Source organism: Musca domestica, unplaced genomic scaffold, assembly GCF_030504385.1.
Source record: "Musca domestica strain aabys unplaced genomic scaffold, Musca_domestica.polishedcontigs.V.1.1 138, whole genome shotgun sequence".
Taxonomy (NCBI): domain Eukaryota; kingdom Metazoa; phylum Arthropoda; class Insecta; order Diptera; family Muscidae; genus Musca; species Musca domestica.
In genome coordinates, this window is record NW_026712189.1 from 98507 (window position 1) to 152196 (window position 53690).

Here is a 53690-nt window from a genome sequence, read left to right on the forward strand (position 1 = left end):
CTACGTTACCAGTATCACGGTAACGTGCGATGATACGAGACACAAAAGAATTATTCACTTTCAAATACTGAAGTGCTCAAACGATAGCCACTTGTGGCTTTGCAGCCAAATATAAAGAAATCATACTACCACGCCTAAATTCAATGACGAATAACTTTTTTTCTGGAAAAATCTCACCAAAATGTTTTGTACGCTTGTAAACAATATAATGAGCCGTCACTGTAATAATTTTAACAGCTGCCGGACGAGTGGCTTAGAAATGACAACAGCCTGCAGTTGGTTGCAGTTTTTTCATCTCATCCTGTAAGTGTTCGATTTCCAAATGATGGTATACTTCCGTCCGCTATATCTGTTACCTCACGCATATTTCCACATTTCTGAAAATTTACACACAATTCACATAAAGTATAGGAAGTAGTCGATATAGTCTAAATCTGGCACGTTGTAATAATTATATTTGTCTTGGGTCAGATACGAATTGGTCAAACTTGGCCAACGTCGGAACTTTCTAACCTCCCCCATAAATTGTCAACAGTTTGAATAATCATAAGTCAAGGCTGGGGGTAAACATCTGTCGGAAAAACCGAACAATACTATTTTACTTGTTTTATACAAAACATAAATGGAATTTTGGGATTTTAGACAAATGATTATTCAAGATAGGAAAAAGGTATTGTTGTATTCGAAAATTGTGATTTATTCAATTAACGTAATTTACAAAAAAAATTGTCACAGTAATCTTAAATCAAGGTAACCTTATTTCAAATGACAATATGCAGCTCGATGGTACAATAAAAAGGTAAGGTAGAGCTACCAGCTGATTACAATTTGTTTAATATTTGTGTGCCCGACTTCTGCCAATTTTGTATATGTATTTGTGGTTTTGAAAGATAAAAATAAAATATTTTCAAAATCAATCATTGGAATAAACTTAAATTTCAGGGCGCGCATTAATGATATTAACCAGATTTGCCATGGAATTGAAAGATTGAACACTTAGGATTATATTTTTGAGAGAACATCCAGGCATTTGATTCATTGTTCGCGCTATTCGATTCGTTTTAAAAATTAACAAATTATATCAAATACATGAAAACATTTTGTTGCATATAATTTTGAGTAATTCTGACAGGAAGCGGGCATAGCGTCAGGACTGTATTTATCTAGTTTTACGAATCTTTTCTACCTCCTTATTGTACCATGATGCAGCTATATATTTTCCCCTTTTTAATATTGTTCAATTTGACTTCATTGACAATATGCTCCCATCTCTGATTTGTGTATATACAATGGATTTGATAATGCGATATATAATTTTGGAAAAAATCGAACATGTGATTGCATGCCGATACCTCCTCAGTTCTACCAAAAACGAAAGTGTGTACTTATTTTGTCAGAATTGGCACACAAACGAAAGTGTATTTTAGAGGTAGCTTTAATCTACCTCCTGTCATTGTACCATCACGCAAAAAATACATGTTTAAAAAATATTTAAAACCAAAATTCATGCCCCTATAGATATAAAACCAGAAGAGCATTTTTTGTGAATTAAAAAAAAAAATGAAATCTAGAAGTCAGCTACGCTCATCTTAACCACAATTGTTTTTTTTTTTTTTTTTCTTTTTTCTGATATTTATATAAAATCTTTACATTTGTTATACTGCTGCTTGGCACTAGACACATCCGTTTTTTTACATGACAGTTCAGTTATAATTGAACGATTAGAGAACTAAGATTAATGGAAATTATTCATAACAATATCTGCAGTAAGTGACACAGTTTTAAATAAAAAACAAAAATTTATAAAAAAAATAATATTTTCAGATTATGGTAGTTGAGACAGTCATTGAGGTAACTGAAATCGAATGCTGTGATGTGGATGACAATACTATTTACGAAACACCTGAAGTTTTTAATTATTTGGATAATATTCTGTCGCATCGCCAGTCTCAAAATTCTTTTATAGGTTGCAATAATTCAGTGGACAGTAGACACAACGATGAAGAATCATTCATGAGTACCAATGCCTCACAGACCTGTGAAAACGATTGTGAATCATCGGTTTTATGTAACGAAAACTACGATGCTATTGATGGTATGCCACAAAGTGTTCTAATCGAGCCAAACGACTTTGGATATTACAAAGATAATTACAATATCTACTGCAAAGAGAATTTTTATTATGACGAAGGTGAACAGAAGCAAATGAAATGTTTAAATCGCATTGTTTATATAATTCTATTTGCTATTGCCATTTACACGACCGTTTTCATTAAAAATCTTTTTGAGTTACATGAAAACAGCGAGAAGCGAGGTAGTCAATAGAACAACGTTTCATTTAAGAATTTATTTTTTTATTTCAAGTTATTTTTTTCTGTTGAGTGATAGTAAATGTTAATAGAGCAATTCTTATTATTTTTATACGTGTTTACATGGCAGAAGAATACAGGTAGATGCATCAACGCTTGGGGGCATTGATATGCCAAAAAAAAATTAAATGTTTTTTCAAATATAAGTAGATTTTTATATGTTTTCTTATACTACGTCATTCGGAGGCTATTATAATTCGCGTTTTTCAACAATTTTTACAAATTTAAATAATTTTTCATTCAACATTTTCAATTCCAAAATTGGTTTGACAGTTCATTGTCCCAGCAGCTGTGTCGACGCGTCTACCTATATTCTTCTACCATGCGTGTTTATCTACTTGACTTTTGTATTATGACAACTCCAGGAGAAGAGAATGTGCACACTATAGCTAAACCATGACAGCAGAATACAGGTAGATGCATCAACACTTGGGAGCATTGATATGTCAAAAAATTTAAATGTTTTTCAAATATACGAAGATTTATGTATGTTTTCTTATACGACGTCATTCGGAAGCTATTATAATTCGTGTTTTTCAACAATTTTTACAAATTTAAATAATTTTTCATTCAACATTTTCAATTCCAAAATTGGTTTGACAGCTCATTGTCCCAGCTGCTGCGTCGGTGCGTCTACCTATATTCTTCTACCATGAGTTAAGCTAACAATAAGAGAATCATACACTAATTTATAGAACGTTTACATTGTACTGGTTTTAGTTAGTCGAAGGCATGGTAAAATAAGAAGGTAGGGTAGAGCTACCGGCTGATTACAATTTTTTTCTAAGTGTGCACGACTTCTAGCAATTTGTATATGTTTTAATTGTTTTGAAAAATGAAAACAAAATACTTTCAAAACCAGAGATCGGATGACACGTACACTGCAGCTCGTGCATTAAAGCTATTAACCAGTTTAGCCATGAAATTGAAAGATCGAACAGTTTGGATCATATATTCGAGAGAAAACCCAGGTATTTCTTTCATTTTTCCCGCTGATGAGGAAAAAATGAAAACATTTTGTCGCATATAATTTTGAATGAGTCTGACCGGAAGCGGGCATAGCTTCAGGGTTCTATTTCTGAAGTTTTACAAAGCTGTTCCAAATTCCTTATTCTACCATACTACAAGGCATGGTACAATAAGGAGAACAGCTTCGTAAAACTACAAAAATACAGCCCTGAGGCTATGCCCGCTTCCTGTCAGACTCATTCAAAATTGTTTTTTTTTTTTTTTTTTCATATTTTTCCTAATTTTTCAAATGAGTTAAAAAGCCCGAAAAATGAATGAAATGTCTGGATTTTTCTCTCAAAAATATGATCCTAACTGTTCAATCATTCAATTTCATGACTATATTGGCTAATAGCTTTAATGCGCGTGCCGCAATTTATGTGTCTTCCAATCATTGGTTGTGAAAATATTTTTTTTTTTTTTTCATTTTTCAAAATAATAAATACGTACACAAAATTGGCAGAAGTTGGGCACACTAGAAAAAAATTGTAGTTAGCTCTACCTTACCTTTTTATTGTACCATGCTACAAGGTAGTCTGATTGTCAACCCAATTGTTTATACACTTAAGAAATCTTTATAAAGTTAAATTTGACAGGAGCCAAAAAGCTCTAGTGTGAACATCACAAAAATTCAGATGTTTTCTTTTCCGATAATAACAAATTTCAATACAATAATGAGGTAGAGCAGCTTCGTAAAACTACAGAAATACAGCTCTGAGGCTATGCCCGCTTTCTGTAAATTATTCAAAATTATAGGCAATAAGTTGTTTTCATTTATTTAGTACTTTTTGATCACTTCTAAAATGAATCAAATATCGCGAAAGATGAATTAAATGCCTGGACGTTCTCTCAAAAATATGATCCTACGTGTTCAATCTTTCAATTCCATGGCAAATCTGGTTAATATTATTAATACGCGCCCTGCAAATTAAGTTTCTTCCAATCATTGATTTTCAAAATGTTTTGTTTTTATTTTTCAAAACAATTAATACATACACAAAATTGGCATATGCCGGGCACACTTAGAAAAAAATGTAATAAGCTGGAAGCTCTACCTTACCTTTTTATTGTACCATGTTCAAACTTGTATTTATGGTAAAATTAAGAAGGTAGCCTCGTTCAATTATAAGTTTCTGATTTTTTTATTGTCAAAATATGTTTTACAACGTTTATATAATAAATGAAATATATATACATGAAAGCTGTTAGTTAGATCCAGTTTAATTTGACAGAGTTAAGGGTAAAGCATGGTGGAGTTAGGATGGTAAAGTCATGCAATCATATGTTTACAATTTTTCAAAATTATTCATTTGACAACATCCTATTGTCAAAATTTATATTTATAAATCTATTGTCTATACTCAATGTCAAAGATGGGAACCTGTTTCTTATTCAGTGAAATTTGAGAAGGTAAATTACAGAAAATGAAGATTTGGATAGTCTTATTTGAAATACCATTTTCTTCTTGAATTTACCATGGGGTGAAACAGATCAAGGCTTATTTTGTGACTTTGGAGTGAAAATACAACACTGTTATCAGCTACAAGTGACAACAGTGTTGTATTTCAACCCCGAAACCACGATTTAATGTTTGACCTATTTTTGATTTTAATTACGGAAAATGCAAACCTGGGCATCAATACTTTTATATTACAAATTTTCAATTCCAAAATTGGTTTGACAGTAAATTTTATCAGCGACTACCTCTATTATTTTATCATGATATGCGCTGAATTTCAGGACAGTTCACCCTTTATGATTCATAAATAATTATTTATACCCCATTCCAAAGCATTTTTCTCCATCCCTGTGTTGGTGTTTTCCCAGTGACTCTTTTGCGAAAGATGATTTATAATTTAACTTGTCATTGTATGAACAAATTCAAAAACCCAACCACAATGAACGATAACAATTTCCAATTATTATTACATTATATTATTACATATTTAAAAACCATATATTGAACTTCAAGAACTTCAGGCAAATTTACGTAGGTACTTATTCTCGGAAGGATTTTCTGGACTCATAAACCACCACCACAGTCAACAGACGGAAACACTGCATCAACTAGCAACATTTTCACATACATTTTCAAATGCAGTCAAGCATGTTGTTTGGTAAAGTACTCCAACATCACATGTTTCTTGAATAATTGTCGTGAATATTTATTATTTTATTTATTTAAATTAATACTTACAGTTGTTGTGCAAACAAACGCCAGCGCTTTCTTTTGTCCATTTTAAGCCGTTTTTACACAGTTTGTCGTTTAGGGGAACGAATTTTATTTCGATTGCAACTACTGTAAATACAACCCTGTGCATCAAACAAACTCTCCATTCTATATTTACCTGACGGAGAAAATATTAAACACAATTGTTTGACCGAGAAAATTATTTTAGCATTAAAGTATTCAATATCCTGCAAACGCATTAATTCAACACGAATAATATCAACAAAAGGTGTGTGTTAAGACATATTTCAAATAAATTGAACGAAAATGTTCGCATCAAAAAATGAAATTCGACAGAAAAAAATCAATAACAAAAAGCGACACCATCGTCATTCGGTGAATTGTGTGTGTACCATAAAGTAAGAGTCGGCCGCCGCATGGTGTCGCATAATACACATAAAAATAATTGGAAAAAGGGCGCCAATAAGGCTTCACCCTTTTACAAAGACCAATCTGTTTTAAGTGCAATCAATTTTAGCCATACTTAATTTGCAGAATATATTTGCAAGTCATCCATGCCAAAAAAGAATACCCCATACCTCGTCTCTGTAGAGAATTGCAATACGTGTTGCTAAATTCTGACAATTTGATGACAGGGGGCGATATCTATTATTTGTAGATGTATCCAACTACGACATCTGGGGCAAAACAATTGCTGTTGGGGAGAATCAACTAAAACAATTCGAATTTAAATTTAAACCAAGGCGCGTTTTCTAATTACATTTTACTCTTGTTACCAGAGCATGGCTGAGGATAATTCGGATCTGGAATCATATTTGGATGAACTGGAGAAACATGTTGAAGAGGATATCACAGCGATTTATTCGGAGGTTGCCAACGAAGAAGAGGAAAAACAACAAGGTATATTACATTTAATATGACCTTTTCTTAAATAATAAATTTTTAATTGTATTTTAAATGCAAATAAAGAGCAAGATGATGTTGAAGATGACGACGCTTTGGATGATGCCGAACTAGAAGATGGTACCATATTTATGGATGAGGAAGGAAATTATTACTATCAAAGCGGTAAAAAGGCAGTTCAAGTAAAACCTGTAAAAAAAGAGAAATCCATTGTAAAATCAGTGGCTGCTGCAGTAAAGAAAAGAAAACTATGTATGTAACTTTTATATTTATACCCTACAACACTTTGTGTTGGGGGTATTATAAGTTTGATTGGGCCAAAAATTATGTAACACCACGAAATATTGATTTCCAACATAGGAAAGTATATATGGATCTTCCTATCTCGCCGAGCTGAGTCGATCTAGTCGATCTCCGTCTGTCCGTTTGTCCGTCTGTCCATGTTAATTTGTAATCACTCTACAGGTCGCAATTATGGCCCGATCTTCACGAAATTTAAAATGTAGGTGGGGTTAAGGTAAGAAAAGAACCCTATTTCTTTTGGAGATGATCGCACAATATTAAGGGGTTAAAATGGAAAAATTTCCTGATTTTGCAGTTGATCTACAGGTCACAATTATAGACCAATCGAAGCGAAAGTTAGCATGGGGCTAGAGCTTTGGGCTATGCAGAAGCCTTCCAATTTTGATGGTCATCGGGTAATATTTAGTGGTTGAAATAGACCATAACATTTGTGATAAATAAAAGTCAAATTTTCCATTAAACCGCGAATATTTTTAATGCCGGCGAAATCAAAAATAGACGAACAGGTCAATTCTGACCGTTACGTAGATGCCGATAGTAAAAATATCGGATATATATAGCGAAATATATACAATGTATATGTACAAAGGAAGGGGATGTTAGCTAGAATGCTTATATCTCCAGAATGGCTGGAGCGATTTTGACAAATTTTCTAAATTTAGAATGCCCTTTCGGCATAAAAGTATAAAATCTAAAAAAATCGCATAAAAAGATACCAATAATGATGTTAATATAGATTTTGTAGTATTTTGTGTAATTTTTTTTATTTTTCATATTTTTTATCGCATGCGATTTTTTCAATTTGACTTATAATATTGAAGTGTATATTTTGTAATATTTTTGCACTTTACAAAACAGTTTGGGGTTGTTATTTATACACAGATTGCAATTATCATTCGATCCTCACGAAATTTTTGACAAAGGTAGGGTTAGGTTCAGAAGGGCTAAACCTATTGTTTTCAAAGATGTCCGCAATATATTTAGGGGTTGAAATGGACCAGCAACTCAAAATGTTCCTGATTTTGCAGCCGTTATAAAGGCCACACATAGAAACCAAAGGACACGAAATCTTGCATGAAGTTAGAAATTGAGATAGCGGTTAGAATGGACCACTACTTTTGTGTGAAAAAATACTATCATTACTTACAGGCGATATCCGAAATACACAAAAGGCGAACTTCTGGCTCTTTTATGCTGATTTCGTTGACGAATATTGCCAAATTGCTTTTGGAGATGATCGCAAAATATTTATGGGTTCAAATGAAACTAAAACAGAAAAAATCATGATAACAAGCCAATCGACACGCCTGAGAAGATAGTTAAGCACAGTGAAGAATTCTAGCATTTTGGATGACCATTGCATAAATATTGGAAAAATGTCCCTGGTCAAAATGCTAAGGGTAATATCTGGGGAGTGCTCCGTGACATAATTTCAAAAGCGAAATCATCCAAAATGGATTTGGACATGAGGGGGCTTCTAACATATTGTAGTGTTGTAGGGTATCACATAGTCGGCCCCGCACGACTATATCCTTTGCTTACTTGTTTTTATTATAAAGTTGCCACAATACTGGCCAAAGCACAAAACAATGCAAATTTAATACAAAAATAATTTTACAATTCCAGCTCAATCTCCACAACGTCCTGTTAAAAAGGAAAAACTCAACACTAGTAAGGAAAGTCCTAAACCACCTAGTCCGACAAAATCCACAAAAACTAATTCTAGAAATAAAAATGCAGGCAATAATTCAATATTAAAATATCTTGATATACAAAAGAAACCTAAAGAAACAAAAGCTGAAACACCCGCAAGTCCTGAAAAAACAAAAACCACAGCCAGAAAGCAAACGGCTATTAAAAAGGCGACTATTTCTCCAAGGGCTACAACAGTTCGAACCAGAGGACGAAAAGCCACAGAGCTCAATGTGACAACAAAAACTGAGCCGACCGATACAACTGATGCCAATATAACAGCATCGACGGTAGATCAAACAATAGCCTCTGAAGCCTCCGAAGCTAATGGTGAGGTCTACGATTTCGATGAAACTGAAAGAACTGTGAATGGGGCAGATTTTACCGTGGACGAGAGCAAAGAAGAAGGTGTCATCGAGAGCGAAGTATTGCTTAAACCACTTCATATTACTCCTGATTCTGAGGGCCAATTTAAGTGTCAGATCTGTGACTATAGCACAAATAAGAAATTTCTTTTGACGCGTCACTTTAGGACACATTCCGATGACAGACCCTATAAATGTTCTGTTTGCGAGAGGGGTTTCAAAACTCACAATTCTCTGATGAACCACATAAATACCCATTTGGGCAACAAACCCTATAAATGTGGCGATTGTGAAATGAGCTTTACCACATCGGGTGAATTGACAAGGCACAGACGTTACCGTCACACCCTCGTAAAACCCCACAAATGTACTGAATGTGATTATAGTAGTGTGGAGTTAAGTAAACTTCGTCGCCATATGCGTTGTCATACGGGAGAAAGGCCCTACCAATGTCCTCATTGCACCTATGCTTCTCCAGATACCTTTAAATTGAAACGTCACATGCGCACCCATACCGGTGAAAAGCCATATGAATGCGATATTTGCCATGCCAGATTTACACAATCGAATTCACTGAAATATCATCGTCTTATACACTCGGTCAATGATAAGCCGGTATTCCAATGTAACTTGTGTCCCACAACGTGTGGACGTAAAACAGATTTACGTTTGCACATCCAGAAATTGCATAATTCTGAGACGCCATTTCCCTGCAAACGTTGTGGCAAAGAATTGCCCGATCGTTATCAGTATAAAATGCATGTTAAAACACACGAAGGAGAGAAATGTTATCGGTGAGTTATAGCTGCTTATAACAAGACTTTTACCCTTCTTTTTAAATTATACTTGTTAACATTTCATTTTTTTACTTTTAGCTGCACATATTGCCCATATGCCTCCATATCACAACGTCTACTGGACACTCACATGCTAATACACACAGATACCAAACCCTTTGTATGCGACCTCTGTCAACAGTCCTTCCGCCAAAAACAATTGCTTGCACGTCACATGAAATTGTATCATACGGCAAATTATGAGCCACCAAAACCCCTGAAAAAGGGTCACGTGTGTCCACACTGTGAGCGGGCATTTGCCTTTAAAGGCAATCTAATGCGCCACATGGAAACTCATGATCCCAATTCTAAAATAAATGAGGAGAAACTTAAAATAAAAATGGGTCGTTTAAAACGGGTACAACCAGATGGTACAGTGGTCACACAAATAAAAAGTTCCTTTATTTACAACGAAGATGAGGTGGTGAATGCCACTAATGAACGTGAAATGTCAGCCGATAATCAAGAAAATGTTATCTTTGAAGATGAAAATGGCGAACCTGTACAATACGTATACGAGGATTATGAGCCAGAAGAGGAAGAACCAGAGGAAGAGGAGGAATACGATGAAAACTATCAGGAATTGGAATACTACGAAGAGGAGGATGAAAAACCACAGTTTGTAATAAAAACAGAAAAATGTAATCGAGAATTTACGACAATTGATTTGCCAGCTGAATTAAATGTAAAGAAAGAGAAAGAATCTGTGGTTGCAACAGAAGATGATGAATATATGATCATTGAAGTGATGCAAGATGCTGAAGAAGTCGACTTGGAGGGACAACAGGAGTTTTGCCAAAATTCACCAGAAAAACAACCAAAGATTACCAACCCAGCACCTTCTGTTATAAGTGAGTGTAGTGTAAAAAGCTTTCCCCAGAGACTTCTTATTTATTAATGAACTAATTTATGTTTATTTTATTTACAGGCAAATCAAAAACTTCGGCTTTAAAGGCTATTACCGAGGATTGTTTTGGTTTTGATGTAAGTTGTTTTGCCTAAAATATAATCTTCCTTTTTACTTAATTTTTATATTTACTTCATCTAGGATGACGCTGAGTCTGATGATGAGGTAGCCGAAAATACTGAACATACTGAAACATCGGAGTTGATAGAAATCCTCAAGGAATAAGCATAACTCTTTTATTTATGTTTTTATATTTAATTTTATAGTAATTTCAATGTATTTATTCTATGTTTGTTAAATATGATTAAAGTTATATACTGGTATAGCTGTAGAATTTTAAAGGTATTGCTTGAAAATATCTTAAAATAATTATTTATAATATTAATAAAAACCGCTTGTAATCATACAGATATTCAACAATGGAGTATGTTCATAGTTCTCTAGTTTACTTGTGACGGTCCTAAGCAGAGAAAAAAGTCATTGTAAGAATAGGTCTTCTGCAATAAAAAAAAACAAAATGAATAAAACATATGTATTTTATTCATAGGTTTTTTAAGTATAATTATTCGTAGGGCTAATAACTTTGAAATAGTGAGTTGTATTTTTACAAGTTGTATTGCACTTTTTTAGAAATATTTTTTTTTAAATCGAAATAATTTAAATGAAAAAAGGTGGAAATACTTTCGTCATTTTTTTTCAACATTGATGCAAACATTAATTTGGTATGCAATGGAAACAGAGATCCCTTTCTCTCCGACGTCATCCCTTTAAAACGAAGCTTTGTAGTAGACTTACATAAACAACGACTTTAATCGTTAAAAGGGATTTTTAATATATATGAATTCTTTATTTTTAGGTATGATTTAGACTTCTGACATCTTCTAGAATTTTATGGCTAATAATTGTAACCTGCTACGATCCTGTTTTAAGGGAGTTCCTATCCATATTTTCAAATAAGGAGCAAAAAGACCTATTTCTTGACTTTTTTTATTTGTTTAAAACTTTTTACCAAAATAATGGCTAATATTTGTAACCTGCTACGATCCCGTTTTAAGGGAGTTCCTATCCATATTTTCAAATAAGGAGCAAAAAGACCAATTTCTTGACTCGTTTGAAGGTTTAAAACTTTTTACCAAAATAATCCGTGCGTTTTTATTTTTCAATAATATTAAATTGTTGAAAAATCAATATTTTTTCGATTTTTTAAATTATTTTTCAATATTATATGTAGATTTAAAAAATATACTTTAAAAGTTCAGAAGCACAATCTTGGATTTTTAGGAATATTTTTTGAGGAATTGGTACCCCATTTTTACCGTAAATTATTTTAAAACCATTTTTCAACAGCAATCAAAAAACATTTTTTTGAAAATATTTTTCAATTTTTTTTAAATTGTTTTTCAATAATCAACGTAGATTTTAAAAAGATATTTTAAGATCTTTAGAAGTATAAGCATGGATTTTTGACAATATTTTTTGAAGAGACTGCAGATGTATAATCTGCATTTAATAAGGTTCGTTCCAACAGTTCGTGTTAGTCCTTTTTAGTACACAAAATGCACAATTTGTTCAGTATGACAAAATTTTTTAATCAAACCTTCATACATAGTACTACATTTTCAGACTTTCAATAATACGAAAATAGTTATCTTTTACTTTCTTCAAAAACATTCATTTTGACGTTTACCGAGGAGGATATTAGTAAAATCATTGAAGAAAAATTGGATGTGGGTCGATCCAATTTTTCTATCCAAAACTATTTAAACGTCTCCACATGTTAACCCTAGAAACCAAAAGTGACCTCTAAAAGAAAATTTCAGCTCTATTCATTCGTACAATATCAAATTTAGTACTATACAGTCAGAGATGAAAAAACTGCAACCAAATTCAGACTGCTGCCACTAGTCCGACAGCTGTTAAAGTTATTCCAGTGACAGCTCATTATATTGTTTACAACGTACAAAAGCATTTTGGTGAGAATTTTCCCAAAAAAAAAAATGTTCGTGATGAAATTCCAGTGTTTCTTTATATTTGGCTGGAAAACCACAAGTTCGCGTTTTGGTGTAGTCCCCATATAGTAGTACCAGCCGATATTCGGTATTTTGATGATTTTAGCGACATTATTCACCGGAATTGTTCGAATTTGGTATTTGATGTTCGTAATGGATACTACAGCCTATGACAGAAAATTGTGTGTGCAGGTCCACGTCTTCGTATAGCCCCCCATTCGTTCGACCCGGCCGAACTTACAGCTTTTTTTTTTTTTGTTTTTTTTTTTTACAAATTTTTAAGAATCTTTCCTTAAGGAAAATATATTTAATTGAGTTATAATCTTAAAATCAGCGGCTGGATTCTTGTTCAATGAAAATATGAAATAAAAAATATTTCCTTTATAAAATTTTTCATATGACATCTCTTTCCTTTATAAAAGTTTCATTTCAAATTTTCATAGAACAAGAATTAAGGCCCAGGCCTACAACAAAATCTCTCATTCGATATCAAAAAAAAAAAAAAAAAATTCAAGTGAAATGAATTTTAATATGTCATTACAGATCTATACTTGCAAAGTTATAAAAATTCATTTTGTTATAGGTTTCAAACATATTTACGTGTATACCTTACGTTTACGTTTACCTAACTCAGCACACCTCTCAAGCATTAATAAAACGTTAACTTCGAATGTGTCTTGAGACAACCTTAATAAAACATTTGGAGTCTTTACACAGTTTGGCCGAAAGACCAACATACACAACAAGTCTACATTAGACGTGTCATTTGCCGCTTTAGATCATTCAGCATCTGGCTACCGAACGGCAAGGTTCGGTGTAATCCAAAGTCAAGAAAACAAAGAAAATCAAAACTTGAATTCAAAATCGAAACAAAAGAAGAAAAAAAAAACCAAACAACAATTCTTTGAAATTTCAAAATCGTGTATATGTGTGTGTGGAAGTGAATAAATGAAACATTGAAAATATATTTTTAAAATAAAAATATTTTTAAAGAAAATCTTCAAAAAATAAAGATATTATTGAAAAGATATTATTCAAAACTTCAAACGTTTAACATAAAAATAACACTTTAACTCGACTGTGTTATTAAAAAAAATTAAAAAAAAACCTTTCAACTAAGGTATGTTTGAAAAAAAAAAGTTAAAAATGTTATCTTATTTTATTTCCAAAAACAATACAGTTTGTTGATTTCAAACCACTGCCTGGAAAATATTGATATTCAAATAATCTAATTGATTGGCTTCTTCAAGTGTTGTTGAATAAATGTTGTGTTGTATTGACTCAAGACGCATGCGTCCATGCATTAACATTTTAGCTGACCCATAGACATTTCAAACATCATTGAACGTTAAGCACTTACAAATATTTGGCAATTTTACGAAATTTTGTTTCTTGTTCGGCAAGTTTTACGAAATTTTACATTCATTTGCATAGATGCTGGCTGCATGGCTAGCTGGCCAGCCTCGTTGGCCAGTAAAATATGTATGTACATGGTTTGGAATACAGATGTGCATTCCATTTCCTGTTTATAATATTTATTTACTTTGGGTTAGTGGGTTAATGAAACGTTTAGTTAATTAGATAAATGTAGTTCAAGCGTGAGTGAATTTGAATATGAATTCTTTCGATTTCTTTAGTTTTGTGATTGTGCTAAAATTCCCATTTAAAATATGTTATTGTTCAATATGGATTGAAAAAAAAATCTCACAATTTTTCATTTTAAACAGCAATAAAATTAAACGAGTATGAGATAAAAAGAGATGTTTTTTCAAATTAAAATTACAAATTTGGATACAAAACTTTGCAGATTCAGCGGAAAATTTAACATTTTTAAATTTGGTAGAACTCTTGCGTGATTTTGTCACATATATTTAACTATAAACCAATTTAGAATTTTACTTCTTTCCTTTACTACATCTGTTTATACCCTACACCACAAGGTGGTCAGGGTATTATGTCTTTGTGCATTTGTTTGTAACAGGCAAAAGGAAACGAGATAGACCCATAGTTCCTTTTGATGATCTGCATAGAATCACTTTCTGAGTTGATTTATGCATGTCAGTCCGTCTGTCCGTCCGTCCGTCCGTCTGTCCATGTATTCTTGTGAACAAAATGCAGGTCGCATTTATTATCCGATTGAGATGAAACTTTGCAAACAACATTTGTTTGGCCCAAGGACGAACCCTATTGAAATTGGAGATAATCGGTAAAAATTTAGATATAGCTCCCATATATATCTTCGTCCGATTTGCCTTTTATTGTGCACCAAACGTGTAATATCAGCCCGAATAGTATGAAATATTTATATCTAAATATATAAATATCTAATATTTGCCCAAATGGGATGGAATTTGGCACATACGACCGAATTTAGTCTAGAAGGTAGTATGCCAAATTTGGTGAATCGGTTCAGATGTAGCTATAGCTCCCATATATATTGTTCATCCGATTTGTTGTATTTGTTACCTACAGCCGTTATATGCACTCCGTAACAACGATATTCAGGGAAATATATCAAATACAGCTCAGAAATATCTTTGCCAAATTTTATCGAGATCGGTTCAGATTTGGATATAGCTCCCATATATAACTTCGTCCGATTTACCATTTATTGTGCACCAAACGTCTAATATTTGTCCAAATGGGATGGAATTTGGCACATACGACCGAATTTAGTCTAGAAGGTAGTATGCCAAATTTGGTGAAGATCGGTTCAGATATAGTTATAGCTCCCATATATATTGTTCATCCGATTTATTGTATTTATTACCCACAGCCGTAATATGCACTCCGTAACAACGATATTCAGGGAAATATATCAAATACAGCTCAGAAATATCTTTGCCAAATTTTATCGAGATCGGTTCAGATTTGGATATAGCTCCCATATATAACTTCGTCCGATTTACCTTTTATTGTGCACCAAACGTCTAATATTTGTCCAAATGGGATGGAATTTGGCACTTACGGCCGAATTGAGTCTAGAAGCTAGTGTGTCAAATTTGGTGAAGATCGGTTCAGATATAGTTATAGCTCCCATATATATTGTTCATCCGATTTATTGTATTTGTTACCCACAGCCGTAATATGCACTCCGTAACAACGATATTCAGGGAAATATATCAAATACAGCTCAGATATTTATTTTTGCCAACTTTTATCGAGATCGGTTCAGATTTGGATATAGTTCCCATATATATCTTTATCTGATTTCAAATTAATTTTGCACCAAATGGGCAATACAAGTCCGAATTTAAAAGATACAAATGCTTCGGCATATTTAGTCCTTTGAACTTTAAATTATATTTATATTCATAGCGTGTATGATTGAATTCTCCCATAAAAACTTTTAATTATTAAGGGGAGCTCAACTAAATTAGCAAAGTGGTGTAGGGAATCAGAAAATCGGCCCCGCCCGACTTTAGGACTTTCTTTACTGGTTTTTGTTTGGAAATTCGTACTAAAAGAGTACGAAAAGTATATTTATGTACTACAAATTGAATACTTACATACGAAATGATCTAAAATTCAGAAATTTGGAATGAAATTCACTTATAGAGTGCAGGATAGATGTACCAAAAGGCTTTCAAAATTCGAATTTTAACATTACGAAAAGTTCTAAATTGGTACTAAATTTTCAAAAAATTAACCATTCCGCATTATGTGAACGGATAAAGCAAAAAACTTGATACCAAAACTATTTAGATTTTTTACTTCCAAAAAAATACATAGTTTATAGTATATAGTTTTTCGAGTCTGGGTTTTTGGAAATTCGAACTACAAGAATACGAAAACTACTTATATGGACTAAAAATTGAGTTTATTGGACAAACTACATGGGCCAGAATTCAGAAATTGGGAATGAAATTCACTTATGGAGTGCAGGATAAATGTTTAATAGACTTTTGAAAATTCGAATTTTAAGATTACGAAAAGTTCTAGAATGGTTCTAAAGTTCTAAAATGGAACCATTTGGTATTATGTGAACAAATGGAGCTAAAAACGTGAAATTTGATATGAGAATCAAGGTTGGAAAGTAAGATTGATGTATGAAGGTGGTTTTAGAAAGTTTGCGAACTGTATTAAATGATTGTAAATTGGGAATAGTTATGCTTAGGGTGAACGGATGAAGCTAGAATTTAGGTATTTTTGTTATAAAGGGGTAATTTTTCTAATGTATTCTACAAACGCAATAAAATACTAAATATTACTATATTTGGTATAATTTGTTATTGAGTGAACAGGTAGTGTTTGAAATTTGGTATTAGAGTCGCTGTTCATGTGGTTTTGGAAATTTGTACTATAATTCTACGAAAAGTACTGAATATTACTATTTCTGGTTCTGGGTGAATGGTTAGAGATGAAATTCAAAAATGTGATATTGAGGTCTCTGTTAGTATCTGGGATTAGGATTTGGAAATGTCTACTATAATTGTACGAGAAGTACTAAATTTGGTAATGGGTGAAGGAATAGAACTTACATCCTGAAATTTGATATGGATGTCAATGGTGATGCCTGTGGTTGAGAGATGGAGCTGGTTTTGAAAATGCGTACCTTACCTACACGGAATGAATAAAATGCTGTTAAATAATCGAAATAACGGTTCTAAGTCTCTTTGGACCAAATCCGTTTCAGGACATTGAGAGTCGATCCCTAGATCCGTCACTCTGTCTGATTGGTGCATACGATAACTCTTGAAGAGAGTATCCGATTTGGTTCAAACTTGGTTCTTCGTAATATTATTATCAAACTTAGATCGATTTCGAAGATGGGCAATATCGGTTCTGTCCCTCTTGTAACTCCCCCACAAATGGTCGACATTAAAAAAAATATTTTCTGTACAAAAAAAGAAACGATAATCCAATTTTGCTTCAACTTTGCAAATCCTAATATTTGCATCAGTGTTAGGTCAGGTACAAAAATAAACAAAATCGATACACTCAATCAAGTACCTTCGCCACAAAGGGTTAGAATTTTGAATAATTATAATTCTTATAAATTATGATACAAGGGTCTGATTGCCTTCAAATTTCAAATACCCAGGTACAAAAGTAGACAAAATCGATACACTCCATCAAGTACCTTCCCCATAAAGGGTCAGAATTTTGAATAATTATAATTCGTATACACTATGATATAAGGGTCTGATTGTCTTCAAATTTCACATATCCCAATATTTTTATTAACCCAAGGTCTGGTGTGAAGATGGAATATATCGGTCCATTCCTTGCGGTACTTCCCCACAAAGGGCCAACATTTTGAATCCATAAAGCCCATTAACGCGAAATTAACAATCGAATTCATTCAGACTTGCCAAATCTCAATATTTCCATCAACACAAGATCTGTTATAAAGATGGTAGAGATCGGACATTCCTTCTGTTATTTGCCCCATAGAGGGTCAAAAAGTTTTAAATAACAAAAATGATTACAAATTTCGAAATAAGCATCCGGATCTCTTTATACTACACACACACCATTATTTCTACTAACACAAAATCTGCTGTGAAGATGGGATATATCGGTCCACTCCTTCTGGTACTTCACCACAAAGGGTCAAAATTTTGAATATCCATGGAGCTCATAAAACGCGAAATTAACATCAGATTTCATTCAGGCTTTGTACATTTCAATATTTCCATCAACACAAGATATATTATAAAGTTGGTATATCGGACCACTTTTTCTGGTACCTGCCCCACACAGGGTTCACGAATTTGAAAAACAACACGCTCAGAGAAAGCGTAATTAGTTTCAACTTTTTTTCTTTCTCTCTCTCTCTTTAAATTATATACATACAAACATTTTTGTTAAGACAAGATATGTTGTTAAGATGATACATATCTGAGAACCCCTTCTGGTACCTCACCCACAAATGGTCACAATTTTCAAAACTTTTATTTGGCACAACTTGTAAAGCAAGTCAGCGATTTTTTACAACTTGCAATATCTAAATATTTATTTAAACCTGAGATGAATATGGAATTTATGTTTTTTCATAAAATTGGATATAAATGTTCGATTTTTTTTTTGTAACCCCGAACCCCTTCTGGTACCTCACCCACAAAAGGTCACAATTTTCAAAACTTTTATTTGGAATAACTTGTAAAGCAAGTCAGCGATTTTTTACAACTTACAATATCTAAATATTTATTTAAACCTGAGATGAATATGGAATTTATGATTTCGCATAAAATTGGATATAAATGTTCGATTTTTTTGTAATTTTGCCCATATTAATGTTTTTATCTGTTTTAGATGAAGTATGGAAATGGAATATACATGATGCATATTTCAATATTTTCCAAAAATTATCAAATATTTGAAATAGAGTGAATGAAGTAACCAATAGAGTCCAAACCTGGCACGTTGCAATATTTATATTGAATTTTTTTTAGGCCCAATTCGAAATGGACAATATTGTCCAATTCCTTAGAGGGTCAACAATTTGAATAATCGTAACAGAAGTCGAAACATATTTAAATAATCGAACATTGGCTGAGGGTATACATCTGTCGGCAAAAGCGACTGTTACTTTTTAACTTGTTGTATTCTCTTTTGGTTGCATGGTAGAAGAAGTCGATTTTTATATGTTTTCTTATACGACGCAAATCGGAGTTTGTACTGATATGTATTTTTTAACAATTTTTACAAATTTCAATAATTTTTCATTCACGAATTTCAATATCAAAATCAGTTTGACAGTTTATTGTCCCAGCAGCTGTGTCGATGCGGATACCTGTATTCTTCTACCATGTTTGGTTGTCTATGTAAACGTAAACAAAGATCGGCTGAGCGGCATTTATACCCTCCTAAGGTTTATCGGAACACACAAGGATAACCCATTAGATCTATTAAACCCATGGGGCTAATCTTCAATAATATGAACCAGATATTAGTGTCACAGTTAAGTCAAATATAACCTTATATAAAACTCTGATAGAAGACAATTTGCGTTGCAATATAGTGTGTAAATATAATTATAATGAGTTTCTTTTACAATTTTATGGTATCACAATATTACACACTATTTTACATTGCCATTTACAACTTCTGCTTGACCATAACCTCTTGGAAATAAATTAGACCTTTGCCAATTCAATTCGTCTATGGTTCAACAAAAACAGCAAATGTGAATATTTAAGTGTTCGGCGTCAAAATTATTTCAAAATCCAAAACAAGAAATAACATTACACTCCGGGTATTACAAAGCGTTTAATAAAAACGAACATAAAAGAGCAGCAATAAAAAGAAAAACAACAAGAAACAAAATGCCAAAGTCACCTTCAATTTATTTATCATCTGCGAGAGTAGAAGAAGGGATGATTTGCTAAAAGCGAATTTGTTCGGAATACGAACGCATGGCATCTGTTAAAAATAAATGAGGATAGTACTGTAAACATTTTTTTGGAGTAAAATTTTATAAAATCAATTAAAATGCTTAATTATTGTAATATATATTTTCTCGTTTATAAGAATAATAGATATTAGAAATTTGAAAATATTTAAAATTCACTACTTTGACATTTTTGAAAAAATAGGTGTGTCTGGTTACTTTTCCTGCAGGAATTGTCCAGCAACATCTTTCTGAGAGAGTAAGGTAGTTTTACTCTCTTTTACAAGGAAATTACGAAAAGTAAACAGACGGTATTCCTGCAGAAGCTTGCAACTAATCAGCTAATTTGTCAAAACAAACCAATTTGTCCCCCATTAAAAGAATTAAACGAAAGGAACCACCACCAATTTTACAAGTTTTATAAATAAAAAGGAAATTGACAATAAAATAAAAATATGACCAATATAAGGAAGATAGATTTAATGTGTTCCGCTGGAATCCTTTAAACCTGTTGCTAATGGCATTTGTCTAAAAATGTTGGAAATAGTCTTTTATTTTCTTATTACATATTAATATTTATTTTTTTCACATTTTGTTAAGTTGTTCTCCAAAAACAATTAGTCTTGCTAATTCCAAAACAATATTTTCAAATTAAAATCACAAAAAGAAATAAATAAACAATAGAAAACATCTGATTGAATGTCGATGAATGAGAAGAAGAAGAGTTGCAAGAGATTGCAAGAAGAAATTTGTCCAGCAAGAATTTGCAAACTCTCATTGAAAGAACTGTCAAAATTTCTCTCTCCAACTGCTCTCTTTTGCAGAACTTTCGGGTTAACAGACGACTTCCAGTAACAATTGTTACAAATTTTAGGGTAACCAGACACACCTAATTACAGTTCCCACTGTTGAATAACAAGTACACATTTTAAGTAAATTAGTATTTAATTGACTAATTCAGCGCAATGTATTTTTCTTAAATTGAATTTCATTTTTCGACTAGTGAATAGTAGTTTAACTATTAAAAAAAAAAACGAGTTAAAAAATATCAGAATGTTCGATTATTTAAATATATTTTGACTTCTGTTATGATTATTCAAATTGTTAATCCTCTATGGTGTAGGTTCCGAAGGAATGGGCCAATATTGTCCATTTCGTATTGGACCTAAATAAATATGATATAAATATTGCGAAGTGCCAGGTTTGGACTATATTGGTTACTTCCTTTACTTTATATGAGATATGCGATAATTTTACGAAAATGTTAAAATGTGCGTGAGGTACCAGATATAGTCGACCGAAGTATTCCATTTCCATACTTCATCTAATACAGATAAAAATATTGATATGGGCAAAATTACAAAAAAATCGAACATTTATATCCAATTTTATGCGAAATCAAAAATTCCATATTTATCTCAGGGTTCTGGTTGAAAAATTATTTAAATATAGCAAGTTGTAAGGAATCGCTGTCTTGTTTCGCAAGTTATGACAGATAAAAGTATTGAAAATTGCGACTCTTTATGGGTGAGGTACCAGAAGGAGTTCGCCGATATATATCATCTTCACAGCAAATCTTGTGTTAGCAAAAATGTTTGTATGTGTGAAATTTGAAGAGAGTTGGATACTTATTTCGCATTCTTTGAACGTTTTGTTTTCAAAAGTCTTAAAGAAATGATCACGATATATACCATCTTTGCAACAGATCTTGTGTTGATGGAAATATTGATATGTACCAAGTCTGAATGCAATATGATGCTAATTTCGCAATTTATGAGCTTCATGGATATTCCAAATTTTGACCCTTTGTGGGGGAGGTACCAGAAGAAATGGACCTATATATTCCATTTTCACAGCAGATCTTGTGCTGGTAAAAATAATGGGACGTGTCAAATATGAAGGGAACCGGATGCCTTTTTTCGGATTTTATAATAGTTTTGCTTATTGAAACGCTGGCCATTTGTGGGGGAGAAGGAATGTTTCAGTCTCTACCATTTTTATAGCAAACCCGTGTTAATAAAAATATTGAGATTTTCCAAGTCTAAGTGGAATCGGATATTAATTTCGCGTTTTTTTTTTGAGCTTCATGGATATTCCAAATGGGGAAGGTACCAGAAGGAGTAGACCTATATATCCCATTTTTACAGCAGATCTTGTACTGGTAGAAATAATGGGATGTATGAAATATGAAGAGAACCGGAAGAAGATCGGATGTTAATTTCTCGTTTTATGAGCTTCATTGATACTCAAAATTTTGATCCTTTGTTGGGAGGTACCAGAAGGATGTAAACCGATATATACCATCTTCACACCAGACCTTGGGTTAATAAAAATATTGTGATGTGTGTAATCGGAATCTTACATCACATTGTATAAGAGTAGTAATTATTTACAATTGTGGGCAAAGTACTTGATGGAGTGTACTGATATTGACCATTTTCGCACCTGACCTAGCCCTAATACAAATATTAGGATTTGCAAAGTTGGAACAAAATCGTATTATCTTTTATCTTTATGTAAAGAATACTTTTTATTTTTTTGGCGGGGAGGTTGGAACCAGAAATAGTGGACCAATATTGACCATCTCCCAATCCGATCTAAGTTTGATCATTATATTATGATGTACCCAGTTTAAACCAAATCGGATACTCCCTTCGAGAGTTATCGTGCATCCCAGCCAGACATACAGACAGACGGACGGACATCGCTAGATCGATTCCAAATGACCTGAAACGGATTTGGTCCAATTAAACCTAGGGTTTAAAACCGTTATTTCGATAAGGCACGTTTTGGCCGTATCAAATGATATATACCCTCTCTAGCCATATGGCTGAGGGTATAAAAAATGAACTCTCAAAGCTATAATGTAATTTTAAACTAAAGGTTCCAACAATGTGCAAAGTACCAAAAGTATTTACTAAAAGCAACGAAAATTAAAATACAAATATTAATAAAAAGTTTGTTTATAATCATGGACCTTAGACTTAAAACTTTTGCATTAAAACCAATGTCTAAAAACTTTCGTATTACAACCAAATATTATAAAAATGTTTGGAGGTACTTGTAAATGTGTCATCATGCCCTCCCATAGTTTACGAGTCACTTTAGGTTTAAGGTACAAATAAAATTCTGAAAACAATACATCTCACCAAAACAACCAAATGAAAAATGTAACTTTCAACAATTGGCCATTCTCTAATTGACATCTTACAAGCATGTACAAATTTACCTTTCTGTAAAACGTTTTGTTTGGAACTTGCCTTGCAATGCTTAAATCTTTTGTTGTAAATAATTAATCATCATTTGTTATGCATATATATGTTGTATATATGTAAATCAATATATGCCCGTTTAATGTATTATTACATAGTAGCTTTTGTATATCTTATTTGTTGGTTTCATTCATCTCCATTCAAATCTTGTCAGCGGCTTTAAAGCCCCTTTTTTTGTATTTCTCGTATATTGTAAGTGAAAACGCAAGTTGCTAATATATTTACCAACAAATTAAGCGTGCTAATATGGGTAGGGTCGAAGATGTAATCGTTATATTTTAAAAGCCATGTAAACACTGACTCATGCCAAAAATTTAAGTGTGATTTTGAAACTGAAAACGAGTAATGAAGAAAAGGAAAAAATGCGTATTTTTTTAGATTTTACAAAACATTTATAGTAGTGATTTTTATACCCTACAACACTATGTGTTGGGGGTATTATAAGTTTGATTGGGCCAGAATTTATGTAACACCTCGAAATATTGATTTCCCATATAGGAAAGTATATATGGATCTTCCTAGCTCGCCGAGCTGAGTCGATCTAGCTATGTATGTCCGTCCGTCTGTCCATGGTAATTTGTAATCACTCTACAGGTCGCAATTATGGTCCGATTCTTACGAATTTTTGCACGAAGGTGGGGTTAGGGTCAGAATAGAAGCCTATTTCTTTTGGAGATGATCGCCAAATATTTAGGGGTTGAAATGGACCAAATACTGAAAAATATCGGATTTTGCAGTAGCTATACAGGTCGCAATTATAGACCAATCGACGCGGAATTTCGTATGTAGCTAAAGTTTAGGGCGGGGAAGAAGCCTACCAATTAGGGTGGTCATCGGATAATATTTAGCGGGTAAAATAGACCATATCTTTTGTGTTGAAAAAATTCAACATTTTTCATTAAACCGCGAATATTTTAAATCCCGGCGAAATCACAAAGCCATCACAAGGTTACTTCTGACCTTTACATTGATGTTAACATCCAACAAATCGGATATATAGCAAAATATGTGCGATATATATGTTTATCAAAGAAGATATGCTTGAAAGATCTCTTATATGTCGAGAACGGCTGAACTGATTTCGACAGTTCTCATTAATTCAGAATGGCCTCTTGGCAGGAAAGAAAAAAAGTCTAAAAAATCGCATAAAAATATCTCTCTAAAGATGAAAATATTGATTTTTTAACATTTTCTCATATTTTTTCAATTTTTTCATATTTTTGGCATATTTTCATTTTGAATTAAACATTTGGTAATATTTCTACAGCTAACAAAACTAAGTAGTTAGGATATCAGGATATCATATACAGATCGCATTTATGGCCCGATCGTTATGAAATTTTGCATGGGTATAAGATGAGGGTCAGAATAGAAGCCTACTCTTTTTGGAGATGATCGTCATATATTTAGGGGTTGAAATGGACCAAAAAACTGTAAAATTGTCAGCAGGTCGTAATTATCGCCCGATCCTCACACACATTTGAATGGGGGTTACCGGACATTGCAAAAGCCAAGCAGTTTTGGATGGCCATCCAAAAATATTCAATGTGTGAAGGAGTTTGCCAACTTTTGTGGACAAAATACGAAAATATCCATTCCAGTGTCTTTTTGGAGAATTCACAAATACAGAAAAGACGCACTTCTGACTATTTCGTTAAGGCTGATTTCGTTGATGAATATAGTCAAATGTCTGTATCTCATATAGATGCGTTTCAGTCAAAACCAATAATAAACGTTAATCTTTTGCCGCTTCTGAGAGATTATAGGTCTTTGGGAAATATTGGTTCCAGATCTAGGAAGACCATTTACGTGCAACATCTACCTATAAATTGGAAATGAGCAAATTAGTTCAAGTTTCTATTATTCGAAAATTAGAGAACGAAACCTGATGGTTTTCTTTTATTATTTGTCACAATATCTTGTGGAATTCTTTCGAGTATCTGGCCTATATAAACTGTATCATTTATTATAGTGTTGTAGGGTATTCAGCGGTCGGCCCCGCTCGACTGTAGCCTTTGCTTACTTGTTTTTAAATTAAATTTATGGAGAATTCGATCGTGTTGTTTTAAATGTATTTTCAAATAAAACCTACTTTTACAGTGTTGAAGGTTAAACAACTGGGTTATTTGATCTAGTGGGTTAAACTTGTGTGATTGCAAACACTCTTGCCTTGGAAGCATTTTTAAGTACCTTGGAAGCATCTCTCAAAAATGCTTTCCCTTTTAGTGTCTAATTTTCTGTAAAAATGCTACAGTTTGGGTTTTTGCAATAACAATTACATAAATAATAAATGTAAATAGTGAAGCAGTTCTGTAAAAAGTGAAGCAGTTCTTCCCGAGGACTTTAGCTAATCTGATAGGAATGACATGACGTTTTTCATCCTGCAATTATATTCCCTAGAATATTTTGGAATACCTATTTGATGAAAAATGCTTGCAGCTAAGGAGGACATAAACGCCGCTTAGCTGATGTTCATTCTTTTTTTTTTAGAAAATGTTCAAATTTAGAACAAAAAGTTTCTTTTTCTAAATTTTAAGATATTCAAAAATTAGGGAAATTAATGAATTTAAGATAATAAAATTAAACAAAACTTTGCTGTGAAAATAGAACTTGAGTCGAACCTGGAGAGTTTCTAGTGTATAATTCGCATATGCTAATTTGCAATAAGTTCGAAATATATACTACTTTCCAGAGAACGGCCCTGGTAAGCCATCATCCACACCAAAATATGCCTGATGAGCCGCTTAACCAACGGCGAAACGCGTCGCATAGTGGTGAGTGTGTGATAGGGTCTATCTGGCTTTCCTTTTCACTGCAAATTTCAGATCATTAAGCTCGTCTCAAAAGAGAAAACAAACACATAAATCATAAAACATATGATCTTCGCCTTAACAAGGCAAAACTTAAGAATATTTTTTTTTTTTTGATTTACGAGGCTGTAGTAACTGTTCCGTACTTTATACACGAAATTTGAAACAATTCCGGTGAATAATATCGCTAAAATCATCAAAATACCGAACATCGGGAGGTACCATTATATGGGCGCTATACTAAAACGTGGATCTATTTAGATTTTCTTCTAAGGGGTAAAATACTCTGAAAGAACCCCTTGTGTAGATTTTAAGACAGTGCCATTAAAAATGCGGCTAAAATCATCAAAATACCGAATATCGGTAGGAACCGTTATATAGGGGACATATGATATTGTGGTCCTTTATAGACAATTCTCTTCCAGGGGGTAATGTTCTCACAGGGAACTTCTTTTGTGGATTTTAGGACAATTTAATAGAAAAAATTGGCTGAAATCATTAAAATACCGAATATCGGGGGGTAAAGTCATATAGGGACTATACCATATCGTGGACCTATATAGAAAATTCTCTTTCAGTGCGTAAAGTACTCACAAGGAACTTCTTGTGTGAATTTTCAGACAATTCCGTTGAAAAATTGGACTAAAATCATCAAAATTCGGTATTTTCGGCAGGTACCGTAATATGGGGGCTTAGCGATATTGTGGACCTATATAGATGCTTCTCTTCCAGGGGATAAACTCCTTGTGTAGAATTCCATTGAAAAATGTGGCTAAAATAATCAAAATACCGAATATCAAGGGTACCGTTATATGAGGGCTATACGCTATCATGGACCGATATAGCCCATCTTCGAACTTGACCTGCCTGTAGACAGAAAATAGATCTGTGCAAAATTTTTGCTTCCTATCTTTATTCGTTTTGACTCTAGTGTGATTACAACAGACGGACAGACGGACGGACAGGGCTAAATCGTCTAAGAATTTTACGCTGATCAAGAATATATACTTTGTTGGGTCTAAAATTATTATTTCGATGAGTTGCAAACGATATGACGAACTTAATATACCCTCCATACTTTGTATAGATGAGGGTATAAAAATATTTATTGGAGCAATAGCTATACCGGACCGAGTCTTACCAAATCGTAAAATTCGGTTGAATATGAAAAAATCCATTCAATTTGGGCTGATATTATATATAAGGTGGACAATAATCTTAAAATCGGATGAAGATGTATATCGAAGCTATATAAAGTTCTGAACCGATCTCGATAAAACTTGCCGAGGTATTTTCGAGCAGTATCTGATGCCCGGTATCAAATATCATTGTTGTGGAGTGTATATTACGCATGTGATGATTTTAACACCAAATCGGATGAAACATATATCTGGGAGCTATAGCTATATCTGAACCAATTTTCAACAAAATTTGAAGCAATTGCTTTTAGGCGGAATTCCGTCAGATGTGCCAAAACTGAAGCTATTTGGTAAACTAAAATCTAAAATCGGATAAAGATATATATGGGAGCTATATTCAAGTCGGAACCAATAAAACAAACCATAACTTTTGTATCAAAAAAATATGAAAATTTCCATTAAACCGCGAATATTTTTAATCCCGGCGAAATCATAAAAGGTCATATCGGACCATTCCATTGATGTTGATAGCCATGATATCAGATTTATAGCAAGAGATGGGCCATATTTATGTAAAAGAAATTTATCTTAGTTATACGTCAAGAACCACTGGACTGATTTTCACAATTCTCATCAATTCGGAATGGTATCTAAAATCTAAGAAAATCTCGTAAAAATATGCCAACCAAAAATTTGAATGTTTGTTTTTGTCACTATTTGTTGAGTATATTGAATACACGTCATCATTATCGTCCGATCGTCACGAAATTTTGCATGGGGATAGGATTGGGGCCAGAATTAAAGCCTATTGTTTTTGGAGATGTACATTCAGGGGTTTAAAGGGATAAAAAAAATTAAAATTTTCTTGATTTTGCAGTTGCTCTACAGGTTACTATTGAAAACCAATCGGCATGGAATTTTGTATGAGAAGAGAGTGAAGGACAGGGAAGAACTCTAGCATTTTTGATTGACCATTGGATTATATTTAGCTGTAAAATGGGTACAACTTTCGAGTGAAATTGTTTTGAATATCTAAAAATACAACGGAGTGTGCAAATATTGAGCAAATGCCCAAAGTCAAAAACCTAAGGATAACATCTAAGCAGGACTCTTTGACATTATTTCGACGAAACGAAATCTTTCAAATTGTATTAGGACATAAGGGGTCTTCCCACATATTGCAGTGTTGTAGGACATCACATGGTCGGCCCCTCACGACTATAGCCTTTGTTTGCTGGTTTAAAAAATATGGTTGAATAGTATTGTGAAACACCATTGTAGTCTTAATTATGGATTTTCAAGAATAATTTTTTAAGGACCGAACGAATTGTGAATTTTTAAGCCTTTAACGGTGAATTTTTAGTGTATTTTGATTATAATTTAGGAAGGACATATTTGTGTTTAAAAGTTTTATTTTCGTTTTATTTTTAAGTGTGAAATAATAGGAATTTTAAAATGGCCATAACTCTTTAAATATTGAGTTTTGAGCGTTTTTAGCTATTATTTGTGATCACTTTTTTAAGTGAGAATCAGTAAGAATTTTAAAATGGCCATAACTCCTTAAATATAGAGTTTTCAGCGTTTTTAGCTATTATTTGTGATCACTTTTTTTAAGTGAGAATTAGTAAGAATTTTAAAATGGCCATAACTCCTTAAATATTGAGTTTTCAGCGTTTTTAGATATTATTTGTGATCACTTTTTTAAGTGAGAATCAGTAAGAATTTTAAAATGGCCATAACTCCTTAAATATTGAGTTTTCAGCGTTTTTAGCTATTATTTGTGATCACTTTTTTAAGTGAGAATTAGTAAGAATTTTAAAATGGCCATAACTCCTTAAATATTGAGTTTTGAGCGTTTTTAGCTATTATTTGTGATCACTTTTTTAAGTGAGAATCAGTAAGAATTTTAAAATGGCCATAACTCCTTAAATATTTAGTTTTCAGCGTTTTTAGATATTATTTGTGATCACTTTTTTAAGTGAGAATCAGTAAGAATTTTAAAATGGCCATAACTCCTTAAATATTGAGTTTTCAGCGTTTTTAGATATTATTTGTGATCACTTTTTTAAGTGAGAATTAGTAAGAATTTTAAAATGGCCATAACTCCTTAAATATTGAGTTTTGAGCGTTTTTAGCTATTATTTGTGATCACTTTTTTAAGTGTGAATTATTGAATATTTTAAAATGGCCGTAACTCCTTTAATATTGAGTTTTCAGCGTTTTTAGCTATTATTTGTGATCACTTTTTTTAAGTGAGAATTAGTAAGAATTTTAAAATGGCCATAACTCCTTAAATATTGAGTTTTCAGCGTTTTTAGCTATTATTTGTGATCACTTTTTTAAGTGTGAAATGATAGGAATTTTAAAATGGCCATAACTCCTTATATATTGAGTTTTCAGCGTTTTTAGCTATTATATGTGATCACTTTTTTAATTGTGAATTAGTAAGAATTTTAAAATGGCCATAACTCCTTAAATATTGAGTTTTCAGCATTTTTAGCTATTATTTGTGATCACTTTTTTAAGTGTGAATTATTGAATATTTTAAAATGGCCGTAACTCCTTTAATATTGAGTTTTCAGCGTTTTTAGCTATTATTTGTGATCACTTTTTTAAGTGAGAATCAGTAAGAATTTTAAAATGGCCATAACTCCTTAAATATTGAGTTTTCAGCGTTTTTAGCTATTATTTGTGATCACTTTTTTTAAGTGAGAATTAGTAAGAATTTTAAAATGGCCATAACTCCTTAAATATTGAGTTTTCAGCGTTTTTAGATATTATTTGTGATCACTTTTTTAAGTGAGAATCAGTAAGAATTTTAAAATGGCCATAACTCCTTAAATATTGAGTTTTCAGCGTTTTTAGATATTATTTGTGATCACTTTTTTAAGTGAGAATCAGTAAGAATTTTAAAATGGCCATAACTCCTTAAATATTGAGTTTTCAGCGTTTTTAGCTATTATTTGTGATCACTTTTTTTAAGTGAGAATTAGTAAGAATTTTAAAATGGCCATAACTCCTTAAATATTGAGTTTTCAGCGTTTTTAGCTATTATTTGTGATCACTTTTTTAAGTGTGAAATGATAGGAATTTTAAAATGGCCATAACTCCTTATATATTGAGTTTTCAGCGTTTTTAGCTATTATTTGTGATCACTTTTTTAAGTGTGAATTAGTAAGAATTTTAAAATGGCCATAACTCCTTAAATATTGAGTTTTCAGCATTTTTAGCTATTATTTGTGATCACTTTTTTAAGTGTGAATTATTGAATATTTTAAAATGGCCGTAACTCCTTTAATATTGAGTTTTCAGCGTTTTTAGCTATTATTTGTGATCACTTTTTTAAGTGTGAATTAGTAAGAATTTTAAAATGGCCATAACTCCATAAATATTGAGTTTTATTTTCGTTTTTATTCAACAATACTTGTAATTACTATTGTTTTATTATAATAAGACCCGGCATACCAATCTATAACATATCTATTATGACTTCTGTCAAGATTTTGTTGTTATTTTTCATATTGAAATGTCGGTGCGTACCAAACTCCGGCCAATGAAGATACATTTCATTGTACATCTTGTGGTGTGTGTTATTTATAGAGGAAACATAATATGAAAGACCTACATTGTCGAAATCACACTCTATGTCTTACTAAACGAATGACAGAATGACAGACTGACTGACTGACTGACCGACTGGCTGTTGTCTAATTGTATTGAGCCTTAGGACAAAAAACTATTGTTCAATTATTATTTCTGGTACCGGTTGCCGGCGAAATGATTTCACATAATGTTCATTTTTTTTTATTTCCCCTGCCACATTTCAACGCATATCGTAGCAAAATATAGAAATATATCAACATAAGTATGTATGTGCATATGTCTGTAGTTTGTCAGTAAACTATAGCAATTGTCGAAATGACTTCAGAAGCAAACCAGGTACAACCAGACTAATTGTACTAATGGCATTCCGTCATAAGGTATTTTCTAAAAAAAAAAAATTGTAGAAATAATATTTCATTAGTTTCTGTACTATTGTTTAAAACAAGAGAATACGCATATGTGTGTGTGTGTTTATTTTTCATTTTGGGGTTTTTTCTGGTCCGACGAACTTTTGCTGTTATATTTTTAACAGCTCTACCATGTCATTGGTAAAAAATCCAAAAAAAACAAATGCTTGAACAAAACATTGTTCAAGAAACCTACAAACATATTGTGCGAAAAATACGAAGACAAAGAGACTTGCTCCTCTTCGTCTGTACATATGTATGAAAATATGTAGGTACATAGTATTTTTATTACTTAATGATTTTATAACAACAATAATAAATGCTACCATAACAATGAGATTAAAAACGAAATATTTTGTAATGACGGTTGGTAATAAACCCAATTAAATTGTTGTCTATACATCGGCTTACTTAACTAACTGACTGCAGACGAAGAGCCCTGATTTGTTTAAAAAAACAATAATCATAATAATAATTCGAATGTATATATACTACATACATTATATAAAACAAAAAGTACAATGTCATGGTCACGATATGAATTAATATGTAGTAAATTGGAAAAGTGGCAAAGGGAGGTTGAAAGATTTTGATCGACCTATAAAATTCCTCATCGTGGATTTTTGGAAAAAAAAAACTTTCGAGGCTATTAGTTGCCCAAATTAATTTTTTTCCAATAATTATTTACGGATTTTGCATGAAATATTCTTCATGTTTATGAAGCCCAAAATGTGGATTTTTATACCCTACACCACAAGGTGGTCAGGGTATTATGTCTTTGTGCATTTGTTTGTAACAGGCAAAAGGAAACGAGATAGACCCATAGTTCCTTTTGATGATCTGCATAGAATCACATTCTGAGTCGATTTATACATGTCCGTCCGTCCGTCTGTCCACGTATTTTTGTAAACAAAGTACAGTTCGCATTTATTGCCCTATCCAGATGAAACTTCGCACAAGTCATTTGTTTGGCCCAAGGGCGAACCCTATTGAAATTGGAGATAATCGGTCAAAATTTAGATATAGCTCTCATATATATCTTCGTCCGATTTGCCTTTTATTGTGCACCAAACGTGTAATATCAGTCCGAATTGTATGGAATTTTACATATACACCCAAATTAGGCATATAAACATGTATGCCAAATTTGATCGAAATCGGTTCAGATATAGCTTTAACTCCCATATATATTGTTCATCCGATTTGTTATTTTTGTCCTCCGCAGTCGTAATATGCACTCTGTAACAACAATATTTGGGGAAATATATCAAATACAGCTCAGAAATACATTTGCTAAATTTTATCCAGATCGGTTCAGATTTGGATATAGCTCCCATATATAACTTCGTCCGATTTACCTTTGATTGTGCACCAAACGTCTAATATTTGTCCAAATTGGATGAAATTTGGCACTTACGACCGAATTGAGTCTAGAAGCTAGTATGTCAAAGTTGGTGAAGATCGGTTCAGATATAGCTATAGCTCCCATATATACTGTTCATCCGATTTGTTATATTTGTTACCCACAACCATAATATGCACTCCGTAACAACGATATTCAGGCAAATATATCAAATACAGCTCAGAAATACATTTGCTAAATTTTATCGAGATCGGTTCAGATTTAGATATAGCTCCCATATATATCTTTATCTGATTTCAAAGTCATTTTGCACCAAATGGGCAATACAAGTCCGAATTTAAAAGATGCAAATGCTTCGGCATATTTAGTCCTTTGAACTTTAAATTATATTTATATTCATAGCGTGTTTGATTAAATTCTTCCATAAAAACTTTTAATTGTTATGCGCAGCTCTACTAAATTAGCAACGTGGTGTAGGGTATCATAAAGTCGGCCCCGCCCGACTTTAAGAGCTTCTTTACTGGTTAAGTATATCTTTTCGAGGATTTCAAAACCATAAGCCTGCGTATTTTAAATATTTTTGCAAGAACCATTTAGCGACCCTCCACCATACATAGTCATTCCGATTGTAACTCATCGAAATAAAGATTTTAAACATAACAAAGTATAATATCGCAAAATTCTAAGACAATTTAGCCCTGTCTGTCTGTTGTAATCACGCTATAGTCAAAACGAATAAAGATAGGAAGCTAAAATTTTGCACAGATAAGTCTTTTGTCTGTGGCCAAATTTTTCAATGACATTGTCTGAAAATCCACAAAAGGAATTCCTTCTGAGTACTTTAAACCCTGGGAGATTATTGTCTATATGGGTGCACGATATCGTATATCCTCCATGTAATGGTATCTCCCTATATTCGGTATTTTGATGATTTTAGCTACATTATTCAACGGATTTTTTTCACGTTTCGTATTTTAAATATTTTAATGACTTATGACAAAAGTTGCCCATGCTGGTCCACGTCTTAGTATATAGACTCAAATATAACGGCTGTATACGGTATTTTTAAGATTTTTACAGAATTTTCAACGGATTTTATTTTTTCCAAATTCGTTTCAAATGGTGGAAGGTATTTAAAGTTCGGCCCGGCCTAACTTCTTTTTTACTTGTTTATAATTATTTTTTAAGATTTTTCAAGCCTATTAAAGATTAAAAAAATATATATGTTTTTAAGATCATATTTTAGGATTATTTTTTAAGCTCTATCGGAAACCTAAAATTAAGGTTATTTTTGAAACCTTTTAAAACGCTAAAAAATATGCTTCGCTTTGAAGGCCTATTAAAGTCTTAAGCGCGATTTTATAATATTATGACTTAAGGCCTATTAAGAGTTTAAGATTTCTCCCCCAAGGCCTTTCAATGTTTCCATAATATATTTATATATTTTTAAATACTATCCGAGTCATAATCATGACTCTCAAAGCCAAATATTGCAGAAATGCTGTCCTCATTTTTCAGTTTTCTACAAAAATGTTTCGATTTCTCTAGAAGACACATTTTGATCTCTAACACAAACTTTTCCACTATTACATAATAAACATCGACTTACATGCATAAGTATATGTATGTGTGAAACTAGAAAAAATACGTCACAAATCTTTATTTGTAAGAAAATGGTTGCGTCAGTGTGGTCAAACCAGAAGTGGCTAAAAAGAACATTCAAATGCATTTGTTGGCAAAAAAAATGGTAATAAAATGTCGTTTAGAAACGAGTTTAAGTTGTTTCCTCAAAAAAAAAGAGTCTAGAAAATTCGGCAAAGGAAAAAACATGTAGTTGCATTAGCAGACACATTCTAAAGTTTGAAAAAAAAACAACAACGGAAATAAAATACGACAGCGGAGTGTTTAAATTACAAAACTGTAGTCATATGTTGGAGGAGAAAAAATTGACATGTCATCAACGTCGAAACACAACGGTCAAATAATGATCTTGACATTTAATTTAGGTGTGTCTGTTTATCCTAAAATTTTTAACAATTAGGTGTGTCTGGTTACCCTAAAATTTGTAACAATTGTTACTGAAAGTCGTCTGTTAACCCGAAAGTTCTGCAAAAGAGAGCGGTTGAAGAGAGAAATTTTGACAGTTCTTTCTGTGAGAGTTTGCAAATTCTTGCTGGACAAATTTCTTCTAAACTAATTGTTTTTGGAGAACAACTTTGCAAAATGTGAAAAACCTAAATATTTATATGTAATATGAAAATAAAAGACTATTTCCAACATTTTTATTTATAAAACTTGTAAAATCGGTGGTGCTTCCTTTATTTTAATTCTTTTAATGGGTTACAAATTGGTTTGTTTTGACAAATCAGCTGATTAGTTGCAAGCTTCTGCAGGAATACCGTCTGTTTACTTTTCGCAATTTCCTTGCAAAAGAGAATAAAACTACCTTGCTCTCTCAGAAAGATGTTGCTGGACAATTCCTGCAGGGAAAGTAACCAGACACACCTATTGTTGCAAATTGTCACTGGAAGTCGTCTATTGACACAAGCGTTCTGAACAACAGAGAGATTCGTGAGAGAAATTTTGACAGTTCTTTCACTGAGAGTTTGCAAATGCTTGATGAACACATTTTTTCTTGCAATTACCTGTAACGCTGCTTCTTCTCCTTCTGGTGACCTTATATAGGCAAGGAATTTTAAAATATATTTATTATGAATATCGCAAGTATAATAATTTTTTTTCGATCATTTTTAAGTTTTGTGTACATAATTTCCTTTCTATGGCGAACAAATTGTTTCGTTTTGACAAATCTGATTGCTTGTCGTCTGTTTATTTTTTAGTGTTTTCTTGCAAATGGGAAAAAAACAATCTTACTATCTCAGAAAGATCCCATTAGACAATTCCTGTAGGAAGAATAACCAGACAGACCCACTGTGTTTTAATAGGAGGGAACAAATTTTTCATGCTTTCGTACCCTTTCAGGAAAATCACTAAAATGTATTTACAATTGAATAATTTGTATTGGACAAATGAAATGTGCTAAAATTCTGAAGTTTGAAATAGGAGTCACTGATGGAGCGCAGGATATATGTATGTATGGAAGGGTTTTTGGGATTTCATAATTTAAGGTAACTGAAATCTGAAATGTGTAGTATAATAGGATTTCGTTTCGGAAATGTATACTATAATAGTACGAAAAGTACTGAATGGCACAATATTTCGTATTGGGTAAAGGGATAGAGATAAAATTCTAGAATATGATATTAAGATCACTAATGCGTGCTATTTAAATCTGATATGTGTTTGGGATTTCGCGGTAGTTTGCAAATGCGTCCCATATTTGTACGAAAAGTACTAAATAGTGCTTAATAGGATATTGGGTAAAGTGATAGAGCTGGAAACGTGAAATTTGATGTGGATGTCACTTTTGGTGTCTGTTATTGAGAGAAGGAGCTGGTTTTGGATATTCGTACTATATTTGTACAACAAGTACTAAATAGTACTACATTTTGTATTTGGTGAAGGGATGCGTCTGAAATCTTCAATTTTGATATTGAGATCCCTGTTGTTGTCTAGGATTGAGATGTGTAACGGTTTTGCAAATGATCACTACTACAAGTACTAAATGGTACTAATTTTCGAACACTGTTGGTGTCAAGGATGGAGAGATGTAGATTGTTTTGGATAAGCGTGCAAAATTTTATTAAATTTTAAATTGGGTGAGGGGATAGAGAGGGTCTACATATGTAGATGTTGAAATAGTTTTGGACACAAAAATGGTATTTGGATCCATTGTGCAATGGATTTAATAAAATCCTCCTTGGTAAACTTCAAAAAAAAAAAAAAAAAAAAAAAAAAAATATATATATATATATATATATATATATATATATATATATATATATATATAACTGCGTTGCCTAAAACCCGACATGGCGTACACAAATATTCAACTTCTCCGCTATAGTAAAATTATTTGTTTGTCCGTATTACCCAAATACGCCAGATCCATATCTTAAACTCTACAAACTATTAACGTTGTAAAAATTGAATCATTTTAAAATTTACGAATTGTTATGTTTTGCAATTTTGTGTTATTTTTTTATATTTTCCACACGCAAAAAAAATAGAACAAGCAAAAAAGTATTAAGTTCGGCCGGGCCAAATGTTTAATACCCTCCACCTTAGGGTAAAAGAAACATTAGAAGAAATGTGGCAGAAACCATTAAAATGCCGAATATCGGGAGGTACCGTTATATGGGGGCCACACCAAAACGTGGACCTATAATTACAATGTTTCGCTACACAAACTAGGACCCATTAGGACCCACAAATACCAATTTTTAGACAAATCAGTGAAAAAATGTTGCAAAAACCATTAAAATACCGAATATCGGGATGTACCGTTATATGGGGGCTATATCAAATCATGGACCCATGCATGCAATGTTTCGCCACCGAAGCTGGAACCCATTATGACCAACTAATACCAATGTGGCAAAAAATGTGGCAAAAATCATCAAATTACCGAATATCGGGAGGTCCTGTTATATGGGGGCTATACCAAAACATGGACCCATACATGCAATGTTTCGCCACCGGAGCTGGAACCCATTATAACCAACAAATACCAATTTTCAGACAAATCCGTGAAAAAAGGTTGCAAAAATCATCAAATTACCGAATATCGGGAGGTACCGTTATATGGGGGCTATACCAAATCATGGACCCATACATGCAATGTTTCGCCACCGGAGCTGGAAACCATTATGACCCACAAATACCAATTTTTAGACAAATCCGTGAAAAAAAATGGCAAAAAAAAACTAAAATACCGAATATCGGGAGGTACCTTTATATGGGGGCTATACCACAACGTGGACCTATAAATGCAATGTTTTGCCACACGCTCAGGGACCCGTTATGTCCTACAAATACCAATTTCCAGACAAATCCGTGAAAAAAATACCGAATATCGGGAGGTACCGTTATATGGGGACTATACCAGAAAATGGACCGATATATCTCATTTTCAATACCAACCATCCTAGACACAATGCATATAGCTCTGCTAAATATTGGCGCTCTACGTCAAATAATGTGGGCTGTATCGTGATTTCAACAGACAGACGGATAGACAGAAAGACAGACGGACATCGTTAAATCGACTTAGAATTTTATGCTGATTATAAATATATATACTTTATGGGGTCTAAGACGAATATTTAAGGATGTTACAAACGGAATGACAAAGTTAATATAGCCTCCTTTCCAAGGTGGAGGGTATAAAAATAGAAATGTTGAAATTATTCATCTTTAAAATTTCGTATGTCCAACGTATTTGGGTAACTTTCATATAAATATACAGGGTGAGATAAAAAACTGGTATAAAGTCAAACGTCATGATTCTGTGATGATCCTCAAAAGTAAATATATATCTCGCTTCCTTCTCCCTGTTGCAAAAAAGTGCACAAATATATAATACTATGTGGCGAAGGGTGTTACAATAACTAAAATAAAATCGAATAACTTTTATCAATTGCATGTCGGAATCGCCTCTATTGACATTCCAGGATTTATTAAATGTCTGGTGAAAAAAAAAAAAATAATTATCACAAATCTAACCGATTTAGGCAACAGTATAGTTACATTTAATTTATTTGCATTTTTTCGTGAATATTTTGGCATTTTTTATTGGTTTTACTCAAACAATAAATTGCCAGTAAAGTTTCCTGTGCTCTAAGAGGCCGATTTTCAACAAAGCACACCGATTCACTATTTTACATAGGGGCTCTGGAAAAACGAATAATTGGCCGCATTAAAACACTGAGGTTTTGGTTGCACATTTTCTGTTTCGGAAAGTTTATGTGATGCTGGGATGTTTGAAAAACACAAAAACCAAAAACACATTCATGGCACTACAAACGAAAGCCCCAACAACTGCAGCTTGACTGGAATCAAATATGGCTAAACGGTCATAGCCAACCAGTCTCTACCGGTCTGAAGTATTGGGCAATAGAAGTAAATGCTGCAGCAGCAGTAACGGCCGCAAGACCAGACTTAGCCCACACTCATTACCTGGCAAAATACGGCGACTGAAGAAACAAAGGCTAACAGCCAAAATGTTGTGGCTGGAGATTTTCTTGTGTTTGGTTGCCAATATCGTATGGTTTTCAAACTGAGTGTAATGTATTTTACTTAGATGTGTGTGTGTGTTTTTATTTTGCTTTGGGATGTCTTTTTTGTTTTTGGAGTTTTTTCTTCTTCTTCTTCCTTAAAAACCTTTTGGATTGTAACTTTTTCTACCATATAATCACGTTTATGATTTATTGTGTCAATATTAATTATAATATTATGATAGAGATACATCATGAGAACTGTAGTGATGTATGGAGGGCATAGATGATGGTCTAGCTGGCTACCACCATTGATGCATGCCTTGAGCATTTTTTAGTTTTGTTAATTGAATGTTAATCGTTCGATAAGGTTCAATTAAATTTTTATAACCTTGTTGATATTTTTGGGTTTCACTGTGAAATGCAGTTGTCGACATGACCTTCAGCCCAATGAGATTTGAAAGGGTAGTGATTCTGTACCTAGGTCAAACGTATGAAAGGTCTATAGATCTTCCATATAAAGAAGGATTATTATAGGCATTTTTCCCAGTCAATTGTTTAAGTCCATTTTTATATATTTTTTTTCTTTTTTTGGGACAAAGTACAATTTGGGCAAATATTAGACGTTTGGTGCACAATCCAATGTAAATCGGACGAAGTTATATGTGGGAGCTATATCCAAATCTGAACCGATCTCGATAAAATTTAGCAAATGTATTTCTGAGCTGCATTTGATATATTTCCCCAAATATTGTTGTTACAGAGTGCATATTACGGCTGCGGAGGACAAAAATAACAAATCGGATGAACAATATATATGGGAGCTATAGCTATATCTGAACCGATTTCGATAAAATTTGGCATACTTATTTTCAGGCCCAATTTGGTTGTATGTGCAAAATTCCATACTATTCGGGCTGATATTACACGTTTGGTGCACAATAAAAGGCAAATCGGACGAAGATATATATGGGAGCTATATCTAAATTTTGACCGATTATCTCCAATTTCAATAGGGTTCGTCCTTGGGCCAAACAAATGATTTGTGCAAAATTCCATACTATTCGGACTGATATTACACGTTTGGTGCACAATAAAAGCAAATCGGACGAAGATATATATGGGAGCTATATCTAAATTTTGACCGATTATCTCCAATTTCAATAGGGTTCGTCCTTGGGCCAAACAAATGATTTGTGCAAAATTTCATACTATTCGGACTGATATTACACGTTTGGTGCACAATAAAAGGCAAATCGGACGAATATATATATGGGAGCTATATCTAAATTTTGACCGATTATCTCCAATTTCAATAGGGTTCGTCCTTGGGCCGAACAAATGATCTATGAAAAAATTTCATCTGGATCGGGCAATAAATGCGACTTGTACTTTGTTTACAAAAATACATGGACAGACGGACGGACGGACAGACGGACGGACGGACATGCATAAATCGACTCAGAATGTGATTCTATGCAGATCATCAAAAGGAACTATGGGTCTATCTCCTTTCCTTTTGCCTGTTACAAACAAATGCACAAAGACATAATACCCTGACCACCTTGTGGTGTAGGGTATAAAAAGGAAAAAGGTTGTAAGTTGGACCGGACCGAACTTTGAATACCTTCCACCATTTGGATCGAATTTGAAAATTAAAAAAAAATAAAATCCGTTAAAAATTCTCTCAATATCTTAAAAATACCGAATATAGCCCTGATTTTGGGGTCTATACGTAGACCTGGACCAATTTTTGTCATAAGCCATTACAATAGTCAAATACGAAACTTGGAAAAATCCGGTGAATAATGTAGCTAATATCATCAAAATACCGAATATGGGGGTACCGTTATATCGGGGCTATACGTAAACCTGCACCAGCATAGACAATTTTCTGTCACAGGCTGTAGTTCAAATTACGAAATTTGTGGGCCGTTTTATGTGGGCTATATGATATCGTGGACCTATATAGACATTTCTCTTTCACATCAGTGAGCCCAAATTACGCAAAAAATGTATTTTATTTAAAAACAAAATTAAAAAAATACATCTCGGAACGAAATGAACAAAAGCGCGTTTAGATACAAAAGCTTATACGCTTTAACCCACATGGATTTTAAGTATTTTTCCAACATTTTAAATCCTTACTTCAAACCTAAAAAAAAGAAAGAAACAAAACTTCCAGTAGTCCCCGAAATTGACATATAATGATCACATGTTATCTATAATCTTGGATTTTTTGACAGCAAAAAAATAAACCGCGACAAATCTATTAACACCTGTCAAAGGCATTTGCTTTAACCCCCTAGCATTGATATCTAATTCGACAATATAATAATAAATTTGCAAAAAAATTAACATAAAGTAAAAAAAATAAAAATAAAACAAAACAAACTATTGAAAATCTTGTATTTGCCTAGCAATGGCCATTGACCTTCCAAACCACAACAAGAAAAAAAAAACACATTGTTTAAATTAATATCCCCTAATTATGGAGATTTTGTATGCAGCTATCTGCAGATCTGCAAAAAAAAAAATGGTCAATGTCATGGGTATATAGATAATTTACATTGGTCTTTAATTAACACCTTTAAAATATGCAAATTTTGAGGAAATACAAAGTTGTACCATTCCAAATATTCATTAAATTTCTTTAAATCAGGTTTTCTTTCAACAACTAATTCAGGGCAAAAATATTATTAGCGCCAGATATCATAGTTATAAAATCCTAATTTTGAATACAATTCAATTCCAATGTTAATAGTATTTTGGAATTGATATTGAAATGATATCTGCATTAGATACAGCTGATTGAAACACCATCACGTGTCAAGTAAACATCTCGAACCGGCTCATTGCCAACTTGAAATAAAATATAAATAAACAATCTCGTAAAAAATTCATCTTAAATTCATGAGTCCACATTCCAAAATACCCTAACTTCTTTCTTTGACCTTGTGCAGCTAAAAACCAAAACTGAAAATAAACAAAGCCATGAAACTAATGGTCAGCAAACAAGAGATTAACAGATCATGAAGTTGTAGTAAAATTGATGAGCATGGGCAGACATGCCTAGTTAGTTCAATACTCATAAATCATTGTAGACTGTTATTCACTGATTTATATGGAAAGCAACCAACATTTTCAGATATTTTGGTAATAAATCATAACATTTTGGGTTTTATTGCAAACGCATAGACTCTAGACATTATTGTGCGAGGTTAGTATATAAGTTCGTAGAAGATTAAGGTTTTTTTTAAATGGATCTAATAGAACTTGCTGATATTTTTCATTTCAGTAGGTGAAAAAGCTTATTCAAACATTCTTTCCATAACCCGCCCAATTGAAAATATGTTAGCTTTATATAAGTCGATGGTATCGAAAATACAATCCATCTCAATTAATCAGGTCGTGTAGGCACAACAAAAAACTGTCATTGCTATTGGCATAGACAAATGAAAATATAGACAACGAAATGCTCTCACCGTTCATCTTCGAAAAAAATCGGATCAGCAGATGTCGTCTATATCGTTCCAGGGGTTTGAGTGGGAATTTTGAAGTCACTCAATTCAAAAATGTTAAAAATAACAAAAACTGTAGGATATTTATCAGTAGAAAATTATTTCAGAATAAAAGAAATGTAAAAATTACGTGATGACATCGAAAACTATGGGAATATTCCAGTGATATTCTTGAAAAACGGTAAAATGTGTTTTCGAAGTCGAGTGGCTTGAACGCGTAAATCAGCATGTTGACTATGCAAAACATTATGAGAGCCACCTGGAAAAAAAGACAAAACTAACTTTTCGTTGTCTATCACTGCCTTTACACGGTGGCATTTTTACATGGCATTTTTATCAATTCTCTTTTAAAATTTCTGCGTAAATATTCGCGCCTTTACACGGTGGCATTTTATGATATTAGTGCTTGGCATTTTTTCTGAGATTTTATTTTATTCAGTATTTCGTATAGAGCTGTATTGTTGTGCTAATTGTTTGTAACAGATATTTATAAAGAAATGATTTAAAATTTAATGTGTGAATCTAAAGAAGAAATGATGGAAAAAGTTATTGTCGATCTGGTCCACATATTTATTAAAATTATTAACTTTTATTTTAACTTTCTTTTTTTACTTTTTAAAACTTCCAATTAATTTTCATATAATTCACTATACAATTCAATCACTAAACACATCACATCACAATAAAAGAAACACATCAAAAATTACAATAAACAAACGATCAAAATCATAAAAAATTCGGAAGAAGCAAAAAGAGAAATGCAAAGAAAATGGCATGTAACCCTGTGCGGTGGCTTATCGTGCCATTTTTTCTTCTATCCTTGTTTCTCTACACCTTTTACCAACAAAAAAATGGCATGGATAAAAAATGCCACCGTGTAAAGGCAGTGTATATCTTCATTTGTCTATGCTATTGGTGAGAAAAATGCAAAATTCTCTCTGAGAGAATAAGAAAGTGTTCCTCTCACCCATTCGCCCAAATATAAGGTTCCCCTTCCAAGCCAGCTACCAAATTGAATGTCAAAATGCATTATTGCGATTGAAATCACAGAACAAAATATAAACAAATATCCAACAAAGGGTTAAAAATGTTTGAATCTATTTTTTGTAGATTTTGCAGGTAACCTTGTTATTGTGCCATGATCCCACCATTTTTTTCTCAGGCAATTTTTTTTCAATAAAAGCTAGTTTACATACCATGTCACATGGAAAGAAAACGGAAAACTAGTAGAATTTATTTCTACTAAGTCAAGACATCATCAATAATGTAGTAGTAAACTATACAGAGAAAATTTTTACTCTCACATACCACCATGAAACAGATGGGCTATATCGGTTCACGATATCATATAGCCCATAATCGGTTCATCCCCATAATCGGTATTTTGATGATTCCAGTCAAATTTTATACCCTCCACCATACTATGGAGGGTATATTAACTTTGTCATTCCGTTTGTAACTCCTCGAAATACTCATATCAGACCCAACAAAGTATATATATTCTTGATCAGCGTAAAATTCTAAGTCGATTTGGCGATGTCCGTCTGTCTGTCTGTCTGTTGTAATCACTTCCGAATGAACTGAGATAGATGGCTAAAATTTTGCACACATGGCGGGTTAAGTTCGTAAATGGGCCATGTAGGTCCACGTTTTCATATAGCCCCCATATAACGGTACCTCCCTATATTCGGTATTTTGATGATTTTAGCGACATTATTCACGGGAATTGTTCCAAATTTGGTATTTGAAGTTCAAAATGGATACTACACCCTAAGACAGACAATTGTCTGTGCAGCTCCACGTCTTCATATAGCCCCCATATAACGGTACCTCCCGACATTCGGTATTTTGATGATTTTAGCGACTTTATTCACCGGAATTGTTTTAAAATTGGTATTTGAAGTTCGTTATGGGAACTACAGTCTGTGACAGAAAATTGTCTGTGTGGGTCCAGGTCTTCGTATAGGCCCCATATATCAGTACCTCCCTATATTCGGTATTTTGACGATTTTAGGTACAATACCCACCGAAATTGTTTGAGATGTGGTATTTGAAGTTCCTAATAGATGCTACAGCCTGTGACAGAAAATTGTCTATGCTGGTCCAGGTCTTCGCACAGCTCCAATTTAATGGCACCTCCTTATATACGATATTTTGATGATTTTAGTTACATTATTCACCGTTTATTTCAAGTTTCGAATTTGAATATGGTAATGGCTTATGACAAACAATGCCTATGTATGTCCACGTCGTATAGACCCCAAAATAACGGCTATATTCGGTATTTTTAAAATTTTAACTGAATTTTTTAAGGATTTTATTTTTTGAAAATTTCTAAATTCGTTGCAAATGGTGGAGGGTATTAAAAGTTTGGCCCGGCCGAACTTACTGCTTTTTAACTTGTTTATATTGGAATCCACACAAGGAGTTCCTTCTAATTACTTTACACCTTGGAAGAGATTTGTCTGAATATATGAATATATATATTCGGTGTTTTTATGATTTTTAGCTACATTATTCACTGAAATTGCTTCAAATTTCGTATTTGAAGTTCGTAATGAGTACTATAACCTATAACGGAAAATTGTCTATGCAGATCCACCTCTTAGTATGTAACTGTACCTCCCTTTATTCGTTATTTTGAGGATATCAGTGACATTATACCCCGGCATTTTTTTAAATTTCATATTTGAAAATCTTATGGGTACCAGCCTATAATAAAAAATGTCCACTTTTTTTTTTAATTTTTCAAGTTCTTTCCAATTGGTGGAGGTTAGCTGCTTTTTTTCTTGTGAGTAGTCAAATGCACAAAAAAATGGACCCACATGCAAATTTTTCTGTCCAAAATTATTTCATCTTCTCCATATGTAAACCCCAGATGCAATTTTCATCTCTATTCCTTCACCTAATATCAGCTGTGATCTACATTTAGTAGCATTAAGTACTTTTCGAACATATCTTAACACCAGATACCAACAGACCCTTCCATATAAAATTTCAGAATTCCAGTTCTATGTATTCACTCAATACCAGATTTAACAATATTTAGTACTTTTCATATAATTTTAGTACTGCTTTGCAAAACCTTTCCACATCTCAATCGTAGGCACCAACAGTTATAGCAAAATAAAATTTCACGTTTTCCACACTGCCCCTTCACGAAATTTAGTAGCAATCAGTACTTTTTGAACAATTGTAGTACGCACTTTCAAAACAATCTCCAAATCTCAACCGCATATACCAACTGTGAACTCAATATCAAATTTCGGGATTACAGGTCTATACATTCACTTAACACCAAATAAAGTAACATTTAGTACTACTCGAACAATTATAGTACATATTTCCAAACAATCTCCACATCTCAACCTCAGATACCAAGAGTGACCTTTATATCAAATTTGAGGATTCCAGCTTTTTAATTTCTACCATTACCAAATTTAGTACCAATGCCGAATTTAGTACTTTTCGAACAACTATGGTACGAATTTTCAAAACAATCTCCTCATCTCAAGCTCAGACACTAACCTTTATATCAAATTTGAGGATCCCAGCTTTGCAGTTACCAAAAACCTCCATATCTTAACCAGTAAAGAAAGTCCTAAAGTCGGGCGGGGCCGATTTTATGATACCCTACACCACTTTGCTAATTTAGTTGAGCTCCACTTAATAATTAAAAGTTTTTATGGGAGAATTCAATCATACACGCTATGATTATAATTATAATTTAAAATTCAAAGGACTAAATATGCCGAAGCTTTTAAATTCGAACTTGTATTGCCCATTTGGTGTGAAATTAATTTGAAATCGGATAAAAATATATATGGGAACTATATCCAAATCTGAACCGATCTCGATAAAATTTGGCAAGGATATTTCTGAGCTGTATTTGATATATTTCCCTGAATATCGTTGTTACGGAGTGCATATTACGGCTGTGGGTAACAAATACAATAAATCGGATGAACAATATATATGGGAGCTATAACTATATCTGAACCGATCTTCACCAAATTTGGCATGCTACCTTCTAGACTAAATTCGGTCGTATGTGCCAAATTTGGACAAATATTAGACGTTTGGTGCACAATAAAAGGTAAATCGGACGAAGTTATATATGGGAGCTATATCCAAATCTGAACCGATCTCGATAAAATTTAGCAAAGGTATTTCTGAGCTGCATTTGATATATTTCCCCAAATATTGTTGTTACAGAGTGCATATTACGGCTGCGGAGGACAAAAATAACAAATCGGATGAACAATATATATGGGAGCTATAGCTATATCTGAACCGATTTCGATAAAATTTGGTATACTTATTTTCAGGCCCAATTTGGTTGTATGTGCAAAATTCCATACTATTCGGGCTGATATTACACGTTTGGTGCACAATAAAATGCAAATCGGACGAAGATATATATGGGAGCTGTATATAATTTTTTACCGATTATCTCCAATTTCAATAGGGTTCTTCCTTGGGCCAAACAAATGTTGTTTGCTAAATTTCATCTCAATCGGATAATAAATGCGACCTGCATTTTGTTCACAAGAATACATGGACAGACGGACGGACGGACGGACAGACGGACTGACATGCATAAATCGACTCAGAAAGTGATTCTATGCAGATCATCAAAAGGAACTATGGGTCTATCTCGTTTCCTTTTGCCTGTTACAAACAAATGCACAAATACGTAATACCCTGACCACCTTGTGGTGTAGGGTATAAAAACGAACACCAACAGTGGCATCCACACACATTTAGTACTTTTCCTACAATTATAGTACAAATTTCCAAAACTACCTCCATATCTCAATTACAGATACCAACAGAGGCCTTAATATCAAATTTCCCTATTCCTTCACCCAATACGAAATTTAGTACCATTTAGTACTTTTCGTACAAATAAAGGACAAATTTCCTAGCCACCACCAAATCGCAAACACAGATACCATCTCTAATCAAAATGTCAAAGTAAAGAATTTTATCTGCATCCCTTCACCCAATATCAAATATAGTACCATTCAGTACTTTTCGTACAATTATAGTACACATTTCCGAAACTACCTCCACATGTCCAGGCTACACATGAATAGCGAACCTGCGGGGCTATACGAAGACGTGGACATACATGGCTCATTTTCTGTTTTATGCTGCAGCATCTATTACGAACTTCAAATACCAAATTCGGAACGATTTCGTTAAATAAAAACATCAAAATACCGAATATCGGGGGGTACCGTTATATAGGGGCTATACGAAGACGTGGACCTACACAGATTATTTTCTGTCTTAGGCTGTAGTATCCATTACGAACTTCAAATGCCAAATTTGAAACAATTCCGGTGAATAATGTCGCTAAAATCATCAAAATACCGAATATCGGGAGGTACCGTTATATGGGGGCTATATGATAACTTAGACCTACATGGCCCATTTACAAACTTAACCTGCCTACTGGCAAAATATACATGTGTGCAAAATGTTAGCCTTCTATTTCAATTTGTTCGAAAGATAGCGTGATTACAACAGACAGACAGACAGACGGACACACAGACAGACAAGGCTAAATCGTCTTAGAATTTTACGCTGATCAAGAATATATATACTTTGTTGGGTCTGACATGAGTATTTCGATGAGTTACAAACGGAATGACAAAATTAATATACCCTCCATAGTATGGTGGAGGGTATAAAAATTCAAAATTCCAGCTTCATCTGTTAGTGCAGTTCGCACACTTTGTATACATTTCCAAAATCACCTTCATGTATCAAACTAACCTTAAAACCTTGATTCTATTACCAAATTTCAACCTTTTAGCTCTTTCCGTATAAGTAATACTAAATGGTACCATTTTAGAAGTTTAGTACCATTTAAGCACTTTTCGTAACCTTAAAGTTTGAATTTCCAAAATTCCTTTGGTATGTCAATCATGCGCTGCATTAGTGACTCTCATCCCTAATTTTAGAATTCTAGTGCATTCGGTTAGGGAATAGTTGTGAAAATACTTGCAATTGTTACAGCAAGTCATCGGTTAATCCTTTGTGTTAATTACCTAAATTGTAAGCAAATGAAAATTTGCAGGTATCGACAATTTTGCCCTTAACTAGAAAATCAAGTTTTATTTAGAAATTTAAAAAAAATTGAAATTGCCATTGATAAAAAAATATACTCCAGATATTTGATAGCAGTTATCATTTAGACAGCTTGCACTAATTACCCCACTGACATTAACATCAAGAAAATTGATTCGAACTTGAAATACATTTTAAACAACGATTTACAAAAAAAAAATAATGGTCTACTATCCAACTCTGCATGGCACACTAACCACCAAAAATATGAAGAACAAAAATTCAAACCAAAAAAAAGACAAAAAGAAATATTATTAGCTTGAACTTGAACTAATTTGTATTTGCCATATTGACTTTAGACTACATTTTCAAGTCAATGCCTGCCTCCATAGAGATGTTCATTAAAAATGTATTTGTGTGAGTGGTGTGTATTTTACATTAAAACTTAAAACCAAAAGATTCAGTTATTGTTGTTGTTTTTGTGTTTCATATAAACATAAACAAACAATGCTGCGGCGAAGTATTTAAATCCCCAAAAACAACAGCAATTTGCTAATTCATATTTATAAGTTTGTTGGTTTATGATGGCATCCACTGGAACCATGGATACTCTTTAAGGTAGTCATCAAAGTTGAGTTTGGGCTTTTTGTTTTTGGATGAACTTGAACTTTTTGATGGCGGGGCTGCCTATGGAAGTCACAAAACCTACATAGATGGATAAAATCTGAAATGACAACTGTCAATATATGTGTTTTTGTGTTGGTGTGCTAGTAAATGACTCTACTTATTATTGCATTACTTCCACTTACAGTCAGCTCCAAAGATATTTAACCTTATTTTATGCTCGTGTGCTCGTGTCAATTACGGCATTTATGATCACATCTCATAAAATCGTTTGATTTAAACGGCAATAATCGGATTGCTAAATAAGTTAGTCATAAACCATAATCGAATTTTGAAGAAAATAATAAAAAGAATTAGGTCAAGATTAAGTTTAGTAATACATGGGTTTCCCCCATAATGAAACAATTATACCTCCATTATCACTGATACCTAAATAGAAGACCTCCAAAAAAATCCTCTATAGAAGGATTGAAAAACTTGCCTTTTGAAGTTTTTCTATATACAGACGTTCAATTAGAGATAAAAGATAGTTAAAAGGTTGTCTACGTATAGAAGAGGTCTTCTGCAATTAAAAAGCCTTCAAAATGGGGTTCTATATGTAGAAGACTCTCAGGAGGCCATCTATAGATGATAGTCCCTACGGAGATCTTCTTGAGATAGAAGACCCTCAGGGGGTCTTCTATAAATATAAGACCTTTAGTAGATCCTGTATATAAAGAAGACTTTCAGGAGGCCTTCTATAGATAGAAGACACTTAGTGGTTCTCAATATGTTTTTTACACATATAAGACTGTCGGATTGTCTTCAATAGACGAAATACCCCTAGGAAGAGTTGTTCTGTTGATTCGGGAGGTCCCTTTGTACATAGAAGACCCTTAGGAGTTGTTTTACAGCAATAAACCTTTTTTAATTGACTTAAGAGGTCTTCTTAAGATATAAGAGCCTTAGGAGTTGTTTTACCGAAATAAAGCTTCTTCTGTTCACAGTAAACCCCCAGGAGGTCTTCTGTTGATAGAAGATGTAAAGGAAGTCTTCTATAGATAGAAACCCCGTAGGGTTTTTACAAATATTAAACCCTTAGGAGGTCCCCTATTGATAGAAGACTTTCAGGGACCTTATATAGACAGAATAATCTCAGGGGGACATTTTAAGTTAAAAGACCCTTAGGTGGTCTTCTACAGATAGAAAATCTAAAGGAGATTTTCGTTAGATGTAAGGACCTTATGGCTCTTTTATAAATATAAAACCCACAGGAGGTTTCTTATTGATAGACGACTTTCAGGATACCTTCCAAGGATAGAAGAACCCCAGAAGGTCGTAGAAGACACTCAGGAGGACTGCTATAGATATAGTATCCTCAGAAGATCTTATAAAAATAAAAGACACTTAAGAGTTATTCTACAGATAGAAGGCCCTCGAAATTCACCTATAGATAGAAGATTTTCAGGTGGTCTTTTAACGATAATAGACCCTCAGGGGTTATCATGGTATCTTTCGAAGATAGAAAGCCCTCAGAATAGTTTGAAGACCCATCTACACATTGAAAAGGTCCTTTACACATTGAAGACATTCAGTAGGTCTTATGTACATCGAAATCCCTCGGAAGGCTCTCAGCAGATCTTCTACATATTAAAGACCCTCAGTGGTCCTTTATTGATAGAACATCTCTAGGAGGGCTTTAAATATATTAGATCCTTAGGAGCTCTCAGGAGGTCTTCTATAGTGAGAACGCCCTCGGGAGTTTTCCTAAAATTAAGACACCTTCAGGAGATCTGCTATATGTAGGTCTTCCATAGATAGCAAGATTTTCTATTTATAAGTAGACCTATCTATAAATAAAGGAACTTCCAGGGGTTCATTCTTTAAAACAGTTCTTCAAAGGACTTCTTTTTTAGGAAAGCGGTATTGTAAGGTCTCTTTCTCTAATAAGGGGTGCTTCTAAGGGCCCATTCCTTGTCCTAGATTTTCTTTTTTTTTTTTGAATAGAGCAAAAAAAGTGTAACGAAATTTATGTACGCTTCTTCTGAGAAGGTTCGTTCTAAGGAACCTTTCTCGAAGCTATTATGCTTCTATGGTCCAATGAACGCCTTGTGAAAGCTGGGGAAATTACATAAATAATTTGTTTATTTTTAATGGAAATTATTATTACTATCATTGTCAATATTGTTATTATTATAATTATTTTTATTATTATTAAATTTCTCTTTTCTTCTTCTTTATTTCAGATCTATTATCTTTGTCCAGTTACTCTCAAATTAGTGTCCAAATCAATCTCTCAAAATGAAACAAACCACAGTGGATCAAAACGAAGCCATGCTCACGGAGAGCGTGTTGAAAGTTGCCAAACGCGAATTGCGTGAAGACAAATGCACAAGGGATCAATGCCTTGAACAGTTCCGCAATTGGTTGGCCAAAAATGAAGATGTCCAGAATGTGCGCACCGATGATCATTTTCTTTTGCGTTTTTTGAGAGCCAAAAAGTTTAGTGTTCCCATGGCTGAACAGACTCTCCTGAAATACCTTAATGTTCGACGTACCTTCCCCCACATGACCACCACTTTGGATTTCTTTGACGAACGCTTGAATGATATCATTACCAATGGTTATATTTATGCCACACCCAATCGTGACAAAAATGGACGTCGGGTTATCATCAATAATGCCCAGTATTTCAATGCCAAAAAATACACGGCCATGGATCAGGCCAAGGTTCACTTTCTAACGTATGAATGTCTGATGGAAGATGCCCAAACTCAGGTCATGGGTTTGACACATATTGGCGATTTTGGAGGCATAACCACAGCCCATGTGACCAATTGGAATCCCACAGAATTTGGGCGTCTCTTCAAATGGGGTGAACAGTCACTGCCGCTCAGACACAAAGAGATTCATTTGATTAATGTTCCCACCACGCTAAAATGGGTGGTGGATTTCGTAAAGAATCGTGTCAGTTCGAAAATGCGTAACCGCCTCAATGTCTACACCAGTGACAAGGATCTACACAAGGCCGTCGATCCCGAATGCCTGCCACTGGAATTGGGTGGCAAAATCCCACAAAAAGAAATGGTGGAACTGTGGAAACGTGAGCTGGCCGAGAAACGTGATATTATTTTGCAATTAGATGAAATGAAGCTGCTCACAGATCGTGGTATATTGCGAAAGAGTTCTCACAATTCCGAAAAGTCCAGCAATCAACCGACATTTGTGTCACAAATCGAGTCGATACAGGGCAGTTTTCGTAAATTGGAATTTGATTGAGAGCTACATTTTATGTGGGGGGTTAGATGATTTTTTCGAAATAATGTTTTGTAATATTTGTTAATGATTATTATGTTGTTTTCTATTGTTAGTTTTAAGATAAGTATGTAGTTTTGTATTATGTGGTAAGAAATTGAAATTATATATATATGTTAGACTTTTTTGTTGGTAGGCATATAGTAAAATTGATATTTCAATCATGTTTAATGTATTATGCACCAAAATTCATTCAAATTAAAAATTAAAACAAATTTGGCTGCACTTCATATAACTGGAATAGAGAGAGAATAATGTTGAGAATAAAAACCATGCATGTAATTTCAATATTTGTATTTTTTTCAAATTTCAATGGGACGTTTAATGACTTGTGGGTTTAAAATATATTTGACTGAAATAATAATTTTTATACCCTACACCACCTAGTGGTGAAGATATTATGTCTTTGTGCATTTGTTTGTAACATGGAGAAGGAAGCGAGATAGACCCATAGTTACTTTTGAGGATCTTCATAGAATCACTTTCTGAGTCGGTTCATGCATGTCAGTCCGTACGTCTGTCCATGTATTTTTGTTAACAAAATTTAGGTCGCAATTATTATCCGATTGAGATGAAATTTTCCAAACAATATTTGTTTGGCCCAAGGATGAACCCTATTGAAATTGGTGAGAATCAGTTTAGATTTGTATATAGCTCCCATATATATTTTCAATCGATTTCGGGTTAATTGTGCACCAAATGGCCAATACCAGTCCAACTGACTTGAATTTTGGCATATACGACCGAATTGAGTCTAGAAGCAAGTACATCAAATATCGGATCAGTACAAAATCTCGAGATCGGATCAAATTGGATATAGCTCCTATATATATTTTTATCCGATTTCATGTTAACAGCTTGAGATAAAGAAACTGCAAAAAAATTCAAAAGCCACATTTTTTATTATACCCTCAGCCATATGGCTACAGAGGGTATATATCATTTGATACGGTCAAAACGTGCCTAGTCGAAATAACGGTTTTAGACCCTATGTCTCTTTGGAGACATAGGGCCTAAAACCGTCTGTCTGGCTGGCTGGTGCGCACGATAACTCTCGAAGGGAGTGTCCGATTTGGTCCAAACTTGGTACATCGTAATATTTTTGTCAAACTTAGATCGAGTTCGGAGATGGGCAATATCGGTCCACTCCTTCTGGTGCCTCCCCCACAAAAGGTCGAAATTTGCAAAAAATTTATTTTTTGGAGAGAAAGAGAAGGGGTAACCCGATTTTGCTTGAACTTTACGAATCCTAATATTTTCATCAGTGCTAGGTCATGTGCGAAAATAGACAATATCGGTCCACTCCATCAAGTACCTCCCCCACAAAGGGTCAAAATTTTGAATAATTAAAACTCTTATAAAATGTGATGTAAGATTCCGATAGTCTTCAAATTTCACACATCCCAATAATTTTATATACCCAAGATCTGGTGTGAAAATGGAATGTATCGATCTACTCTTCTGGTACCTCCCCCACAAAAGGTCGAAATTTTAAAAAAAGTATTTTTTGCACAAAAAGAGAAACGATAATCCGATTTTGCTCT

General features: G+C 33.3%; 3 protein-coding genes across 3 annotated transcripts; all 3 read left to right on the forward strand.

The window, feature by feature from the left end:
- Positions 1-1666: 1666 nt before the first annotated feature.
- On the forward strand, positions 1667-2423 carry LOC131801013 (uncharacterized). The gene is made up of 2 exons (XM_059118934.1): positions 1667-1766; positions 1825-2423. The coding sequence occupies exon 2, from the start codon at positions 1828-1830 to the stop codon at positions 2323-2325; it is 498 nt and encodes a 165-aa protein (XP_058974917.1). The 5' UTR covers positions 1667-1766; positions 1825-1827; the 3' UTR covers positions 2326-2423.
- A 3282-nt stretch (positions 2424-5705) lies between these two features.
- On the forward strand, positions 5706-10994 carry LOC131800337 (transcriptional repressor CTCF-like). Its single transcript, XM_059118938.1, has 7 exons — positions 5706-5836; positions 6348-6468; positions 6538-6723; positions 8401-9625; positions 9707-10518; positions 10596-10651; positions 10716-10994. The coding sequence occupies exons 2-7, from the start codon at positions 6351-6353 to the stop codon at positions 10797-10799; spliced, it is 2481 nt and encodes an 826-aa protein (XP_058974921.1). The 5' UTR covers positions 5706-5836; positions 6348-6350; the 3' UTR covers positions 10800-10994.
- Positions 10995-13317: 2323 nt separating this feature from the next.
- LOC131801016 (clavesin-2-like) lies at positions 13318-52416 on the forward strand. The gene is made up of 2 exons (XM_059118939.1): positions 13318-13703; positions 51078-52416. The coding sequence occupies exon 2, from the start codon at positions 51133-51135 to the stop codon at positions 52108-52110; it is 978 nt and encodes a 325-aa protein (XP_058974922.1). The 5' UTR covers positions 13318-13703; positions 51078-51132; the 3' UTR covers positions 52111-52416.
- The last annotated feature ends 1274 nt before the right edge of the window (positions 52417-53690 follow it).

Bases quoted from the DNA above. Each gene is read 5' to 3' on its own strand.
- LOC131801013 (XM_059118934.1), top strand. From the start codon at position 1,828: ATGGTAGTTGAGACAGTCATTGAGGTAACTGAAATCGAATGCTGTGAT.
- LOC131801016 (XM_059118939.1), top strand. From the start codon at position 51,133: ATGAAACAAACCACAGTGGATCAAAACGAAGCCATGCTCACGGAGAGC.
- LOC131800337 (XM_059118938.1), top strand. From the start codon at position 6,351: ATGGCTGAGGATAATTCGGATCTGGAATCATATTTGGATGAACTGGAG. The intron at 6,469-6,537 runs GTATATTACATT...ATGCAAATAAAG, and splicing joins AGAAGAGGAAAAACAACAAG to AGCAAGATGATGTTGAAGAT. The intron at 6,724-8,400 runs GTATGTAACTTT...TTACAATTCCAG, and splicing joins AGTAAAGAAAAGAAAACTAT to CTCAATCTCCACAACGTCCT.